Source organism: Anser anser (assembly GCF_964211835.1).
Source record: "Anser anser genome assembly, chromosome: 3".
Taxonomy (NCBI): Eukaryota; Metazoa; Chordata; class Aves; order Anseriformes; family Anatidae; genus Anser; species Anser anser.
The window spans coordinates 11,459,894-11,531,982 of NC_139722.1; the positions used below are offsets into that span (position 1 = coordinate 11,459,894).

Genomic DNA, 72,089 nt, shown 5'->3' on the forward strand with positions numbered 1-72,089 from the left:
ACGATGTCGGGGGGGAGGCTAGATGCCTGGGAAAGGCATCTTTTCAAATTATCGTAAATGTAAATGAAGAAATTAAATAAATCCATATATTTGTCATCTCCTTTACCAGATCAGATAGCACCACAGTAGACAAAGCCACACCAATTACAGCTTAGACACGCGATCAAGCTGCTGCTACTTAACTAGTATCAGGCATCAACTGAGCTGTGGTATAATCTGCAACCACAGCTCCACCCCCAGTAACTCATACCTTCACCACATCCATGGCATAGGGAAGCAGACAGCAGAACAGGTCCACCCTGATCACAAAATGGTGGCTTTTCCCTGTAGCTTTTGTCTTTTGCAGCCCTGCATGAGCTCCCCATTTCTCATCTGCTTCTTTCTGGCCTCTGCTCCCTCCATTCCCTCCGCTGAGACAAAAAGAAGATTAAGTCAGTACAGCTTGCTGATATTTCTTTTACTATGTCAAGCCATCTTAAAATGCAGTGCAGGTGCTCTCCAGGTTTTTGGTCTTTAGAGACCATCCTCCTGATAGCAGGACAGGGGATTAAGGAGTAGCCTGCATTAGCTGTATCTTTTAGCTCAGTCTCCTGCATACTCTAATATTCTGTCCTTTCCAGATCTGCCCCATGCTAAGTCAAGCAAGGAATGCTATGAACATCTGTAGGCCAAGCTCTCATGCCCCAGACAAGCACAGACTTTGGCACATTGAGACAGTAGAAAGAGGTCTTAAATATACTAGCAAACTACCTAAGAAAAATACCTATTTTTCTGCTTAAGCCAATATGAGACTTCAAATTTTATCAGTGCAAACCAAAGGGGGAAAAAAAGAGACATTGAGTTTGAAGCTAAAGTATTAATTGATCAAACATTTACTGAAATAAAAAACAAATGCATTTTATTCAAAACTTTTGTTGCTGAAAACAAGACCGTATTAGTAAATCCCACAAAGAAAAACTACAAATACAATTTGAACTGGGGTTGTATCAACAGCAAACACAGTTGTTCAGAAAAAAAAAAATATATCTTCCACAATCATTTATGACAATATTCATTCTTTGGCCAACAATTTTAATCCAGAAAGGAGACGCTTTCCCTTCTCAAAAACATGATTTCTTTTTTAAAACTGAGATCATAAGTGAGAAGGGATAAAGAAAGTATTTTAGTCACAGAATTTTAAAAATGGTGAAAAGAAGGAAGGCCCTTTTTTCTCACACTCTTTTCTGTTTTCTGACCTATGACTTTGTTTCTATTGAGGAAAAAATAAAATTAAATTAAAAAAAAATCATAGCATGCATACCTCTTCTCATCTGTATCATTGTGAAGACATGAAGATGACCTCAGCTACTAGAAGAAAGTAAGAAAATTTCCTGTAAACCAGGTTATTCAGTTCTTCACTTAACTGGATTTCTTGCAGCTTACCTCTAAAGCATGAGGCTATAGTAAGCAACAGTTCCCTTTGCCCCATACAGGAGCACCCTCTTTTTCAATGACACCCTTGGCAGAGGAAATGTCAATGGGAAGTGAGCAGAGTTGGCTATGTGAAATAAAAAAATCGAAGTTTATTCCTAGCCCTCAAATTTTGCAGTAGAAAATCAAGTTTTATTGTCCATACCCAGAAAAGCAGCAAAGCAAAGCTGTTGTGATGAGCAGGAAAAAAATAAAATAAAATAAGGGGGCTTCCACCTGCCCAGGTGGGCCACATGGCTTTCCCCATCATAATAATAAATTTTAATTTGTTTTGTTTTCCTTTCAGGCATTGATCCTTTATTTATTTATTTATTTGTTTATTTAGTGTGTGTGTGTGCGTGTGTGTGTGTGTGTGTGCGTGTGTGTGTGTGTGTGAAGAGTGAAAGGTGTTAAATTTCACATTGTGCCTTTGATCCCTGGTCTTACCAAAAATTATCTTGTTATTTTTTGCTTTACATAAAGTGTGGTCCCTTGGTAATGAATGATAATGTGAGAATCCCAGTTTGATTTAAAATAAAGTAACTTTTTAGATATTCTGATGGCACAGAAAGTTTTGACTAGATAACCTGCATGCATTGTGGTGGCTCAGAAACTAGGAGGCAAAGCAAAAGTACTCCCAGTGTATTAATTTATTTACTTACATCTTGTTTTTCTACAACTCATAGTTTCTGTGGGACTTTCTTATACTGTCCTGATCTGTCAGTTTGTTAGTTTTTTGTTTCAGATTTTTATCATCATGGCAGTGAACCAAATAACCTTATATTATTAATTTTTGTTGCTGTTTTTGTTGTTAGTATAAAGCATTACACAGTATTTCACTCGCAAAGAATACCTATGAAGAGACAAATCATGCTTCCTCACATTTATTGCTAACCATTCAGAGATAATTCTGCAAAATATTTCCGAAATATTTTTTTTTTGAGATGAAAGAAATTATGTACTTGGTTGAAAGTTCAGTTAATTGGAGGTGTAGTGAGAACAGAAATTCTAGTTGTACCAGAATATTTTTACAAGGTGCTTCATCCAATGGTGTCCTAGCTTGTATCAGCAACAGCATCAGCCAGCAGGACCAGGAAGGTCCTGCTGTACTCTGCTCTGGTGAGGCCGCACCTCGAGTACTGTGTTCAGTTTTGGGCCCCTCACTGCAAGAAGGACACCGAAGCCCTGGAGTGTGCCCAGAGATGGGCAACAAAGCTGGTGAAGGGCCTTGGACACAAGTCCTATGGGGAGCAGCTGAGGGAACTGGGGTTGTTTGGTCTGTAGAAGAGGAGGCTAAGGGGAGATCTTATTTCTCCTTATTGCCTGGGAGCTGGGGGTTGGCCTCTTCTAGCAAATAACTAGTGATAGGACAACAGAGAATGTCCTCAAGTTGCACCAGGGGAGATTCAGGTTGGGAATTAGGAGAAATTTATTCTCAGAGAGAGTGGTTATGCATTGGAATGGGTTGACCGGGGTGGTAGCAGAGTCACTGTCCCTGGGGGTATTTAAGGAAAGGTTGGACATGATGCTTTGGGACATGGCTTAGTGGGTGGTATTGGTGGTAGGGGAATGGTTGGACCAGATGATCTTGAAGGTCTTTTCCAACCTTAATGATTCTATGATTCATTTCCACCATGAATGCAGCTCAATCTCTGGAAGCTGCAGCAAATTATGCACCTGCTTCCAGTTACTTGCAATGGAATTAACCTTAATGCTATCTCTTATTGTCTCATGAGAACAAGGGAGGAAAAAAAAAAAAAAAAAAGAGGAGAGAGAGAGAAAAGAAAAGGAGGCAAATGTTCAGAGGGGTGAGAAGGTCTGTTAAACTGCCTTTACAGTTGCAGTTTGTGTGCCTGAGACTTTATTTTATGAGTTCTTAGCAAAGCGCGGTAAAGCAGAGAGTAAGATAACTCACAATGTAGTGGTGCCTCAGGGACAAACTTATCAAGCTTCCACAATCAATTTGTTATTATTCTTGCCTTCATGGATATTTATTTTAAACTCTTAAGACCTCTTTTGTCCTTCTTTCTTTCTGAACAAGGAATGCTTCCACTTTAAGCCCTGAACTTGTCTTAAAGTGCCATAATAACTGAACTGCAGTGTACATTTTCACAGTATTACAGATCACTGTTGTTTATGTTTAATTATGTACTTTAAACTGCTGTGAACTGCCTGAAGCAACTTGCAACAACCAGTCTAGAAAAGTCATTATTAAATATCTTTCCTCATTATATTTGATACAAAGGCCATGAATAATGACTTATCCTAGATTTCAGTAACCAATCGCCATAATATTTACTGGCAATGAGTTCGTGAAACTTGTTGCTATAGTAACTCAATCTTGGGCTTCATCCAGGTCCCAGAGGAGGTATCCATTATCTCAAAAGCCACTGCTGGAACAAGCATATGCATTTGCAGTCTTGGAAGAGAGGGGCCAGAGATTGCACAGGCTGTTTCTAAACTACTGTCTCACCCACTCGGGTCACATGAGACTAGTAGTAAGCAGTGCAAAAAAGGCTGCATTGCCCCATAATTAGCATGTGTTGGAAAACTTTTCTTTCCTCTGCACCCTCTAAGAAGATACAGATTTCTCACTGCTCCTGCCAGAGAACAGACCAACCAAGAAAACAAGAACCTGCCTTCAAAACTCAAACAGAGGAGAGATATTCCAAACACAACATACTTTTGACTCTTTTCTTCACTCACTCTCAAAACTACTGTGTGATATTATTTTATTGATTCTTTAATAATAAATTAGACAAAAATGCAACTATTATTTTCCTCAGAAGATTTTACTTTTAAGCTTCCCTTAAAAGTAGAACTTAAGCAATTCTTTCTTCCCCTATATGCCAAACTTGGGCAAAGATTTCCAGGTGCACTTGTAGATCTGTCAATGGTCTTCTGCAGACATGTGAGCAGCCACTTGCTCCATTTCTAGACAAAGCCAGGTCCTGCAGGAGTGGCTGGTTGGAAGCACAACCCCGGGGATGCTGGAACTGAGTTCTCTATCCCTGAACCTTTCCTCCAGCAGGCCTGCGTGGACTCAGTGATCATCTGAACTGTTTCTGTGCAGGCATCCTGAGGTGGGTAATAAGGAAGATGCTATTTCAGTTTTTCCATGTAAAAAATAAATTACTTGTTATTTTAGCAAAATGCCATTTTCCCCAAGGGACATGTTGATTTTATGAAGTGGGACTTTCCAACAGAAAGATTGATTGACCGGCTGACTGACTGATTCCCAGATTTACAGGGCTAAATGAGAAAAAAAGGGCATTGCATTTCAGCTGTGGACTGCCAAACAGACTGTGTTTCTAAGGGACCTAATTCCCAAATTTCACCCACATAAATGTGGTTTCATTCCACTTTTTACTTCTTCTTTTCACCCTGCTGGTGATTGCATGAAGATACACCATTCAAATTGGGAATTCATGAGAGGTAAGCACTGTTGTCTATACTACAAAATTGGACAATAAAAGACCATTTTCCTTCTTATTTTTTGTTCTTGTAGGACATTCACCCTCTCCAACCTCGTATGAAAGTACTTCAGGTTATCTCGATTTTTGAATACTGTTGTCCTACATTTGTAACATGATGTGGTATAAGTATTAGTGTGATCCCAAGTTTCTAACCTGATATAATTTGGAAGATTTGAACTGTGTTTGAAAAGTTCTTCTCCTGGACAAGTGTTTGCTCTGGTTCCCTAGCTATAGCCTAAACTTGGCTTCAAAGTGAGAGAACTGACCTGAGTAGTGCAAATTGGAGATTGCCAATTTACCCTGAAGACACTAAGAACAATTTGCAGTTAGTTTAGAGTGACAAGTTTAACATTCACTTATCAAGTACAGCAATTTATTTTTACAATGTTGCAAAATGGCTTGGACCCAACTAATTTCACTCCGAGGAACAAACACTGCCACAGCCAGAAGGCACAAAATGTGCAACAATAATCCTTAAGGCAACACACTGTAATTTGCCTTCTTCTGTTTAATGCCATGTCAAACAGAAGGATTTCTACACATTTCAGATGGTGACTGCGTTGCCTTCCCTTGGTTTGAGTTTAAAAAAAAAATTGATTTACTTCAGAGAGCAGTGATAGATGAAGGATATGACATGCACTGAGCATGCCTAGTTCCTTGCTCATGCCAAAAAAATCCCAGAAGGATAAATCTCGTTTCCTGCCTTACTTCACAGAATTTAACTTTTTAAACAAGTCATGTTCTGTGGTTTGGATTCTGTGTTTATATCAGGGTTTGTTTCCAGGCTCATGGACAATAATAGTACATTGGTCTGAAAAATTTGAACATTTTCATGTGGAGAGAAATCCTGGTGTTCTAACCTCAATTTCAGTCTTATTATTTGCATTAATTCTTATAAAACAGCCCTTACAGATAAGTTGCAATAAAAGCTGATATTTTCCAGGTATAAGCTGGAAAATATGTGAACTTGAGCTTTCATTTAAGTCAAACTTATTTCCATGATTTCAAGCTGTACCTATACATTCATACTGTAAACTTTATTTATTTTAGCAAATATGGAGCTGGAAATTAAGACTTAATTTTAAAAATATGTTCTGTGTTTAAACTGACTTGTACATTTAGACACACACACACACACACAAAGCCTTTGTGATCTAGTGATTATAGCTGGATTCCAGTCCAATTGGAAGCAGAACATGAATTATATTGAACCTGTTAACCCCCTAGTATTTAAAAGATTGTAAGAATATATATACACACATACACATATATATATATATATATCTGGAATTTCATTAATAGCAGCAGCCTTAAAAAATGCAAATAAATAAAATAAAAATAAAAGACACTTCCACATGATTTAATTATATCCTTCAAGAACATTCAGTTTTATCCAAACATCTAACATGTACAAATTTGTGCAGGTATGTGAATATAATATATACATATATGTATAAACATACACACAAAGACAGAGAAACCAATCATAGAATCATGGAATGGCTTGGGTTGGAAGGGATCTTAAAGATCTTCTAACTCTAACCCCCCTGCCATAGCCAGGGATGCTACCCACATATCAGGTTGACCAAGGCCCCATCCAGCCTGGCCTAGACCACCTCCAGGGATGGGGCATCCACAATTTCTCTGGGCAACCTGTGCGAGTGCCTCACTACCCCAGTGAAGAATTTCCTCCTAATGTCTAGTCTAAATCTATCCTCTTTTAATTTAAGACCATTCCCCCTTGTCCTATCATTATCTACCCAAGTAAAGAGTCCTTCTCCATCTTTTTTATAAGACCCCTTTAAGTATTGAAAAGTTCTGTAGTGACATCCAAATATAAGCAGTCCTCTCTAGGAAAACCACGATCTTTGCTTCATCTGGTCCCTTTGTTGATTACTGTACTTTGCTGCCTTGTTTCTCTCTTTGCCTGTAGGTCTTCATAACTCCACATAAAAATGCACTTTTTTTCTATACGTGCGACAGGTCACTTTAAACTACTGTAATACAGAGAGGGCTCTTTTTTTTTCATTAAGTTCCCTAAGAACATCAATTGCTTGTTCATGAAGATTACCATAAGCTACCAACCCCATCTGAAATATTTCATCAGGTCTCTCTTCCACCTTCTGTGGGAGGCCTGCCTCTATCAGTGTCTTGTAGCGTTCTGTGTGAGTTACACTGGAAGTGTCCATTGGTTCTTCCTCTTCTTTTAATTGCACCGCTTTACCATTCACCTGATTATCCATTTTATTTTGCTGCTTGAGCCTGTGGCTGCCTGCCCTGCTGCAAGGTCTCTTCCCCTGGAGCCCTCGCTTCCTTACGCAGAGCACCCTACTCCGTGCTAGGAGGCCCCACTATTGCCCCTGAAGCCCCCCAGGGACCAAGCTAGGATCAAACTTTAGGCTTAACATTGAAATTTTACTAATGCTCCAAATCTTCTCTACTATAAGTATCTAAAACTTCATTCATATATGCAAGAGCCATTCTGCTCATTAGACTAATGATATTCTGGAAAAAAAATGAGGTATTCACTACAGGAAAACAAAAAGTGAAATAAAAGTAAATGAAAAGTAGCATACTACATAACCTCTTCTAAGCTCAATGGAAACCTCATAAATTAGCTAGCTTCTGGTGGGATTGAGTTTGTCTGTCCCAGCTTTTTATTTAATCCTTTGCTACATCTACACTGTCTTGTTGCACACTTACATTCTGCATTTAATGTATTTAAAAAAATAATGATTTCTAACTACTTAACCCATACATCAGTAAGCATAACATACACAGTAGCTATTCTTAGATAGATAGATAGCTGTGAAAATATATATGTGTATGTGTGTATTGGAATATAAATACGTATGTATGTATATATATGCAGATGCAAAATCAGCAAAAAAGTTTTTGTTTTATGCTCTGCCATAAGAAAAAAATATTAACAGTAGATAAAGAGAAGAGTTCCCTTTGGTGCTTGGCTAAAACATAAACAGAACAGCTGGTGTTTGTCCGAAGTGGCAGTTCTATGTGCTGCTGTTTGTTTCTACTGAATGATCTTCTTATCACTAACTATCCTATAAGCAACATTGCAAGTTTCGTCATGACAGTTTTTTATTTATTTTATTTTATTTTTATTTTATTTTATTTATTTTATTATTTTTCTCTTTGCTGTATGTGAATAATCTTGAAAATTTTAGGAAACAGTACTAAAATAAAAGTACATGCCAACTTAATTTAATATGACTCCTTTATTTTTCCATTTTCCATTTTTCCATTTTCGCAATACCTAGGGGACTTGTCCCCAGAGCCTCAGCCTTGTTTCTTGACACTCTAAATATATAGTAAATGTCAATCCCCACTTTTAATGTGAATACTCCTCATGTTCATAAACTTCAACTTTTCTGCTTTCCATGCAAGGATGCATGACCTTTATGAAGGAATTCAAAAAGGAGTTCAAAGAGGAATTCCTTCAAAGAGGGATTCCTTCAAAGCAACACAGACATCATTCATTCTTTGGCCCAAGGAGGAGTAACAAAAACAGCTGCTTACATAGTATTGCTGAGGAGGAGGGGTGGAAGAAAAGTGAAAGAGGAAAACTAACACGCTGTACTCTTTTTCCATGTGGTGCCATGTGGTCCTTGTTACACAAGACCAAGATATGTGCACCTTGGAAATAGTCCATATATGAATCAGGATGCTAATCAGCTGCTGCTCTAGTACATAAGGTCATAAAAACAGACATACCATCTCCAACACTGTCTGTAAGGGACACCTAAAGAATAGCAAAAACAGGGAAGTCTAAATGATACTTCCCCAAATACTGTCTCAGCTTTCAACTATTTTAGGGGATTTCCTAAGTTTGACATGATTTATCTAGTCAGTAATCCTCAGTGTTTTTTTTTTCCCATGCTCTTGTACAGTGCCCATTTCAAGCCACATAAGTTTTTGCATCTACAACATCATTTGGGAAGATGCTTCATAGGTCTACTGACCACTGCATAAGGAACAAGCTTACTTTGAAGCTTACTGCTTCTTTCTTCTTGGGATGTCCATGACACATCCTAGCAAGAGGTGCTGCACAGCACAATGCAAACCACTAATGAATTTCCAGCCATTAATTGTGGCTTTGTTCTTCTTACATAGACTAGAATATTTCTGGCATCCCATGTTCCTAAGGCTAAGAAAGAAAGGGTATATTTGGGTTTGAGGTACTGCATTGTCATGAGGCTAAGACAAGCTCAGGTTGCTGAATATCTGCAGTTTTGGATGCTTGCTGTCACATTGTAGCTCACTTTTCCAGCTGGATCTACATGTGCTTCCCCATTTAGATGGTTTGTTTGCTGTTTGAGGTGTGGACAGCTTTGTATGCACTTAGCACCCTGCACACAGAGACTGAAATTTGCCTGAGTAACCATGGCACTCCTGTAAATAAATAAAATAGATAACAGTCATTATTAGCATACAGTCACCTCTAAAACAAAACAGTCTCTATAAATGGATAGATTCCCTGTAATTGCTCTCCTGGGGCCTTAGCCTCTCCTTCATGATTGATCCAGGAACCTTGGCTATACACTCAAAACATGTTCTCAACCTGGTACCTCCTGCTGTGTTTCTATCTTGTTGCTTTAGCTTCTTTTATACCACCTACATATTTTACTACTGTTTTTATAATTTCTTTGCACCATAATTGAAACCTTAGCTACCCTCCTCTTTGTTCCATTGCCAGCAATCTTTGATAAGTGAGTACTTTTCTAGTTTTTTTTTTTCTTTTAAAGTAGTACTTTTAAATAATTAATGGAGTTCTTGAAATACTTTATCAATTAATTATTCTTGCTACATTGGTGCTTCCTAGATGTTTTTCCTTTGGCTCATCTCCTAGAGAACATGAGTTGCGTTGCAGTGTTTACCTGAAGAACAGGTATCTCCTGAAGGGCTGCCTGGTTTTATGTGAATTCCTTTGTTCGCATGCCCTGCTGATATACTGAGGAAGGTTTCTGAAGTATGTTTCTCAGATAAACTCAGGGATTATGCCCCAGGAATGCACTATAGGGCAGATAAAACTATCATGAGAAAAGGAACATTTCAGGTACTTGTGAAATTTATTTTTTTAACTGGACCAAGATTATCTTTACAGCTGCATCTGCAGGAATTTATCAGCCTCCTTACAACCTTCCTCCCTATGTACTTAGCTTCCCCATGCAAAGCCACGTCACTTATCACTGAGGTGTACTCTCCTTCAGCTGCAGGATTATGAGCCTCTCCTTGAAAGCTATAAGGAATTTCTTCTATTTCACCAAAACTGTGAAACTTGTCCAAACATAGGCAGCTGCAGTTCTTGTGCCAGTAAGAATGACAATGAAGGAAAAGGTATTTTATATATATATATATATAATATATATACTGCAATTCTCTATCTACTTAACGTACTTTCTGGTGAGATTCAATCTAGATATACAATTTACATTGCATTTTTAACCACTGTGTAACCTCCACACTAGTAAATTAACTAGGATTAGGGGATATTTCCAGCCACTCAGAATTCAGCAGCTACACTGTTAAATTCTCTCTGATCATCGTTATTTTATTTTATTTTTTAAATTTTTCTTGTTTCCCCACACGGTCAATCAACACATTCCTGAACAACTTCTGGCACAACTCAGGACTTAGTATGGACTCTTCCCGATGGTGTTTTAGTGGGCAAAGTAGTTTAATAGCATGAATGGAACCAGGTTTGGGCATTTGACTCTGAGGCCAAAGAGCAGTCCTTGGCATTCTTAATTTATTATTATAGTTGAAGTTCTCAGGAAACAGTGCTTCTGAAATAACTTAAATTCCCTGCCTTGCCAGAGGAGACAGTTGTTTGATAAGTTCTTTGGAAAGCTTCTAAAGGAAGATATTTTTTGCCTACCTTAAGTATTTGAGTTCAGTTGCCATCTTCACTTACTGCTTCTGGGGTAGAATTCTGTCAATATGTGAGAACAGTACTGGTGTACTACTTCTGCAATGGCTTCCATCCAGAGAATCACAATCATTAGTACTGACAAATAATTATACTCATTAGAAGGAAGGAAACTGAAGCATAAAATAATCTGAAACTCCCTGAAAGGCACAGTTCCTGCCAGGGGCACAACTCACTCTTGCATAGGATGACTCAGTCTGTCTTCTCCCACTCAGGCACTGTGGTGAAGAAATCAGAAAAATTCAGATTTAGATTGCATAGAAAACAGAAAATATTTCTTTTGGATGGTCACTCTTTCTCCTTTAACTTCTACTTATGATGAAATGTGACAGGGCATGGATTAACAACTTGTTGAATCCAGTCATGCAATCAGAGAAAATGGAATTGAAAAGGGATTTTGAGAGGTCATATGGTACATTTCATTGCCCCAAGGCAGAATCAGCTCTGCTAAGGACATTGTGGACAGCTGTTAGAAAAACAGCTGTTTTTAAGACTTGTAATGATGGTAATTCTACACTCTCCTTAAGCAATGTGTTCCAGTCCTTCACTATCTCGACCATAGGATCGTTTTTCCTAACTCTTAACTTTAACTTTTGCAGCAATATAAGACCATTATTTCTTGTCCTATCCATTGACACACAGAAGAGATTTCTTCTTTGTAACAGTCTGTATTAGATTTGAATACAGTTAATATACTTCCTAACCTAATTTTCTCTTTTCTGGATTATGCAAATCCAGTGTTGTCATTTTTTTTTTTTTTTCTGAAATGGTCGTACTTTCTAGCTTTATGATGTGCTGATTCCTTTTGAATGTTCTGTTATACATGGGACTACAGAGACTGCTGGATGAGCTGTCTAAGCCTAGTAATCACATACTGCAAAGCAGAAGGAAGAGGACAGGACCACATCATTGGGGAAGAAACAGAAAGGTCCTTTCATAGCAGTATAAATTTAAATTAATTTAACCAGTCACGAGACTTAAATGAGGAAAAAAAGTGCTATCAGGAGCAACAGGAAATCTCAGGTTTTAATTTAAAAGAATAATAGATTGGGTTTTCACATACTTCCTTCCACATTACAATATACTAGTTAGTGTGAATATGTAGATCTGTCTTCTGTCAGGAAAAATCTTATTCCATTCTGGAGCTTTTCTTTGAACTTTACTGTCCATTCTCAATGCTACTTCAAACACTGATAAAAATGGATTCTTCTAGGTAATCCCCACAATCCTGAAGAGCTCAACACTGGAAGACCACACAGACTGACACATTATATGCGCCTTCAGCCTACTTCATTCTAAATTCGATATGTTTCAAGATGCCTACCTAAAACCTTGGTTAAAATTCTTTGCCTTTTTGTTTTTGAGATAAGATTTTAACAAGACTATAGATATATTATATATATAGTCTATATAATATATAATAGTCTCTCTATATATAGTCTATATATATAACATATATATATATTTTTTTTTTCTGGGAAAGTAGTTTATTCATAAAATTCAGAATTACTCTAGAGTGGGTTTCTTTTAGGTATCTCCAAATGCACAGTAAAACATACCTATGTTTATGTCCTCTAATGTTATTTTGTATATATCTAGAAAATTATAGGTAGAAATTGTGAGGTTTCACATTTTTAAAATGAGTATGTAAAATGGCTTGGAGCCAGAATCTTTGACTAAAAGCAAAAAATAAAGTGGACAAGGTCAACATTATCCAAATGTTTAAACTGTTAGTTTATTCCCTGATACACTTTTCACTCATGCTGAATGGAATGGAATGGAATGGAATGGAATGGAATGGAATGGAATAGAATAGAATAGAATAGAATAGAATAGAATAGAATAGAATAGAATAGAATAGAATAGAATAGAATAGAATAGAATAGAATAGAATAGAATAGTTCCAGTTGGAAGGGACCTATGAAGATCACTGAGTCCAACAGCTCTACCTGTTTGGCACATACCAAGGACCAGACTGTGTATGTGTGTCGGGGGGGTGTTGTAAGCAGCCACACTTTTATTAGTGTGGATGGGGTCAGACTGTGTTATCTGGCTCCCAGGCCGACAAATGCACCTAGATACTGTTTACCTTACTTCTGTATATATTTACCTAGTCATGGGTACCAAGCTGAGAGGATCAAGTAGCTTCCCAAAGTCTTCACTTTAAAAAACTTTCCTACAGAATAAGCTTTATAAATATGAAATATGAGGTTTAAACACAAATATTTCCATTAACTACATTTTGGGTCAGCATTAAATAAAATCATGGCAACGTTTCTCAGCTTCTTATTTTTCAGAGGAAAGTCGCTGCTAATACAGATTCTTAAGCCTTCTGTTAACTTTCTATTAAAACCAAATTTAAATTTAGGTTCGTATGCAATCCACTGTCAAGTATCTAAGGTCAATAAGGTTACTGTGGGACAGCTCTTTCAGTTGATGTTGTCTGTCTATAAAGTTATTCATTCACTTCAGCTTTGCAAAGCACTGCTTCTGTAGGCTTTTATATCTATCCTTTTCTGCATCTTTTCTGTATTTCAATTACTTCTTATCACAAGATTAGTAATAATTTTTATAGCCCATCTTATAGGGAGGCAGAACTTTCAGGCAAACATGGCTTCTGGAGTCATAAAGCATAATATGCAGAAATCCTACAGCTTAACTAATCAGTCAATCAATATTTAGGACTTCTGGTGAATCTCAGTATTTTGGGGCTATATTTCCTTCGTGCTTTCAACTTATTCCTTTTTAATGTACCACAACTTCTAGTAAATATAGGTAAAATAGAAGAGTTTATTAAAGAAGAAATTTGTTGGAACAACAGTTTGTTTATATCATTTGCAGTTCTGGCCTAAATACAATTCAGTATTAACAGTTTATAATTACTGTGTTAACATTTTCTGTTTCTAAAGTAAACTAAACGTTTAGGAAAGCTGCATTGCATCACATATTTATTGTCTATAATGAATCTGAGATTTTTATCTGACTGTGATACACTGGGTTTCTAATTTCTCCATTCCTGTAAGTATAGCATTTCTGTGAAGTTCCATTGATTATCCCTCACGTATCTTTTAAAAAAATAATGTCTGAGAGTATTGTATTAATTTATTTATTTTTTATTTAATGTTGCACAAACAGATGAGTATGCTCAGATTACTGTAGTGTTCACAAAATGAAGTCATTGGATATACCAGGATTAATTTATTTTTTTTTAAGTTCACTCCACACAGCAGAGATGGTTAAAAAAAAAAAAAAAAAAAGTTTATTTTGCTTTCTATTTGAAAACATTTTCATCCATGGCAGTTAGCCTGATCCCTACTGGGAAAACAGAGACCTAATTTTGTCCTGCTTAATACAAACAGAATTCCCAGTGACTTCACTGGGAGTTTTGCCTGAACAACGAAAACCGAAGAAGGCCCTATAAACTCTCAAGAATATCCCTCTGCTTTCCTGTGGACTAACCTAATCTCTGTAGTTTACCAAGTACTTACATTGTAACAGTGTATTGAAATGCTTTGCAAATTATCACATCCATATGAAGTACTTTCGGGTTTGTCATAGAAATTGCTAGTCTATAGGAACCAAACGTATCTTAAAACTGCAGCATGCCCTAGGTGGTTCCATACCCTTCTGTACAGAGTTGGCAGCTCTGAACAATGGTTCTATATGAATGAAAATAACATCTCCTTTCCCATGTCTTTACTACTAACAGCTTCAGTTGGTTACAATAAATGGATATCTTGGGTTCAGAGAATAGTAAACATAGCATAGAAAAACAAACCATTTCCAAGAATGTATTTTCTCTGTGGTTAGAATACGTTATCCTATTCCACATTATTGAGCTAGTTAGGGCTTAGAGACAAAAAAAAAAAAAAAAAATAAGGAGGAGAAATCTGAATGGGAAAGCCAACTTTGGCAGAAGCACTACTGCTGGTTTTAAGGAATGAAAAACAGAAGTTTTACCAAAACAAAACAAAACAAAAAAAAAAGGAGAGAGAGAGAAGAAAGTTCAGAAAACTTGTTTTTCAAATATATATCAGACGAAGGGTAGATTACGGTGAAGTTTAAAAACTGAAGTTAAAAGAAAGGGAAAAAAATTGGTCGCTTTCTTTTTCTTCTTTTTTTTTTTTTTTTTTTAAAGATGGAGTGCAACTGGAAACAGCATGCAGCCAAAGGTCAGGGTCAAGAGTAATAGAATCCTGGCACTATGTGCTAGTTTATCTTCTACACGATGAACTCCTGCCAAACCATATACACAATGTCGTACAGCAGGGAAAAGTGTCTGATGCATCTCCAGAGTATTTATGAGGGCTTCTGTTTTGAAGATAGTTTCTTAGGTAACAGAATAATAACATAATGGGACTATTTCTCATTTATCTTTTTTTTTTTTTTAATTTATTTTTTGGCTTATTCTGCAAATTAAACTGTGATAACTGATTCCCCCTATCTGGACTCCCTCTTCCAATATTAAGAAGAACTTCTACTTTACTTTATTTTTAGGATTTGTATTAAGAGAAAGATTTCTGTGGTGGTCTTACAAGTACTCATTCAAATTAGACTAAGTATTGCTCAGCACCTTAGGAAGTAAATAGTTGAGTTGGAACGATAAGTATTTGCAGCATTTAAAGGAGATGAAAGAAAGTCTTGGCTAAGTTGTTGTTTCTTAGACTGTGTGCCTTCCTGTCTCATATAGTACCGTGTCTTATGCTTTGTTTCTTTTAAGCATGGTAGTATATTTATACTCTGCTTGCAAAGCCTTTCCCTTCCAGTGTATAGGCAAAGCACAATCTAGTAGTTTGTTTTTCTACATTTCCCCTTATTTTACAAATGTATAAATATTCCAAAATTAGTTTCAGAAAACAGTTTATCTAATGCATATCACCAAAAGTCTTGCAGGTGTACAGCATGAAATGCAAGAAAACAATACGTCAGATTCTGATCCAGCACTGAGAGTAAAATACCTTCATTAATGGAACATGGATTAAACTCACAGCAGCTGCTCTGTAATATTTATATTTCAACCTCTCATGAACTTTTATTAGGGGACAAGTGAGATCACTTTAACTGCAGCAGAACAAAATCCACATAGTCACTTACCTCAGAGTAGCCTATGCCTAATTTTCTAGCTCTGATCTGGCTTCCCTCCAAGTAAGTTACTTATTCATGTGGTCATGAACATTACTTGACAGCACACAAGATGATAGCACACAAGATGAGATGCTACCTGTTTCAAAGTTTTGACTTCAACAGAAGGATTCAATATGTTTAATTTTTTATAACCATTTAAAGACAGACATAAATAGAGGTCTGGGTCACTTCATTAAAATGAATTGTTTCAGTGAAATTAACTGTCTGATAAAAGAACAACTTTATATGGGACATGCATTTCCCTAGAGAGCTGTATAAGAACTATGAGAACTGAAAAAGTTTCGACCAGCTCCCTTTGGTCCAAAACTAGAGCTGAAATCCCAGACATAAGTTTTATGCTATTGAAAGGTGAGAAAGTAGTTGAACTTCAAGAAGCCAATAAGGACCATAGGGTTCAATGCTATGCATTAATTAGTTAGGGAGATTGTAGAGATTCATAGCACAAAGCAGGAGAGTTGAATGAAAAACCAGGACCATGCTGTTCTTGCAAAGGGGTCAATTTGGGAGAGTAAGTTTGGCTCCTCTCCCTTACTGAAATGGTTTCCAGAATTGTGCTGTGATTTGTAAAAGTTGAGACCACAGGCAGCAGCATCTAAGCAGAGAAGTGACTGTGAAGCAGTATAATGTAGTGCTATATTAAGAGTACTACTCAAGACCCTAAGAGTTGTCCCAAGCTTCTCTTTCTTGAGATGGTGGCTTTCCAATTGAAGCTAACAACCCCAGAGAGACTATGATTCCCAGCACCATTCAAGGTATTAACAAACTCAATCCACTTCTTTGAGTTCTTAAAGTAACAATCAATGGTTGTAAATTATACAGGAGGTCAGATCCTTGCTAGCCCACCTGCAGCTTCATAATTCCTAGGACTAATTTTTTAGAGCTATGGGCTGTTTATAATTTAGAAAGTAGTATTGAATTCTGAGCAGTGTTGTTGGTATCTGATAGATACCAAGGTCTGAACACATGGCATGGAAAAGAGTAACCAAAGGGTATTAAACAGATCCAATACCAGGTAGTGGTGCTGCCTGCAACAACATAAATAACAAGCTCCTTGTTTATCCCTCTTCAAGTTAAACTCCAGATACTGCAGAATTAAATGACATTCACCTAATTGCATCTAAAGCCCTTTTGAAACAAGATATTTTCAGACCCATATCCTGCACACTAATACACTGTTTCCCTATTTTAGAATTTGCTAGCCTTTTGAAATGTTCTGCTAAATCTTTCTTCCTCTTAAATGTAAATCATCTCCTTTCAGGAGAAAGGTAATCAACTCTTTCCTTCCACCATATGACTTTGGAAGGCTGTGCTAGAAAACAATGATTCCTGTTTTAAAATATTCTTGTCCATCTTCTAGCCTTGTAAACAGAAAAGCTGAAGCTGAGCTGTATATCTCTTACATGTCCAAAACCCATCACTTGAAATGTTCAGACAGAATTTGGGAGTTGCACTGAGTTCTGCTCAGAGTCTGAAACCCATCATTTTTGAGATGATATTAAAATACAGAAAATTCAGTTTTCTTTACTTGAAGCTGAAGTCAAATTGTATTAATAATGGAATATAGACTGAAATTAAAATGAAGGATTGATGGCTTTGCATACAAATCAAAATATAGTATTTCTTTAGCCAGGGAACACTACTGCTGAATGCAACTGGGGGTTAATCTTGCTAGATGCTGTAAAAGCTTCTATCCAAAATATGCACGGAGTAATGCTGGCTCTAATTATTACACTGTACGGAGAGATAGTCAACTTTATTCCTAGCAATTCACTAACTTTTCTTTTGTGTAAACTTGGCACAGAAAGGCTTTTGCTATTGAACTAAATAAAACCCTCAGCACATGGCCATGGCCCAAGGGGACACTTTATCATTTGTATATAGAAAGACATTTGATTATGTCTTAATTATACAATATGCTGCTATTTATTTTCAATCAGTCTGCAAACTCCATAATTGTGGATTATTTACTGATGAACTACTTACAATCCATTATTCTATTATGTTAATGTATTCAAATCCAAAAACATACAAATGTTTAATAACCTAGTTTAAATCAGTTGGGCTTTTTATTGGTCTTCAAGAAGAAAGATATGTAGAAACTGACAATTTGGTAAATCAGAGTTACACAACAGTGAAAACAAACTTTATTTGGTTTCATTTTTTAAGTTTCTAAAAATTGTGTTTAATTTATCATATCATTATTATTTGCTACTGTACTTCTGGTTGTCATCTTCCCCGGATGGTATTTAATCAATTGCAGAAATCAAACAAATAACATAGTGGACAACATTTCCTACAGTTCTAAATAGTGGGAATTTCCAAATGATAAAAATGCTTCATAATTGTCCCTTTTGAGTCCTAATTTTAAAATTATAAATCTCTGTTTTTCCTTTCTTTCATTTCTCTTCCCAGCTTCTCCCGGGACCTAGGGGGAATTTTTTGAATTGAAGCCAAAATCAGACATTTTCTTGAGTTCTAACAGGACTTGAACTACATGTTTTCTTCATCTCCTGTGGAGGCGCCTCAGTCAAGGGGTTATAGACCCTTCTGAAGTGGCATTTTCCTGCTATGCAAAGATTTTAGTCAGTCTCTGGGTCACAGAGAAAAGGCTAGAGCAACTCAGTAGTCTGAGGTTACAGAGCCACATGAGGAGGCTAAGGACCCTGCTTCTGTTGATACAAAAGATTATGGATGTGCTTCAAAATACTTCAGTGGAAAGCTGAATTAGAGTAATTTATATGCTAGATAATTCTATAACTTTCAGTTTTGCTGGGTATATGGAGGAGAGGGAAGTAAGAAATAGATGACCCACTTCTGAATTGCTTTGCCAGAATGGACTGATTTGCTTAACTGTGAAACATCATGGAAGGCACCAGATGCCAATGTTTAAGTTAAAGATGTGAAGAAAAATGGGCATCAAATATGCCTCCAGAAGCACATTGTGACTTCACAGTCACAGACGTAATTTCTTACTTATGCAGCCACTTTTCAGATTGCCAGTTTAGATCTCTGGTGAATATATTAAGGATTTGCAGGTGTATTTGAAGTTGCCAGCCTATTTCCATTTTGTTATTATTCATCAGTTTTGCCTGATTTTGCAAGTTTCTCTGTCTACAGACTCCCTCGCTCTAAAGAGGTCACATTCTCCTCTAAATACCTATTGGCCAGTTGCATACTATTGACTTGATGGCAGTTCAAATCGGCTATGAAACAAAACAAGGACTCCAGCTTCTCCAGTGTACAAGGAGAACAAAACAAAACAAACAAACAAACAAACAACAAAACCAACCCCCCCCACCTCACCCCCCAAAAAACAAGCAAACAAACAAACAAAAAAAAAAAAAAACCCACGACATTGGGTTCATCTGTTTCTGAAGGAGAGGGTTTTTTTGTTTGTTTGTTTTTCTGAAGGAGTTCATAACTTTTAGGATATTTTCCCACTAAATCTCTAAAAATGTCATCTTACTGAGTAAAATGTCATCTTACTGAGTAAAATGTCATCTTATTGAGTAATTTGAGTGAAACATTTCTGGTAAAAAATAGGACACACAACTCAACAATTGTTTCTCCAGCTAACTTCTTTTATGACTTCTCAGAGCATAATTTTATAATGTGGACTGTAGGATCAGACACAAGATTTATATAGTAAATTAACTGTGTAAGTATGACAAAGTAAATCACTACTTTAATATAGTAATGAAACATTATATTAATGTTTCAATATAAATGGTTTCTACAGAGGTTAGTAATTGAATACTAGATATTAGAAGCATATTACATACTTTAGTAGCATTTGTTATGGGTGGTTACAAGCACATTAGTAGGTGTTATTGATCTATTCATTCTATAATAACCACTACGAAATGATTTACAATTTACTAAAAGGGTTACTACTCATGTATAGACTCTTCAGACATTATTTATAGCTGTTACATAATGTTAAGGGTGATGACTATAACATGTTTACTAAACCAATACTGTAGTCACTTCTGCCATTAGGTTTACTGAGATCAGTTCATTAGTTCATCTGTAAAAAACTTTAAGGTCTTTGTAATCATCTGAATTTATAATGTCCATATGAAGATAAAAATAACAACAATGTTACTCATATTCAAACATGCTGAAATCAAGTAGAATAGAATTTCAGTGTTCATTGTTAAACTACTTAAGCTAAAAACTAAGTCAGACAGGAACTCATATTGCTAGCTCAGTTTCAAATGAAAATAAAAAAAAAAGCACACACAAAAAAATAATAATAAAAATAAATAAAAATAAAATAATAATAAAAAATAAAAATAATAAATAAAAGCAGCTAATTTTGCATTTTCTGCACTAGCTTTGTTCCCAAAAGGATGTACACAGTGGATCTAACTGGTCACGATGACTGTGAGCATCAAGCTAACAGCCCATAAATGTCCAGCGTACTTCAAGAGTACCGAGATACATCTCTCTAATTCAGCTTGCAGTATTTTCATAGTGAACAGAAGTTCTGAAAGCAAAAATACTCTGATAGCCTGGAGTCTAGAAAATATGAGAAAACACAGTAGAAAAGCTACCCACTTTGGTGTGTAACTTCATGCGTTTGTGTGCTTAATACATATGTACTTACATATGTATTTACAATGTGCTTACTACATATGTAGATTATATATCTATATATAGATGGACATGCACACTATTTATCAGTCACATAACCTCTAATATTTTCTGTTTATAAATGAAAAAATAATAAAATCATTCATTTTAAAAATAAAAAAATATATTTTTTACCCTTTAAATTTGATGGTCCTATTAATGAAAACTAAAGCTGTCAACTGTATTAAACAAGGTTTTGTTTGCTTACTGAAAAGTAATCAGGACTCTTACTTGGTTTTTAATATTTTCATGATCCTAACATTAGCTGAATACAATTTAATTTGCTTTTCTTGGAGTTCCAATTCCATCTTATTTTGTAAAACTCATAGCATTGATATTAGAAGTATGTTTTGAGCCACAGGGATTAAAAAGAAAACTCAGAAGGGTATCCTGAAATGCTTTGCATAGTTTTGCCATCAGAAAATGTTGATACAAAAAATCTGGACTTTTCACAACAAGAATAGGATTAGAGATTTGAAAAGATTATTTCTTTTTTTTTTTTTTTTCCCCCCAGTTGTCCAGCAACAAAATGAAACATCAAAATAACTTACAATTTAACATTTTGGATATTATCTTAGGATGCAGAAGGTCTACTGCCATGAGATGTATTTTGATGAAGACCTCTTATTCATTGTGACAGTAAACACCAGGTCTTGGTTTTACACCGGTGCAGAGCAGAAAATCTTCAAATCTCAGTCTGTTGTTTTTTTTTTGTTTTGTTTTTTTCAGAAATCAGAAAATTCTTTTCTTCCCAACAATGATTTTCAGTGTATGTTAAAAATTATAACGCTAGAAGTCACAGAAAGATCTGTCATACTTTGACAATATGACACTTTAGGGACTGATTTAATGAATTTTGGTAGGAAAAAAAAAATGTAGTAAAAATACCCCAAAAAGCTGGGCAGAAGTTTGCCCAACTTAAACATATGATTTCAAATTGCACATATGCCTAGTATACCTTTAAGAACCTTTGGTTTCTGGTCCTATACAACTAGGTGCCTGGGTTTAGCTCAGTGGGATTTCTCATTCTGCATCTGCAGGTGACAAGACTTATATTCTTAAAAATCACCAGTCCAGTATGAACTTCTTTCCATAAATATATTGGGCAGAGCATGTAGCATTCAAGCTCTGTTCATGGCTTTGGTATGGACATGGCTTAGGGCAAGGGTTAATCATTATGACACGGAGACAGACCCTTGACACTGTCTGATCTCAAGTCGGACTACTAAAAGTCAAAATTTAATCTCACTGAAGATTTGCAATGAGGTGTCTGACTTCACGTAATTATCCTCCAGAATAGTTTTCATCCTTTAGAAATAGGGAAATTTTACTTTTAGGAAGTTCCTGTGCACTCTCCATTTTCAGTAGACAAATATCTTAACAGAGGTGATACAATTTTAAATGACAACAATTAGATGAGATGAATCCCATTATTTATAGCAGTTTTTCTTCTGATTTTTTTTTTTAATTAGGTATGGTTCTAGAGGTCTTTAGAAGACAACTTATAGGTGATTTTTGATTCCTGTGCTAATTAAATACAAAATTAATATACTTGTATATTTTTGTAAGAATATTTTTGTGAGAATATTTTTGCCTTTAAAAAAATTAATAAAAAATTCTTGGTATAATAATTGCATATTTTCACCAGTTCTGTAGTTCTTAAAGATTTTATCATTATAGTTTTTTTATTCTGTAATAAGGCACTGTTTATGCTTTATCTTTCTTTTTTTCTTGCCTTTTAGTCTCTTCTCCCAAAACACTTAATTTCTATTTTATTCACCTACTTTGTTTTTCAAAAGTTAATGTTTTGGGGCTAAATTTTTCACTTAAATACCTTCTTTATGCCTCACCACTGAGTTGCCTGCATGTAACAGAGCTCAATGTGGCCCACTGCATTTTTGGGTTAAATCTTGGCCATTAATCTTTCTTTATTGCAGTATGTTAAACAAACTGTTAAAAATAATGGTAGCTGGCAATGAAAAAGTGTGGTGCCCTTTAAGAGGCATTGTTTGAACTGATATTTAAAGATTTCTAATTCTCTGGGGTCAGGAAAGAAATGTTTTCATGTTTTTACAAGTCGTTTTGCAGCAACTCTTATATTGTCCAGAAATGATGTTTAAAGTTTCAATAGCTTCTGGTTCTCTGTGCCACATCACCTTGCAATTGCCCCCAAATTGTTTCTGAATCACGTTTCCTCTGGCAAGGAGTGGTAACCCTCATTTTATATTACATCGTACAATGTACAGTGCTCTCACCCCACTCATAACAATGTTAATGTCAGAATGAAAAATGATAAAGCATAAATTAAATAGCAACCATATGTTTTCTGTAATATATCTTTTTTGTTTTCTGACCCAGGTAAACAATTTCCTTATATCTCCTGTTCAGATCTGCATTTCATCCCCCAGTTTTGCCTCTCAAACACCAGAAAGCAGGCATCTTGCCTGTGTCCAGATAGCTGAACTTGAACTTCAGTTAATACAAAGTGATAATGTTCATTGCCACTAAACAAGGCCTTCATTTTAAACAGCAAGCTTGTTAAATAACATATCTTCCATCAGACCACAGTCATTTTAGAGCTTTACAAACAAACTTAAGCTTCCAGCCCATGTTATGACAAAGAACAGTGAATCTTTCCATGGGATTATTCTAGTAAATCTTTTGTAAATTATCTGAACAAATAAATATTACAAAATTCTACTGGTTGGGCTCCCCAGCCTCCTCCTCCCCCAGCCTCCATCGGCAAGCGGAAGTTGCTCTGTGTATATCACATTCTCTAAATAGGAGGCTATCCAAAAGCTGCAGAAATCATTACAATAAAATACAAGCCACTAGCTTCCTGTGGCTTCCTGTGGTGCAGAAGGGAAACTATCTGCGGACCAAGGTCCTCTCCATGTGTGGATCTTTGGTGTAGCAGAGCACAACCCAGCTAGTGGGACATAGTCATGAAAAATTATTCTGGGTACATTTTTCTTCTTTTCTCCTGAAGGATGGCTTCTCAACAGCATTCACCATCTGATGCACATGGGCCATTAAAATGAAGTGCTGTTAACAGCAAGGGGCTGCCTGCTAAGCCCTCAGAACAGCAAAGAGAGGCGACCTATGAGAAAAGAATGAAAGTGATGCTATGCAGCTTCAGCAGCTGCAGTGGACACTGTGCAGGACTCTGAGCACTCTCAGGGTGCTGTGCATGTCTTGAGTTCTATGTATTTTCACCTCCATGCTGGAGGGACAAATGGGTCCTCTATTGCATCTTTGGCAGGTTCTCTGCCCTGATCTCACCTGGCTTCCAAAACCCACCCCCTTACCCTCCCCACCCCGGCCTGTGTGGTCCTTCTTGCCTACTTCATGTTGAGTGAGACAATTTCCCAGGCAAAATAAAAATGTTACAAAATCTTGATCCTAGTGTAACATCATTTTTGCTCCCTCTGTGCTGTGTATCATTTTCAGCAACTCATCTCACTATTCTGGCATGCATTAAAAAGAGAGTGACCAGCAGGTCAAGGGAGGTGATCCTCCCCCTCTACTCTGCCCTGGTCAGGCCTCACCTGGAGTACTGTGTCCAGTTTTGGGCTCCCCGGTACAAAAAAGACAGGGATGTCTTGGAAAGAGTCCAGCAGAAGGCCACAAAGATGATACAGGGCCTGGAGCATCTTCCCTGTGAGGAAAGGCTGAGAGTCCTGAGTCTGTTGTGCCTTGAAAAAGGAAGATTGAGAGGGGATCTTATTAATGTTTACAAATATCTTAAGTGTGGGAGACAGAGGGATTTGGCCAACTTCTTTTCAGTGGTCTGTGGGGATAGAACAAGGGGCAGTGGCCACAAAATGGATCACAGGAAGTTCTGCACCAACATGCGAAAGAACTTCCTCACGGTGAGGGTGACGGAGCACTGGAACAGGCTGCTCACAGAGGTTGTGGAATCTCCTTCTCTGGAGATATTCAAGGCCCGTCTGGACGCCAACCTGCTCTAAGGAACCTGTTTTGGCAGGGGGATTGGACCCAATGATCTCTTGAGGTCCCTTCCAACCCCTTCAATTCTGTGATTCTGTGATTCTTTCTTTTGCTGGTTGGCTAGGCCAGGTTCTCTTGACTACTTCCTTATACAAGATTTTTTGCTAGAGCACAGTGCTGGATACTTATACACAACCAGGCCTATTGCTACAAATGTCATTGCACCACTGAAACGCATGCTGTAGTGATTTACTGAGAGGCAGGACTTTCTTCCCGGGTGGCACACTGTGCTAATTCACCTGCACTGGCTGTGGTACACTACACTGGTCCAGCTACATTGGCTGTGGTGCACAGACTTGCCCAGTTAGATAAAAAAAAAAAAAAAAAAAAAAAGTTTCATAGAATAGAATCATACGATATGAAGAAGAGAAGCCTTTTTTTTCTATGAAGAAAGGCTAAAAGAGCTGGGAATGTTCAGCCTGGAGAAGAGAAAGCTCCGTGGTGACCTCACTGCAGCTTTCCAGTACTTAAAGGGGGCTTATAAAAAAGATGGAGAGCAACTTTTTGCTGGGGTAGATAATGATAGGACAAGGAGGAATGGTTTAAAACTAAAAGAGAAGAGATTTAGATTAGAGTTTAGGATGAAATTCTTCACTCAGGTGGTGTTGAGGCATTGGAGGAGGATGCCCAGAGAAGCTGTGGATGCCCCATTCCTGGAGGTGTTCAAGACCAGGTTGGATGAGGCCCTGTGCAACCTGATCTAGTGGGTGGCATCCCTGCCCATGGCAGGGGGGTTGGAACTGGATGATCTTTAAGGTTCCTTCCAACCCAAGGTGTTCTATGGTTCTAGATCTTGGATTGGAAGGGACGCACAAGAATAGAGTCCAGTTCCTGAGGTGGGATTCATAAGCAGTGAAATATCTGGTCCCCTTGAGCTGAACAGTAAAGATCATGGGGCAAATGAGGTGAAGATTTTAAGAAAGAAAGAAAGAAAGAAAGAAAGAAAGAAAGAAAGAAAGAAAGAAAGAAGGAAGGAAAGAGGAAAAGAAGGAAAGAAAGAAAGAAAAAGAAATGTTTCATTTCTTTTCCTCCCATTTCTGGGGATCCTTCAGCCAGCTCTGTGACCAGAGCGCACACAATCTTATTGCTGTCTCTGGGACTCCCTTTGGCTTACCTTTCCCTTCTGGACACTTTTTGTTGTTGTAGCTTTTCTTCCTTCTTGAAATCTTCTCACAAACAAATCTGTGTCAGTGTAACTGAATCCCAACCCTGAGTTTAGAAAATCATACCCCCTTTGTGTGATAAAGCTAATTCTAACTACTGTCTTGCATGTGGCTTCCTCTAGGTGAGGCACCAATAGCGTCAGCTGTCCCTTTCAGAAAGGGGCTCTGATTGATTTATAAACTCAACGTGAACAAAAAGCAGCTGTTAGACATGCCAGTGAGATTTAAACCAATTTATCATACTGAGAAGTGATGCTCCAATCCCTTGCTTCACCTCACCACAAGTCATCCCAGTGGGGGATGCCTTTACCTTGTTTTCCACTTTGTATGTCGTCTTTGTCTTGCTAGAAGACAAAGCTGTGAGGATTAGCTAGCACTGCCAGGATGAGATTACTCCATGCCTAAATTAAACACGTAAGCATTTGAAAGACCAAGGCCATCATTCCTAAAGCTTTAATAAACTTTACAGTAGAAACAAGTTTCCCTTAACCCCATTTATTTAAACAATCCATATTGTTTTATATAGGGGAAACTATCCAACGCAAATACAGCTAAATATTTTAATGGTTTACACATTCATTTTAGAAAGTTTTCTTTTAATTTGTTAACTTTTGTTCCTTTGAACTGGCTCAACCTACTCATTTAATCCCTTGAGCTTTCAAGGGACAGCTTGCAGAAAGTTATATACACAAATATAACAAACATTTCAAATAAAGCACAATGCATAAAGCAGAGAAAGGGAAAAATTTGACAACAGCTGCTAGATTTAACACTAATAGTTTTGAAAGATTTTGGCTTAAAGGTTAAGAGTATCTTATGACAATAAGCAGACTTTGTATATAATGTCAACAGCCCTGTTGCAACATGTCCAGTTTTAATTTATTCTTGTTCACTTGCATAAGACAAATAATATAATTATGTATGTCTGGTTCATGACATTCAAGTTGGAAAAAAATCAAATAAATCATGATTTATTTATTTATTTATTTTTAAGAATAGCAACTTCTAAAGCCTTTGGTCTTTGTCCTTTATTCACATTAGAAATATTTTTGTCTGAAAGTGATACCCTGAAAGTTTGCAAGTATTTATTTATTTTGATCAGATTTCACCTTTTTGAGCGTTTTTTGCTTCCGAATAAACTAGTGGTGACTAGTATCATCCTTAGTTTTTCTTTTACTTTTTGCTTTTTTTCTTTTTCTTTTTCTTTTTCTTTTTCTTTTTCTTTTTCTTTTTCTTTTTCTTTTCTTTCTTTTTCTTTTTCTTTTTCTTTTTCTTTTTCTTTTTCTTTTTCTTTTTCTTTTTCTTTTTCTTTTTCTTTTTCTTTTTCTTTTTCTTTTTCTTTTTCTTTTTCCTTTTTCTTTTTTCTTTTCCTTTTTCTCCTTTCCCTTTCCTTTTCCCTTTCCCCTTCCCCTTCCCTTTATCTTTCCCCTTCCCTATGCCTTTTCTCTTCAAAGAGTATTTCAAACGATATCAATTACCTGATTAGCAAAAAAAATTAAGACTCTAAGGCCTGAACTCATCAAACCATGAGGCTCAATTTGGACCTGTTAGGCATGCTGACAATTCAGAAATATTTTAATTTATTACTTATATAATTCCTTTAATGGAAAAGATAACAAAAGGTTGTTTAGACTATAAAATAATAACATTATAGTATATATTGCATTTCTGTGTATTTCTTAAGATTAGTCATCAGTCAGTAAAACTGCTTATTCACATACAAGTATCAAGAAGTAAAAAAAGTTTGTTCACATACATGTATTAAGAAGTAAAAAATACTTTTCTTAGAATCCTATTCTTAGCTGATATAGAGCAGCTATATTAATCTCCTTAGTGGAGCTCTTTATATTTAAGGTGAAATTCTTTTGACATGATTTTAGGTGCCTAAAGTGTTCAACTAGTATAAACTAATTATGTAGGCTTCGGTTATATTATGGGGAATCAGGCACCTCTACAGAATGACATACACATCTATCTTTGATACTTACGTTCAGATGGGATCCTAAAAAGTGTAAGAGACAATATCTTTCCTCTGACTCTGAAAGGAATCCAGGTTTACTTTAGATATTTAGCTTCTAGGTAGCTTTAGGTAGGTGAATTGAAATCCACTCCAGATGGAGATCTGGACCTGTAATACAAATAAGTGTATCTACTTTGAATAAAAATTGCAATACATTTTAATGGTTTCAAATAATGTTTTTCAGTCCCTTAAGGAGGATGTAATAGGGTAAATTAGTGTTTAGCTTTTTTATATGCAGAGGGAATACTCTGTCTTCAGCGAAAAATTTCCTGAGTTAGATGACATTAAATGAAATCAAAATCTCAGTTGGGAAAAGATCAGATAGTACAAGATGGATGGCAAAAATACAGTCTCATATAGAATACATAGGCTTAGCATGAAATGTGCACGGAGAGCTTGGAAAGTACACCAGTGACATGTATCTGTGTAATGGTTCCAAAGCATTTTCTTTTGGATGATATTAAGACTTTATAAAACAAACATATGCTCATGTTAATACTGTTTTGAAGTAAAAGTATTAATGCAAAAATGTCCAAATAAATGTGCCAGATTTCCTCAGGGTTTAACTCCCACAGCAGCAAAAGAAGTAGTCCAGAGTGTTTGAAACACTTTCCATAGAAGCATTTTTACCATGCCAAAAATCAAAGCAGGAGCACTGTGAGGTTGTGGCAACGCAGAAGCCTCTGCTGCATATGTATTTCAAGTGTGCTTTTGTGTCCCAGAGGGGGAAGAGTTCAAGTATCCTTCTCTTTGGATACTTGATGAATACTCTTTGGATACTCAGATGCAAGAGAACCAATGTGGTTTTGCTGTATGGAAAGGTATTCTCAGTGTCAGAGGGGCAGAGACCATGAAAAGCCACAGACCCATGAGAAGGAAGCAGAGACTAAACCTCTAAATCTGTGTTCACTTCTGGGCTCACCAGTATAAGAGGGACATGGATGTACTGGAAAGAATTCAACGTAGGGCCATAAAGATGATGAATGGATTGGAGTACCTCTTCCCTGAGGAGAGGCTGGGAGAGCTGGGACTCTTCGGCCTGGACAAGAGAAGACTCAGGAGGAGATTTTATCAATGTCTATAAATACCTGAAGGAAGGGTGCGAAGATGACAGAGCCAAATACTTTTCAGTGGTGCCCTGTTCCAGGACAAGAGGCAATGGGCACAAATTGGAACACAAAAGATTGTCTCTGAACATCAGGTAGCACTTCTGTGCTGTGCGGGTGATGGAGCACTGGCACACATTACCCAGAGAGGCTGTGGAATCTCCTCCTTGGAGATCCTCAAAGGCCATCTAGGCATGGTCCTGGGCACCCTGTTCTGGGGGATGCTAGCTGAGAAGGGGCTGGACCAGGTGAGCTCCCGAGGTCCCTTCCCACCTCTGCCATTCTGTGATTCTGTGAACAGTGGAAAGACCTTTGTGGGCATGTCACTGTGTTGAATCAAAAGGTATCACCTTAAGTACAACGGGCAAAGCAGGGCCCTCATCACATTTACCAACATACACACGAACTGTGGGTGAAAGTGTAATCCTCCAAACCCAGGGACCTGCACTGTTTCCGGTAAATGACCCCACCTTACTGCTCAAAAATATGAAGACCTATAACCAGCCACAGTGTGATGTCATTGTAACTTGTTTTGTTTTTCCACATATTAAAATGATTATGCAAATGTCATTTTGTGGAGAAACATGTTTTTAATCAAGACTTTCTGGTTTGCTACCAGTTCGATCATCAAAACTTTCCCACCAGGTCCAAACCTATCCACCAGGAAAAGTGCTGTTAACCTGCACTAGCCAACCCAAGCAGGCAGAAAACCAGTGCTTTGGGAATAATTCTTTAATGCCTGGAAAGTCTTTAGCCAGAGTTTTGTAGGCAGAGGATTGAATCAAGCATTTATTAACCAGATGATCTTGTTACTCCTATAAAGAACCTTGGATAAAGTCGTACATTTAAAACTCTTTATCTGCTATATATGCCAGACATGGATTTACTAGAGGGGAGAGGGAAGAAATGGAGGAGGAAATGCAGAGGGAAATCTAGCCGCTCCTATTACTACTAGTTAGTTCAGCACATAAAATTGCAGTCTCTCCTACAACCCTCAGTTCTTGAGTCTCCTTTCATACTTGTCTTAGTTCACTGCTCAAATAACTCCATTACTACCCCCCCCAAAAAAAAAAAAAAGGCATGCAGATATATATCAGGTGGAGTTCCTGACTTGCATATGTGTGTGAATATATATGCACACACATGTATATTTGCATATTTGCATTTATACATAAACACATTCCTATAAATACCAACACAATGTATTTTCCTAAGAAAAATTATTTTTCTTAGCTTTTTTTTGATAAAATGATAAATGTCTTTTTATTTTTTCTTTCTTACTTTCTTTATAGGAATCAGACAATTGCTGAATCACTTTAAATCCTTAGTCAAGAGCATATCACAGGGTTATAAAATGGTACTGTTGATGGAGCAGCCTAGCGCTGATAGGAGAGCTAATGATTGCAGATCTGCTTTTAGATTGGATTTTGTGCTCTGCAGTCCTTTTACCTGGTCATAAAATACAAGTGGGGTTTACAAAAAAAAGAATAGCAGCCCACTTAGGAAGTCTCTTAACAGTTTTTTTGAGCTTAAATGTACATTCCTTTAAGTACCTGTTAATTACTTTACTGTGATGATGCGCACCTGTACAATGTCAGACTGCCCACAGAGCCCATTGTTAACCTTCCTGTCAGTCGTTTACTGCCCGTGATTCACAGTCTAGGGGTCTAGGATTATTGTCTACCGGGAATTACATTTTAGTGGCACAACAGTGCACTGGAGATGTCTTAATGGCAGTTCAAGTGAGATTGTTATAATGCCCACATTGTTGTTCTAGCCAGCAATTGCTTTTTAAGTTATAGCATCAGCGAGCTCCAGGTCATCTGCACTTAAATCACATGCACATATCTGAAATGTTGATGTGGTAACTGGTAGCAATGTATACAATACTTTTAACCTCCAATTCGGTGGGTGCTTGAGATCAGATTATATGAAGTGTGCATGTATACTTCAACATTTAGGGCTAGAGCAAGCTTTACTGATTTTAAATGTCATCGTAAATTTTGCCTCGAAGAGTTTACCTCAGCTCATGTGCAGCTTTCCCATTGATAGGATGGAGGATAAGGGGGTGTAAAAGGATTGCATTAAACCCCATGTACACCTCCCTACACATCCTTCCTCAGACGTTTGCTAGACAGACCCCAGAGGTGGAGGATAAGGTCACCCCTCCTTACACTTTGCCATCTTTTAAACAACTACCCCCTCATGCACACACACAAATACAGATAGATATAGGTATAGTCATATACACTCACTGCATCAGAGGAATGTAAGAAGACTGTAGAAATCCCATTTTCTTACATGTTCGGCTTGTTCCTTCCTCCACCATGATACCATATAAGCCACTGAGAACATCAGCTGAGGTCTCCTGGGAACAGTTAAAGCACAACATACTTGTCTTCAAAATCACTGCCAACATGCCTATGAAACATAAATGCAGCCTTTAGCAACATTATTTCTTCTCATGCTCACAACCACCAGGACCTTTTTTTTTTTTTAATTTCATTTGTTTTTTGGTGAAGGTGTACAGACACCTTCACACTCACTTAGATGTAGAAATAAGCTAAGGAATATCTAATAGGTTTAGAGTCTATGAAATTTCCTGGCAGCACTTGAAACTTGAGCTGATTGGAAATATTGGATATTTTCCATAAAAAAAAAAAGAAAAAAGGAAAAAAAGAAAAAAAGAAAAAAAAAAAGAAAAAAAAGAAAAAAAAGAAAAAAAGAAAAAAAAAGAAAAAAAAAGAAAAAAAGAAAAAAAGAAAATCAAGCCTCCCCAAACACAACGGTAGTAAGAACAAACCCCCACCCCTGCCATGACTTTTCCATTGAAAAGTGAAACATGAAAAAACTTTGCCTAATTATTCTGCTTTCCTTTTCAACAACAACAACAAAAAAATTCTGTGGGTCCTTTTCTATGAAAAAAAAAAAGTGTCAGTAAGTCCCTCTCTCCAGTTTTCAGTCAAGAGCAATTTTGAAGAATTTTCTTTTTCTTTTTTTTTTTTTTAACCAATCCCGTTTGTAATTTCATGAGATTTATTGGAGAAACAGTTTGAATACTTTGAGGCATGTGATCTTACCTAGTATTATGTAAGTAGGACTCTTCCTCATTATATGTATTTATATACAAATAGTGTTGCTGCAAACATTACACCTTTCAGCTAGCATAACATCACTGAAACATCACTGAAACTGCGTACTGAAACTGCTTTCCCTTTTATCAAAAACACAGAACTGGAATTTTTAACAGATGGTATTTTCACTGGCTTGAAATTTTTATGGACAATGAGCTAAACACATTGACTTGGGTGGGGGGAGAGGTGGTGCAGGGAAACAACGAGGGAGAGAAAAAGGCAGGAAAGAGAGGAGATTATCATAAATTCCCAATGTGGACTTTTTTCCCCACAGAAAAAATAAGAATTTTACTCTAGAATTCAATGGGATCAGAGTAAGAGCAATGCTGAGCACTTTGGAAAAAAAATCACACTCCACAATGTTATTAATATGAGTCATAATTAGAGATGGAACATTTGATCCAAACTCCAATTAACTTCAGGGAAATTTGGATCCAAACTTTATGGCTTGAATTTATTTGCATGCTGGGCCAAGACAGAACTCCTGACCCAGTGTTGTCCAATCCCTCCCCCACTAACAGTCCTTTGGGGAATTAGAGATGCATATCTGGTTCAAGATCTGACATTTGTGGTTTGGAGCATGTTTGACAGTGTATCTTACACGTAAAGAGCACTTTCCACCTCATATGTTCTTTAAAAAATGCATCTGTACAGGAGGCACACAAGCTAGATGATTCTTAAGAAGAATCCTACAAAGTCAAATGATATAATTTCTTCATCATATTTGCAAATAGGATGAAAATGCTCATAGATTACTTATGTTCTCAAAACTTTCTATATTTTATTCATAAAATTCTGCCTGGAGCACTAGGTGTTTTTTGCAGTTCGTGCAGTTATCCTGAGGGTTTGACACTCTCCTCCATGCTCATGTGGAACCACACTAAATTCAGTTTGATTATATATTAAGCAAGTCACTACCCAGCCTAAGGATGTTTGGGTAAACTAGGCTTTAGTGTCACAGATGGATTTGGGAAATGTACCTGATATTCCAAGACCTGTATAAGACCATGTGTTCTCTTACTTTTGTAGCATCTGACAGTGAGATTCCCAAGGAGGTTTAGAAGGAGGCTCAGGTGGTCATATACATAAAGCTCTATTCTAAAATCAGTAAAATGAATATTGCAAGAACTCTGGAATGCATCAGAAAACATATTTTCCCACAAGACAAATTAGCTGAAATAAACAGAATTTGTGACATTTAACATAATTGAATGCTACCCAATTTTATGTAGTTCTAGGTCAGATAGACTGTGACCTGATACATTTTTTCTCCCACCCTATCTAGCAATCTTTTTCAAAATTACTGCAAAATATTGGCTTTAGGAAGCCAATCATTAATTATTTATGAGCAGTATTTTACTAAAAGAGTTTAAGCTGCTTGCTAGAGTTATAAACTCCATGAAAGGATGTGTAGAAGCTTTTTTTCCCACCTTTTCAGACAGGGAATGATTCTTTAATTCCTGAGTATATATAAACATTTAGGAGGCAGCAGCATCTTTGGGATAAAGCATTTTCATTAACAATCTGGACGATGGGGTAGAATGCATCCTCAGTAAATTCGCAGATGACACGAACATAGCGGGAGCAACGGACTCACCAGAGGGCCATGCTGCCATCCAGAGGGACCTTGATAGGCTGGAGAGTTAGGCTGACAACAAACTCATGGCGTTCAACAAGGAGAAGTGCAAAGTCCTGCATCTGAGAATGAACAACCCCAGGTACCAGGACATGTCAGCTGGAAAAGCCACCTATCTGGAAAGCAGCTTGGCGGAAAAGGACCTGAGGGTTCTGGTGGACACCAAGCTGAAAATGATCCAGCAATGTACCTTTGCTGCTAAGAAGGCTAGAGGTATTCTTGGGGCTACATTAAGCAAAGTAATGTCAGCAGGTCAAGGGAGGTGATCCTTCCCCTCTACTCAGCACTGGTGAGGCTACACGTGGAGTAGTGTGTCTGGTTATGGGCTTCCCAGTACAAGAGAGACATGAACATACTGGAGAGAGTCCAATGTAGGGCCATAGAGTAACTGGAGGACTAGAACGTCTGTTGCACGCAGACAGGCTGAGAGAACTGAGGCTGTTTAGCCTGGAGAAGAGGAGACTCAGGAGGGGATCTTACCTATAAATACCTGAAGGGAGAGTGCAAAGAGGATGGAGCCAGGTTCTTTTCAGTGGTGCCCTGTGACAGGACAAGAGGCAATGTACACAAACTGCAGCACAAGAGGCTCTGTCTGACCACCACCAGGAAGCAATTCTGTACTGTGCAAGCTGATGGAGCACTGGCACACGTTGCCCAGAGAGGTTGTGAAGCCTTCTGGGAGATCTTCAAACGCTGTCTGGAGACAGTCCTGGGTGACCTGCTCTTAGTGGTGCTAGTTGAGCATGAGGATTAGACCAGACGGTCTCCTACCACAGCCATTTTGTGATTCTCTGATTTGCCTCAAAAAGCATTGCTTGTCTTAGTTCGGCTGTGTAACCGAAGGCCATTCATGTCTCACTCTGCATGCCTTAGTTTCCCCTGCAGTATCTTGGCATGTGCCTTTTTTATGGAAATCCTAGTGCTCTATGGTTAAGATATTCTACATGGAAGTTATGCTGTTATGTTTGTGAGAGCAGCCCCAGTCTAAGTAGGACAGAATGTGGAAGAGATGGTAGAACCTTGTTCTTCATAGCCAGCAGAGGAAATACTTGATTTTGTATCTGCAGCAGGAGTACAGGGTAGAACAATGGTAATATTCCAAAGGACTGATCTGTCAATAATGATGTTACTAAATCAATAGAAAGAGGACCAGAAGTGTTCAGAGAAGTGGCACATTCTCTTTGTCCATAACGTAATGAATCACATATTGCACTGCTATGTTGCACAAGAGCAAACCTGGGATTCTTCTGGCTGGGCTTCAGACCAGTGAGGTAACACAGGCAGAGCAGCATAGGCACAGGGTTGTGCCGAACAATCCTGTGTAATCCGGACTGGAAATCCCTCAGCACAGGGGCAATTAGTGCAGGTCTGCCTGCACTGACAGATGTGGGCAGCCCTCAGCTGCCTGGGACCAGACTTCCACCAGTAAAAATTAAGGACCTAAAATTTCATTTTCATATCCTGTTTTTCCAGGGATTGGCACAAGTTTTTGAGTTGTGTCCGGCTTTTCTTACTTTCACAACTCACCTAGCTCCAAGGACCACAGGCAGCACAGCAGCCTCTTATCACTATATTAAATGTCTAGTCTATTCTATGATGCAAGAAAACAGTCAGAGCATGTTTAGTTAAGGGCTGTCCCAGCATCTCCACTGTTCTCAGACTGTACTTGCCTTACTGCATAAAAAGACAAACTCACCGGTGCTAAAAAGGTTTAATTGGGTTTAATTTGGGTATCTAGGCAGATTGATAGTAAATAATTGCTCTAATTACAACACATTGATTTACTGCCTTCTGGGAAACAGTATAGCATTGCAGTAATAACAAAGTTGCTCATGATTGTGTGTATATTTATAGGTGTATGTATATTTATAGGTGTGTGTATATATATATATGAATGTATATATATATATGTAAGTGAAATATTCCAGATTGACAACATTGTAGTAGGGGAAAAAAAAAATTGGCCCCATATACAGTATAGGATTTTTCCTTTTCTTTGTTCACAAATACATTTTACCATGGGTGATAGTATTTTTGCATCATGAATATTTTATACCAGACTTTAGCCAAAACCATGATATATTCCAGAAATTAACTTAGGGAAATCTGGTTCTCATTATTCTCTGATGTTCATTGATTTATTTGCTTTCTCAAACAAAGAATTTTAGTCCCCAAACTTGGTATCTACTTAGCTTATTCTTAACTCTTCCATGGGGGGAGGGAGGAAGAATAATTTATTTCTTGGGAAAGTGTTGAATCACTCTTTTTTCATGTTATTGGAATAACTTCCTCTATTATTTGCATCAGCATAAATCAAAATATTTTCCATCTATATACGTAGAATTTGGGCTATCTTGTCTACTCTTATATTTGCATTTGAAAGACTTAACAAAAGGAGAAATGTATTCATATGACATATAATTTTATATATTCCTTAGACATCTATGCCCCAGACTGAAATTCACTCTCTTCCCTCCTCCCATGTCAATCCCCACCCAACATTTGAGTAACTCTGAAAGCATCTGGACTCATCAGGCTCACCACATTTGGACCTGGATGTTATCTAGGCACCTGCAGTTCTGCATTGTCTGCATGCCCAGATCTACCCAGGTCTTAATGGGATCCAGAAACTCAGCTGCATGATGCCAAAGTTCCCTAAAGGGTTTAAACCCATAAACATGCCTGAAGCCCAGTTCATGTGTTCTAGCAGGACAAGGCTTCTCACAAGCTATAATCATTTTTGTTATCTTTCAAAACAGTTTTTGTTTTGTTCTGTTTATTTGATAAGAATGTGGTGTTCACTGGCTTTTACAAAATAGTCAGATTGTTAGTGGATTTACCGAGGAGATTCTTTAACCTGGGTCATGTTCCTTCAGCCCCAGCTCCTTACATCCTATGGATTTGTCTATTGATCACATAATGGTGCGTTATAGTACTTACTACACTGTTTGGAGCTGTAGTGTTGTACCATAAATACAGCAATGTTCCTGGGTTGAATTGGAGACGACTGATTTCCGTGGATTATTTATATGTTTAACATATATGGTAAAAATATACAAAGGAAAAAAAAGGAAAAACAAAGTTTTGGAAGTTAGGTGTTTCCTTGTAAACTCCGTTCCAGTCCCATAGGCATTGTTATAAATGTGATACAACTCAATCTAAATTTAGTAGTATTTATAAAACACAAGTAAACAGCACTGGCTCTATGGGAAATCTGCGCTCTACCAACACGCACGGACAACCGTCGAACTTTCTAAATATATAGAACATTGCTTTTACATATTCATAAGAAACCCGAGTACGCCTATACATATGTATGATTATCCCCGCTTCCTATTATAATTATCTCGTCCAGACCGCAGGGGCGGTGTCGACCGGCTCCCTCTTCTTCTGCGCATGCTGTGCCCTCCACAAGGTTCGCGAAAGTAACAAAATGTGATTGACACTAACTTATGCGAGGCCGTCTTTTTCCGCGTTTCGTCATTATATATGTGTTACATCCCATATTGAGGACAGCCTCCCTTCTTATACTATTCGCCCCACAGCAGTCCTTTTCCCCTAACTCTTCATTGGTCAAACAGCTTTGCCCGGCAACCAGCAAAGCCCCAGCAACTTCCGTGCCTTAACAGCGGGAGAACAAGCAACCCGAGACGGCAAGGTCTCCTGAATCACCCTTCTTTGTTCCCTCTAAACTCTTTACATTCCTGATGGCCTCATCGTTAAGAGTCTGATGTTATCACCAACCATGGGGCTTGTCGACCCCCATGGCCACACTCCCACATCTCCCCCTTCTTTATTAACATCAGCTATCTTCTTGACACGAATTATTACTCCATGTATCATAGGCATCCTGTTTGTTGTGCAATTGCTCAGGTTCGACAGGAGATAAGAAAACTACTGAATAACACAAATGTGAAGAAAATTATTTTTCCTCCTTTAGTCCAAGAAGAGACTTCGTCTCCAAATTTCTACCAACTTGTCTTTCTCTGCTTAGGAACAGCTTCATCATATTCAACTTCTAGTATTCTTAAAAAAAAAAAAAAAACAAGCCAAACCAAACCAACCAACCAACCAACCAAAAAACAATACCTATGTGACCATGGGAGGGAGGTGGGAAGAAGCATCTTCCCAACAATGTGATTTAGGAGTTTAAACTGTGAGAAGCAGAGGACTTTTAGACAGTGTCATGAATCAAGAAACAGCTCACTGATTATTACAACTGAAGCAGGAGATAGAGTTGTCATGCAGTGACTTGTTCAACCCTTCTGGTATGGTTCACTGCAATTACTACTACAATGCAGTAAAAGGCTGCCTTTTGAAATGCTGAGCATGCACAGCTTCTAACTTCCGTAAAACCAAACAAGAAAGGAGGCCATAAAGTGGTAGGATCTGGTTTTCTTTAAGTTCTGCAGTCTTGAGCCATTTAAATTCAATATAAAATCTTAAACTAAAAAAAAACAAAAAGCCCACAAAAAACTTTGAATCAGAATTTTGCAGGACTGTGTCTAACCCAGAGGGTTGGTATTAAGACTCAGAACTTCTTACCTCATGGTCACAATTTTAAATCAAATTAAGAACTACACTGACAGAAACTATCATTCTGTATGCATTCAGTAGCTTGTGTGAAACTAGAGAGCTATGCCAAGCAATGATGCCCATTAATTCAGGTAGTTAACAGCACTTAGCCATGTCAGTGGTGTTTTTCAGCTTACAAACATGACTGCACATTTCATCACTGGACCATTAATGTCTTCCTTTTACACCTTGTCCTGGATAAACAGATCCTTGCTAGAAGAAAGCCCTAAAGTAGGTCCAATTGTGGTCACACATGAACTCCTTTGTCTACAGGTGACTGACAAAGAGCAGCTGAACTGAACTTTGGTCCACCTGTCCCCACATTTGCAGGCAGACCTCTCACACTGCACCTCTCTACTCTTCTGGTCCTTCTTTTTAGTAAATTGCATTATGAGTATCATTAATGCTAAAGAGAAGATTATGTATTTTTAAAGTCATTCTCTCCCAGAGAAAATGTTTCATAAAATTCACCTGAGAATACAGCAAGATGATTCTTTAGACTATTATCTAATTTTAAAATATAATAACTGTTACATGTTTAGAATGTTTGTTTAATATTTAGAATTTGCAGTTTGTAAACGACACAAAATGAGGAGGAAAGGCTGATAACCCAAAGGCTGAAAGAACTGGGGTGGAGAAGAAGAACACAAGTTCTGTCTGAACATCAGGCAGTACTTCTATGCTGAGCAGGTGACCGAGCCCTGCCACAGGTTGCCCAGAGGCTGTGGAGTCTCCTCCTTGGAGACCTTCAAAAGCCACCTGGACGTGGTCCTGGGCACCCTGCTCTGGGTGTCTCTGCTGGAGCAGGGGATGGACCAGATGTGCCCCAGAGGTGCCTTCCAACCTCAGACATTCTGTGATTCCCTGATTTCATTCATTCTTCTAATTCATTCTGCTTATATTGGTTTAATATCCATAGGAGTTTTTAAAAGACTTCTAGTGTTAGTATCTGGTCAAAGCATATCTCTGTCCACACTTCTGCTGAAAGTTTTTCACAAATGAGTCATCTAGAAGAGACTTTTGAGATAGTAGACCCAGTGTTTAGCTGTGCCACTGTCTCCTATGTTATGCTACCCCAATGCAGCAGGACTGAACCACAGCTATGGAATCAGTAAGTGAAGGCAGATACATGGGCTTGTCTATAAGAGCAAAACATGGTGACATGCATGCATTTGATGTTGTACTTTATAGATTAGTAAGTGTGCCACTATCTGTAGGTTATCTTTCATGTGAAACATTTGAATTATATTTAGTTTTGCTGAAAATATCCTGAGTGTGCAGCTTCTTTTCTTTTGTTAATTGATGAAAAAGATCATATTTGCAACTTTAGTCAACAAACCCTTGCATGAACCTGAAAAAATGAGTTCTCTAAAACCAGCAGAAACACAGATCCTAAAATAATAATAATAATAATAATAATAATAATAATAATAATAATTGTATTGCTGAGCTTCAGACTGAAAGCTACTGGAAACTTGCTATATTTGAAATTTAATTATCCAAAATAATAGAAGGAAAGTGTTAAAAAATTTCCTCCAAATGAGGCTGAAAATTCACTCTATCATGTGCTGCTGAGTGAACAAATTAATAGCAAACTCATTGTTTCCCGTAACATGTTAGCTACCTGCTTATTGTTGAAATGGCTTGTGTCACTAATATCTTTTTAAATTCCTGAAAATAAAATTTTACCAGTAACACAAAGAGCCCACAGTATTAGTGTTATACTTGTAGGCTGGCTGCCAAACTTTTAAAAGGCCATTGGACACATAACACAATGAACATGAGGGATTATTAAAAATAAACTCACATCTTGGTACTTAAACATTTTCTCTCTCTTTTCCTTAAGAAGTAATTACTACAGCATATATTTGGGGAAAAATACATAAGCATGGGCAGCAGAACTAGATGATATTTTTATGTGAAAGAATCCATTAAAAATGCTCTTTGGCTGTCTGTTTGTGCCCTTGAGTCTCATGAGTACAGTTGGCAAGAAGAGAAAATCACTTATGGACTCAAAAAATGATATAGTACATTTCCTACCCTTTAAAATCCTTTAATGTGTCCCCAGCATCCCATGTAATTTAGGGAGGAACATCAGAAAGCTTGGATGCTTTTCTAAACCTTATTCAAAGAATTCCAAATATGTTGGGTTGTAAAATTGGATGGAAATTCTGTGAGGAAAGCCTTTCTTTTAGATTTTCATACCTTTTGCATGGAATTAATCTGTATAGATCACTGCAGAAATGAAAGAACATGGAACAATTGCAGAGTCTAATCATATCTTCCCAATTGCAGCAATTTGATGATCTACATTTCAGTTGATTCTGAGGCAGTAGGAGATATTCCTTTTGGAGACAACGGTAAGGCCTGTTGAACAGGCTAAACTAATTTATTTAATTTTGCTGGGATGTACTTTAGGGATTAATAAGGAACAGCAGTTGATGCCTTGCCACATGCTCTTTGGACTGTGATTTCTTTGCTCTTCTTAGCTGTTTCACAGCCTTTCTCAAGCCCAGAAAACAATCATAAATCAAGCTAAATATTTATATAGCTTTTTGGCATTTTTCATGCATGAGTGAAAAAGACTATGGGTAAGCTGATCATAAAAATTCCAAGGAAAAATATTTTGTGGAAATTTGCCGATTTGTCAAAATACAAATGTTTTACAGAGGCTGTTTGATTCTGCTAATGTTTTAGTGGATGTAAAGAGGGTCTATCTTGCTTGCAAATACACTGTGCTGAGAGAATGAACAGATAGTCCAGAATACATCCCACAAACATAGCCATGAAATCCATCAATGGAAATGTTCCAGATTTTTTACTAGTGAAATATACAGCAGAATTTTGTCTCAGGTTTCTACTTTGAGAGTATTAAAATCTAAAACACATCTGGGAGACTGTTTTAGGCTGGAGTAAATAACTTCATTAACAAGGATAATTATTGAATAAATGTATAGGGCAAGATCACTACCACTTAGCCTAAGTGCCCAGAGTAGGCAACGAGGCTCCAGAAGCTAGTAAAGGAGACTTGTTAATTGTCTCCAAAGATAAGTTTGCAGGCTAAACATGAACAATGGTCAAAGTAGAACAAGGATGCTGAATCTAACCAGTAAGAAAGACTGGATACATTGTGTGTCTGAACTCCTCCTTTTCAATGAAGTATTTGTTTATGGCACAAATCTATTCATCCTGGATCCAAAATACAATAGGGATTCTAATATGCTTAATGTAGTAAAGATAATTTAATTTTAGAGAAAACTTTGAAGCAGAATCTTCTGCTTCCTAATGCCCCAACTATGAGGTTACAGGACAATCTTAGAAGAAAAAAAACTTCCCTCTTTCAGTAGGAGCTATGACAATGTACAGCTAGTGGGCTGGAGGAAACATGGTGTATTTCTTCCATGGCCATGAATGTTTGTGTTCTGCATTCTAAGATACAAAGACCAAGATTATTTTAATAAATTAAGGTGGATTGGGGGGGTTGGCTGTGGGCAATAAAATTTGATCACTTAAGCCCTTAAACTGATAGCATGGATGCTAACAAAGTTTTGGCTTGGGCCCAGTTAGCACTTTCCAAAACAATTCCGAAACATAGTTCAGAATTTATGACATGGCTACCTTGTTCTGCGGAGACCATGGGATTGCACACAGACAGATAAATCCAGTTGGCCTCAAGGCCAGAGAGTTGGTCTATTGTTTATGGGTGTCATTATAGACAGGCCAAGGAGCAGAGGAAGTAGTCAAGGTTTGTTTTACTCCTGGTTAACTCTGAAGATGGTTATTCAGGCTTTTTCCTGTCTAACTCTTGTCAGCTAGCTACAGTCTCACAGGCAGGACATTTTCATAGGATATAGGAAAAGTCTGTAACACTACTCTTTCCAACTCTTCACTGTGAGTCTACTAGACCAAGATACCTAGCTAAATGTTATACTGACCAAGAGTAATATTGGAAATCATACCAAAAAAAAATGGTTTTGTCTATGTTTAATTGAAAGCTGAGTGGGTCATGTATGGCACTTGGGCTCTCTTCAGTCCATGGTATCTGCAATGAGTCTGAACAATCAAGATACACAGTGAAAAAAAAAGAAAATAAAATAGAGTAATACCGTATTGTGAGCTACATGGGAGTTTTGTTTAGCATCATAACAGCCAACAAATAGGACCAGAACAGTCTCACAATATCTTCTACTTGTAAAATATAAAATGGGATATGTATGCACTTACACATAAAATCACAGAATGACTGTGGTTGGAGGCCATCTGGTCCAATCCCCTTGCTCAACGAGCACCACCAAGAGCAGGTTGCCCAGGACCATGGGCCTTTGAGGATCTCCCTGGAGGTAGACTCCACAACCTCTCTGGGCAACGTGTGCCAGTGCTCCATCAGCTTCCAGAGTTCAGAATTGCTTCCTGATGGTCAGATGGAACTGCTTGTGCTGCAGTTTGTGTACATTGTCTCTTGTCCTGTCACAGGCACCTCTGAAAAGAACCTGGCTCCATCCTCTTTGCACTCTCCCTTCAGATATTGATATTTATTGACAAGATGTACCCTGAGCCTCCCCTTCTTCACGCTGAAGAGTCCCAGCTCTCACAGCCTTTCCTCGTAGGAGAGATTCCGGTCCCTTCATCTGGGGGAAGGGAAACATCATCTTCATGTTTCTTTGTTGGTCTATTTCCAGTATATCCACGTATCTCTTGTACTGGACTATCTCTTGTACTTAAGTTATTGGAGTGACTTGACTAACCAATTTACAAATTAACAGTAGGTGCTTCCTGATGTGTTTTTTCCTAAGTCTACTGCCTTCATTTCGTATAAAATGGGTAGATGAAAGGAGGTGTCTGAAGTCCTAAAGGAGTTCTTCACAAGACTTTAGGCACTTAGAATTCCTTCATGCTTTCACCTTTATCCACTTTCCTTTACTTAGAACAAGTTTAGATGACTTAAACACTTTTGGAATGACTCATTCAGATATGAAAAGGAAGTATCTGACTTAGACTGCCTGAGTTGTATCCATAACTCTTAGCTTTCCAAAGATATCAGCTTAAAATTCAGTAGATCTATTGTTCAGGGGATAAGGATGCTTACAATATCCAAAAGTCAGCAGAGTCCAATATGTCTGAAATTGGCCATAAGTCTATGAAGAAATTAATCAAGACTGCAAAACATAACTCAAAGTAGCTAGCTTAGTTAAATTACATTATGTTTTGAGCTTGTCTTGTAGGTAGCAACAGAGATTGGGGTTGTGACAGTGTGAATATTTACATTTTTAGAATGTTAAATGCTCCTCAGATATTTTGTCTTTCATTCTTGGGCCTTCAAACAGACTCATCTCTTTCAATGTTATGTATATTGCTGATATTTTGGCCTTTTATTCCAGAGATGTAATAATATTTATATAGTCATACATACATGTGTACATATGTGTATATTTGTGTAGAGGCACACGCATATATGCATATATATACACATATAATTTTGCAAATAGCTGTTTTCTTCAAGTTTGTTGATAACTTGAGTTAATGAATGGTTAGCATTTTGGCAAATCCAGACAGAGTTTGAATCCAGTGCTCATAAAACTAAGCAAAATCTTGGAATTTCATCTGAAAATGGATATTTTGTGGCATGTCTCATATTATTGTTACATATGATCCATAAGGTCTGCTGAAAAAATTATACATATATAAAAAACAAAACAAAACAAAACAAAACAAAAAACACTGGAAAGCAGAATTATTAATGAAAATCAGATTCTATTTAAAGCTGGTGGTTTGGCATTATTGAAAAACTATGTGATTTCTGACTACAACAATCTTCACTTACCCATTTCATGACAGTTTCTTTTAATTATATTTACTCAGAAGCAATTCCCATTTTTATTTTCTGACAATTTCTTCTCTCTCTCTCTCTCTCTCTTTTTTGCTTTTTTCAAGTGGTGATGTAAGACATTGGAATGGGTAGTGGACAGAGTACAATTTCTCTAAGTAGCCTGTGAGCACTTTTGCACTTTTTTATGCTGTGGCATTCATTAAAGGCTTGTTTGAGCAATACCATGTATAAGTAACTTGCTCTCATATGCTCTCTATATTTAGTAAAGAAGCTTGTTTGGAACCCCACTGTGCCCATGTGGTTTCTATATATAATTTTGTTGTATAACAAGAGGAAAAGACAAAGCAACCCATAATATGCCCCGTATTGTACATGACACAAATGAAGATCGTCTCTTCTGCCAATAGTTTACTGTCCAACATCTCTGACTTGATCATTACTTTATTGGATGGACCTCCACCCTCATTTAGAGCTCTAAAATAGCCAATGGACTGCTTCAAATATACTGGTCTCTGCATATGTAATTTATTATAGGGCCACAGCCCAAAAGACATACATAAGAAAGAACACGAAGAAGAGAGGAAGGAATACACACATCTCAGTTGTCATATTCAAAGATAGCTCAAAGGCATGCAATTTCCATTAAAACTCAATTGAATGTCACTAACAGAAGGCCATTCTGCCAGGTCACATACCAAAAGAACACTGTACCTGGAAAAGTTGTTGGTAATGTTCTTCCTATCCTATATGGAACATTTGTGCATTCTGACTAACACAATTTGCAAATAAATAAATTAATAGAAAGGTTAATTTCAACTATTTGATGGCTTCCTATGGATGAGTGGATTATAAATGAGCTTGTAGCTGCATTTTCAAATTATTTACAAATGCAGTTATATCTTATCTTGGATAATGTCAATAATCCTAAGTATTTTAAGCTGTTCTGTACCTCCACTGTGAAGCATAAAATGAACTAAGTAATATGAAAGTGCAAGGTCCTGCATCTGGATCAGGGCAATTCCAAGCACAAATACAGGTTGGGCAGAGAATGGACTGAAAGCAGCCCTGATGAGAAGAACTTGGGGGTGTTGGTGGATGAGAAGCTCAACATGAACCAGCAATGTGTACTTGCAGCCCAGAAAGCCAACCATATCCTGAGCTTCATGAAAAGAAGGGTGGCCAGCAGGTCAAGGGAGATAATTCTCCCTCTCAGCTCTGCTCTCATGAGACCTCATGTGGAGTACTGTGTTCAGCTCTGGGGCCCCCAGCACAAGGACACGGACTTATTAGAACGAGTCCAGAGGAGGGCCATGAAGATCAAGGGGCTGGAGCACCTCTCCTATGAAGACAGGCTGAGGGAGTTGGGGTTGTTCAGCATGGAGAAGAAAAGACTCTGGGGAGACCTTACAGCAGCCTTCTAATACCTAAAGTGGGCATACAGGAAAACTGGGGAGGGACTCTTTGTCAGAGGAGGTAATGATAGGACAAGGAGTAATGGCTTTAGATTAAAAGAGGGTAGGTTTAGATTAGATCTAAGGAAGAAATTATTTACTCTGAGGATGGTGAGGCAGAGGAACAGGTTGCCCAGAGAAGCTGTGGATGCACCGTCCCTGGAAGTGTTTAAGGCCAGGTCGAATGGGGCTTTGAGCAACCTGTTCTGGTGGAAGGTGTCCCTGCACTTGTCAGGGGGGTTGGAATTAGATGATCTCTAAGGTCCCTTTCAAACCAAGACATTCTATGATTATGAGACTATGATTCTATGATTAATCTGCCTGAACCATAATCAGATCTTATGGGTATTATGGGTATTTTTATTTTTTATTTTTATTTTTTTTCTGGGTTCTTCTCGAGCTGATAGAAGCTGTTACTATAGTAAGGATAGCCAACTCAATGTGAGGTTTTATCTTTCATGCATCTAATACAATCCTTGAAATTAAAAATAAATAAATAAATAAATAAATAGTAAGGTGGAGGGGACAAGATGGAAAGAAGGGTAAAATGCGATACTTCTATGCAAGGGAAGTGTTGTTTTCTCCAGCTTGCAGTAACTTCAAATCAAGACTGGATACTTAAGTCAAAAACCAAAATGCAAGGCTTTTAATGTACAAAATGTAGTTGCTTTTGCTCGAGAACCATGTGCAGTTTCAGGTACCACAGTAAAAGAAAGATATCAAACTGTTAGAGAGCGTCCAAAGGAGGGCTACAGAGATGGTGAAGGGTCTGGAGGGCAAGGCATGTGAGGAGCAGCTGAAGTCACTTGGAATGTTAAGCTGAGAGAAGAGAAGGCTATAGGGAGGCCTCATGGCAGCCTGCAGCCTCCTCACGAGGGATGCGGAGGAGCAGGTGCTGAGCTCTGCTCTCTGGGGACAGCAACAGGACCCGAGGGAACAGCATGGAGCTGGGACAGGGGAGGGTCAGGCTGGGTGTTTGGAAATGGTTCTTCACCGAGAGGGTGTAGTGGGTTTACATAGAAAGGTTTGGGTAGCAGGGGGCTGAAGGGGTGGCTTCTGTGTGAAGAATCCGGAAGCTGTCCCATGTTAGATAAGGGCCAGTTTCAGCCTGCTTCAAAGGGACCCACCACTGCCCAGAGCTGAGCCATTAAGAGATGTTGTTTGCACCTCTGTGAGAGTAGATTTAAGGGGAGGAAAATGCTGCACAACAGCAGCTGGAAGAGCAAGGAGTGAGAAACAGCCCTGCAGCCCCCAAGCTCAGTGCAGCAGGAGGTGCTCCAGGCACGGAGCAGCAGTTCCCCTGCGGCCTGTGGAGAGGCCCCTGGTGGAGCAGGCTGTCCCCCTGCAGCCCATGGGTCCCACATGGAGCAGATCTCCACGCTGCAGCCCGTGGAGGAGCCCCCGGTGGAGCAGGTGGATGTGGCCTGGAGGAGGCTGCAGCCCATGGAGAGCCCCCGCAGGAGCAGGCCCTGGGCCGGAGCTGCAGCCCGTGGAGAGGAGCCCACTCAGGAGCAGGGGTCTGGGGGGAGCTGCCGCCCGTGGGGGACCCGTGCTGGAGCAGTTTGCTCCTGGGGGATGGACCCTGTGGTACGGAGCCGTGTGGGAGCAGTTCTTGAAGAGCTGCTGCCTGTGGGCAGCCCCCGCAGGCTCAGTTCGGGAAGGACGGCATCCCGTGGGAGGGACCCCACGTGGAGCAGGGGCAGAGAGTGACCGTGAAGGAGCAGCAGAGACAAAGCATCAAGGAATGACTGCTATCCCCATTTCCCGTTCGCCTGTGCCACTCGGGGCGAGGAGGTGGAAAAGGGTGGATGGGGGGGAAGGTGGTTTTTAGTTTGTTTTTCTGTTTCTCACAGCTCTAGCTTGTTAGTAATAGGCAATAAATTTTATTAATTTCCTTACTCTGAGTCTGTTTTGCCTGTGAGAATAATTGTTGAGTGATCTCCCCATCCTTATCTCAGCCCTTGAGCCCTTTCCATCTTATTTTTGCCCCTCTGTCCCTTTGAAGAGGGACAGAGGGGACCTCCCTTTGAAGAGGGACAGTGAGAGAGTGATTGTGGTGGAGCTCAGCTGCCCAGCTGGGTTAAACCACCATAGACAGTGGTTGGGCACTGTAACAGGCTTCCCAGGGCAGTGGTCACAGCACTGAGTCTGCCCGAGTTCAAGAAGCGTTTGGACAACTCTCTCAGACATAGGGTCTCTCAGACATAGGGTCTGATTTTTTGTGTGGTCCTCTGGAGACCCAGGAGTTGGACTTGATGATCCTTGTGGGTCTCTTCCAACTTGAATATTCTATGACTTTATGATTCTGTATTTTATGGAAGTTCAGGCTAGATAATAAGAGAGTCCTTTCTGTCCCTAAACCCTTTGAATCAGCAAGTCTGCTATATTGCTGATAGAAAGAATTAATCCTCCTTTATTCAAGGATGATTTTCTGTTGGTAGTGCACATTGGTACAGCTGGTAATTCCTTTCTAAATCCCAAGATTTGGTCCTAATTACCTCCTTTTCTGTAATATAGCTGAAGGAAAAAGTAAGTAACCAATACCCAAAATAGCTAGTTCATTAGAAATATTATTCTCAGGAAAAAAAATAAATAAATATAGGATTAGGTTCATAAAATTAAAATATAAACGTTGATATTAAAATTCTCTTTTAAAGAAGATTTTAGTATTGCAACAGGTTTTCCCTTCTTCTGACTGTCCTGCTTGTTTTCATGCAATAATAAGATCCACTGATTGGGGAAAGTGGAAAATAAAACCTAACTCAAGCCCTAATCATTGCACCATCTTTCCCAGCTTTGTTGGATTACATTTTAAAGTGCTGGCATATAGAAATACTACAAGTGACTTGCCTGTGATAACACAGCAAGTAACAGAAAAATCATATAAAGTCTCTGGTCTAACAAGAATTACATTTAGAGATTTTTTTCCTTAGGGGTTGGGGTGCAGCTCATGGCATATTTCTGTTCGTCAGGTAGTTTGCTCAGCAGTCAGAGTGATACATCCTTAGAAGTACGAACTACATTTGCTCTGCTATGCAAACATGGATATGCATTAAAAAAATAAAATAAAATAAAATAAAATTTTAAAAAAAATACACATCATTTAGTGGTTGGAAGTTATTTCCAGTTTGCAACCACTGGAAGGGTTGCCTGGAGAAAACTTTTCCCTCTGTTATTACAGAATAATAGTTTGTGGATGTTGAAAAGCAAACACAACTTGTGGTTTTCTTTCAAGTTACACTGCAGGGCTATCTCCCGCTTAGTATTTTTGCGTCATGTTGTTTGGGAAAGGTCATGTTTTTACTTTCAAGACACCATTCATATTTAGTTCCCTCTTCTAATCTGCAAATAGTTACCCAAGAGTTGCAGGCAGGAAGCCAATTAATTGGTTACAAAAGCTGCTCCCAGTGGCATTTTGTTAATCATCGAGATTTTTATTGTGTTAAATAAATTCAGGTAACTTCCATCATTTGAATTTCTTGCCTTAAATGAAAATTGAAAAAACAGCAATGGTACATGCAGGGATATGGCAGTCACTGGGGTCTCCAATTTGAGGCCAAAAGTTCTGATTTATGTGGTAATGAGTGAAACAGTCACCTAGAACTTGTTGTCACTATGGTGGGCTTTCTAAAGTAGCTCAGATTATCTTCAGTTACAGCAGTCTGGAGTATATACTTTAGCTAGGGCCAAACGTGATGCAAATTTTACAAGCAGCATGTTGCTTTTAGTATTTACTGGAAATATTACACACCAATGAAAACAAGATTCTCTTTGATGTAAAGGTTGTGGAGTTAATTATGATTAAATCATCAGGTACTATGTGTGGCAAGGAGACTATTGAGTTTTTACACTAGTGTGATGCCATGAGTTAGTCCATTAGACTATATTTTTGTTAGTCTAGCTCCCACACAAAAGTCATGGAAATGGGTCTGTCAGTCCCCACTTCTAGTTGTTTTTGCTGATGTACAATGTTTTCTTACACTCCCTTTATCCTTTACTATACTGTTCTTTCTCTGCTGCTCCTAAAAATGAGATGATTTTTTCCACTGAGGAGCTGAGGACTGTTGCTGACAATGTGAGATCACTGTATAAAGAATGGGAATTATATTCTCATGTATCCAAACCTCTTATGAAATAAAGAAAACAAAATCTTGTTTATTCTAATCAATGTTACCAGTTGCTCGCAATCCTTCCTTCCTTCCTTCCTTCCTTCCTTCCTTCCTGTCAGTACAAACAATCAGGTAGCACAGAAGAGCTCCATGAGGGATTAAATCAGACCTTGAACCCTGTAAACATAACAAAGGCTGACCATGCTACAGGTTCGTTCCACATAAATAATCACGGCAGTCCTAAACTGGTCCTTGAGAGCTTAGTACTGAAACAAGCAGAGGGTTGCTTGGTTCAGTGAGCTATTAGAGACTCCAGACTGATTTCCAGAATAATGGGGCAATGAGTCTGTCCGCTTTGCCCTGAAAGACACAAGCAAACTCTGCCACAAACCTGTATCCCACTCAGTTTAACAATTTTGATTGTAACTAAATTTGGTCAAAACTGCAAATCACACCCACCCATAAAACAGTTTATTTTTTCTGTGTAGAAAAATTCTGATCATTATTCCACATACTTTCACTTCGAGCTGCATTTGAGGAGTGTCAAAATTTGCGTGGTTCTATTAGACAAATCAACATCTAACAAAAAGCATAAGAATAAAACTTATAGCAGACTGACTGATGGATCTCAAGATGGATCTTAACTTTAAGCTCGTTTCACCCAGAACAGGAATATCTAAGTGAGCTAAAATATCATACATGCAAGCATCAATTTTGGTATCTATTTTAGCAAAGAAAAGAGAAGAAAAACCACAAGTAAAACTGATGTTTTATTTTGATGTTTTCTAAAATAAAATATTTGGTATTTTAATTTAAAATCACACCATTTTAAAATAATGTCATTAAACTCTCAAGAACAACAAGACATATTTTTAAACAGTTTGGTTCTTATAAAAAAAAATATTTTTTTGGTGGTGGGGAGACTTTTTTTTTTTTTAACAGACACCAACAAATCAGCATGTTATCCCTATCTCTAGGGCAAAGAATTCATTCCACAAATGACAACTTCATGGAATCTCTGTGTGACACCTTGGTTAGCTGTGCAAGCCAGCTATTTGAGAGACCTCCCAGGTACAAAATATCATGAGAGTGGTCAGTGTAAAACTCCTACTCCATTACTGGAAAGAGCTCTTTACCTTCTCAGCTGCAGATGACTGAACTCTGCACCCTTCCAGAAGTAAAGCGTAACTGCATACCAGTCTATATCAGCAAGAGCATGGCTAATAGATCAAAGGAAATAATTATTTCCTTTGTTTCTACATTCATGAGGCTACAGCTGGAACACAGTGTCCAGTTTGGGTCCTCCAAACAAAAAAAAAGGCATTGGCAAATTGGAGCAAGCTCAGTGGAGAACTTACAGGATTGTAAGGGGTCTGCAGCACGTGACATGAAGAAAAGCTGAGGGAGTTGGGTTTGCTTAATCTGGAGAAGGGAAGACTTAAGAGGAATCTAAGTGCTCTCTCCAAACATTGGGCAGATGTGGAGAAGATAGATGCTTTTGACAGGTTGACACTGAAAGAAAAACTGGCAACATACGCAAAATTGCAAAAAATTAGATTTTGGCTTAACAGAAAAAAAGAATCACAGCTATGACAATTACATGTGCAATAGATTTCATAAAGATGCCATGGAATCTCCATCCTTGGAGTTACCCAGAACCTGAGATGACAAGACCCTAATCTTAAAGGCAACCTGAGTTAATTTGTAATCTAGCCTTGCTTGCTTGGGTTCAGTTTCCCAAAGTTCTTTCCAACCTACATTATTTAACATTCTTATAGTTCAAGAGATGTCTTTTATTTTCAGAGAGGTATGCTTTAAAGTATTATGCTTTTCTGTTTCATGTTTCAACTTCAAAGTGATGGTTTGTATACAGCTTATTGATCACTCCTCTATGAAGTTGATTGAACATATAATGTTGTGGAATATTCTGGAGGGTGTTCCCAATAAAATTTATTTTCTTTTAAAGTGTTCTCTGAGACGTGGAAGAATGGAAAAGACATGACAAGAGACCTGGATCGTTACTAATAAGACACTGTTCAAGATAGCCGGTATTCATCACCCAACAGGCCTTCAAGGGTGAGGATTCAGAAAGAATACAAAATTATTCCAGGATTTTATGTATGTCTGAGTTTCAAGAGGATCTAGATGGGAGTTGGAAACTAGCCTTTTTTTTTTTTTTTCTGGAATGAATGTCTCGACCAGTCTTTAGATGAAATAAATAAAAACTGACTGATAACTTATGGAAGATCTGAAAAGACAAAGACCCTCCAAGTCCTTAAACAAGAAGAGTGAATGCATGACAAAATATCAGAGGTCAAAAAACAGCCTTTGAATAGAAATTCTCAGGGAATTTTAGGATGTTTATAGATTAGACTTCCTCAAAACAGAGGTGCTATCTCACGAGTACCTGGAATTGTCTGAGTATAAACAAACAGTCAATTTGAAAATAGTTAAGTTAAAATGTACAATGACAGTGGGAAGGTGGAATGTCTTGGCTTGGGATGGAAAAAAGGACTACATACACTAATAAAAAAATGCCGGTTGATACAATCACTTGAGTGATTCTACCAATTCCAGCTGGAACAGTTTGGGCCTGGGATGACTAGCCCTCTCCTCAGGAACCCCTGAGCCTAGGAATGTAACAGAAGGGTTGCGAATAAGGTGGGAGGAGTAAGGTTTTCATAGAAGAGATGGATATAAAAATTATTCTTGAATTAAGTGATCATGAGCTGATTAATCTGATTTTAGAATAAAATAGAAACAAATAATGTTTGGGATTTTTAAGAGACAAAATAAGGAACTGGGGGATCAAGTCAAGAAAGTTTATTACATTGATAAGATTAAGGAATTTAACAAAATAAAAAGCTCTATCTGAAACTGTATCACAAGTAAGAGTGGAGACAAATAAGGAGAACTTATAGGGAAGGGGAGAATTGTTATCAATACAGAATGGTAAGGTCTCATTTAAAGGATATATTTCTGATCATTCATATAAAAATCATTTAAAAGGAAACAACAGGTAGGGGTTACCAGGTGATTAATGAAGTAACTACTTTATTATTTAACATAATTTATTATATATATTATCTCATGAGGTTCAATAAGGCCAAGTGCAAGGTCCTGCATCTGGACCAGGGCAATTCCAAGTACAAATACAGGTTGGGCAGAGAATAGATTGAGAGCAGCCCTGATGAGAAGAACTTGGGGGTGTTGGTGGACAAGAACATCAACAAGAGCCAGCAATGTGTGCTTGCATCCCAGAAAGCCAACCTGAGCTTCATGAAAAGAAGGGTGGCCAGCAGGTCAAGGGAGGTAATTCTCCCTCTCAGCTCTGCTCTCATGAGACCTCATGTGGAGTACTGTGTTCAGCTCACAAGAAGGATACGGACTTATTAGAGTGAGTCTAGAGGAGGGCCATGAAATGATCAAGGGGCTGGAGCACCTCTCCTATGAAGACAGGCTGAGGGAGTTGGGGTTGTTCAGCATGGAGAAGAAAAGGCTCCGGGGAGATCTTACAGGGACCTTCCAATACCTAAAGGAAAGCTGCGGCGGGACTCTTTGTCAGAGGAGGTAATGATAGGACAAGGAGTAATGGCTTTAGATTAAAAGAGGGTAGGTTTAGATTAGATCTAAGGAAGAAATTATTTACTCTGAGGATGGTGAGGCAGAGGAACAGGTTGCCCAGAGAAGTTGTGGATGCACCGTCCCTGGAAGTGTTTAAGGCCAGGTCGAATGGGGCTTTGAGCAACCTGTTCTGGTGGGAGGTGTCCCTGCACTTGTCAGGGGGGTTGGAATTAGATGATCTTTAAGGTCTCTTTAACCCAAATCATTCTATGACTCCATGATTCTATGATATTTAAAATTGACCTTCCTAATGAAGGGTGTTAGAAAATGCAGATATCTGTTCAATACTATAATGTCTCAAACTGCGTCCTTGCCAAAGCATTCACTTAAAATAAAAGCAGGGGTGAAGCCAATGACTGACTTTAGAGTTGACGCAGGAGACGTGTTTGTATCCTAACACCAAGACATTATGGACTAGGTTTGAAAGTGTAGGCATATGCAGTTGCGTGCATACATTTGAGCACGCCTAATATAGCCACAAATATTTAACATATGCAGGCAAATCACTTTTTTGAAAACATACTTTATTATTTATCTACAAAAATGCTCTGTTACTCCCAGGGACCAAGAGTTAACTTCAGCTGTTTTCCCAACAGCTAGTTGAGAAGTCAGAGCAACATGTGAGACTCAGAACTTCTAAAAGGATGTTTTGGAAAGTTGTGTTCTCTTTCTAAGCCCTCGTAGTAATAATAATTATTTGAATTGATAGTTTTATTTTTTCTTGTCTGCCTCAATTACCTACTTTTTCTATGTGCTTGTTATAAATTAATCCCTCATTGTGGAAGAACTCTAGCTTTCTGTCCCTGAAGTTACACATTGTTTAAATGTATTTAGCATGTACAAAGAAATTCATACAGTATGTGGTATAATCCTTCTTGTCTTGCCCCTGTTCTTCAGGTACTTCTTACCATATGCAAAGAGACTATGCCAGCAAGACATACTCAGCTAAAAGCATATAGCAGCTATTCATTGGCTAACACATACAATAGGAGGAGGTCTATGCTGCTCAAATTGGCCACTTACATACATCATCAAATTATATTTCAGTGTATACATTTTAAAATCAGAATGCAATTATCTATGTTCATTGAAAACATGGAAACTAAAAACTTTTGCATTAGTTTTCAATCAGTTTTATTTGCTAGGAATCACCTTTCAGTGCCATCTCTATGCCACAAAGAACTGTCTTTGAGAGAAATGCCTTTCAAGCAGCCCATATTTGCATGAACATGAAAAGCTTTGTAGTTAACTGATCTCTGTTGTTATTTTTCCCAGTAAAGAGTCGCAAAGCATCCAGGAACCTGATTGGTTGGCATGGATTTTGTTTGCTATAATAAAATACAACAAGGGCTGTCAAGACTTATTGCTTCAAATGAAGAGCTGTGTACAGCATGGTTCCCCATAGCAGTCTGCATATGGAACCCTTTAAACATTCTTAAGAGACCCATTGGGGCTTCTAATTATTGTGAAACATCTTCTGGCAGAACCATTCCTACCCTTCCAAGAATGCGTTGTAAAAATAATTAGATGATGAGATTTAGATCGAAACCGCTAACTAGTGATTTAAGAGTTTTGCTCATACTATATAGAAAGCTAAGGAAATGAAATGCTGAAAATCTCTTAACATGAAAGGAAGACAGTCCTTTGTGGTTCACATTTTGGGGGGGAAGACAGAGAACGAACTTTTCTTTCTCCCCCTTCTTTCCCCCTCCCCAACTTTAATACTTTGTTTCCTGTGGTTACATGAGGGGGTGGAGATGTTTCTTCATTTTCTAAACATTAAACCACTTGAGAATCTCTCTCCATTTCTGGGGAGCCCTGCTATTAGAGAACAACTTGAGGAGCTTGCTTTAATCAAGCTTAAAAGCTACAAAGAACAGAATCACATTTTATGGCTTTAGAGGCTAAACCAACATGCAGTCAATTAGGTGACATCACTTCTACAAAAAAAGCAGAACATCTTTGTTTAATCAAAACAAACAAACAAGATTAGAAGTTTAAGTGCTGTGATTTAGGAAAGATTCACATTTTGAATTAAATCCTGGAGGAGTATGGACGTGGCAGCAATAAAATTTAATCACATGAAATCTGGATGGTCAGCTTAACAGTTGGGTTAGTTTAAATGTGAAGATGAGGGTTTCTGTTTGTTTGTTTGTTTGTTTGTTTTGCCAAGGAAAATGAATTCATAGTATATGCAGGTGTTGTGGATTTATTTGGTCCTTTTCCTTGTTTGTTATTTTCTTAATTAAGTCTTCAAATTGAGCTTTTCAACACCTAGATCCATAAAATGATTTTAAACAGAGCTGAGGGACCTATTTACATACTGTATTTTCTATTAGCTATTTGCCACGATGCAGGAGGGGACACATCCTGCTAAGTGTTATAGAAAATGCAGTGCCTTCCCTAAAGAGATTATAGCACTGACAAGTCAAAGAATAGCATCACCAGGCTACCATCATTCCTGCCATTTAAGTTCATAATTTACATGCAATCACTGAACCATTTTTCTGTGGGTATTCATATCCAGGCTGCATCTCAAACGTATTATTTCATCATAATGTTTCTAAAATACATTTTCCTTCAGCCCTCATGCCTGCTACTCAAGGAAGCTATCATTACATTTTGTGTTGAGTACCGTTGTGTCCTTCCATGGCCTTGACAAATGCAGTCCTGCCAGATGGCCTGTTTTTGTAGGCCATCACCCTGACCACACAGCTCATCCCATGGCATCACTCCTCCTCCTGTCTCATATCAGCAGGACAACCACAGACCTTCACCAGCAAGGCAGTTCCCGGCTGGTCTGCATGTATCTGACTCGTGTGGGCTTCTAAACACCTTTGTTCTTGCTCACATGCTACCACTTACTTTTTGAAAGAGATTCCCATAGGAGCCAAATTACTGTATTTTTTCCCCCCTTCTTTAAGACACTTTTCTAGGATGGTGGATACAGAAAACACCGTCACCTTGCTAGCATGTTAAGATAACTGCTTGTTATGCTTAGAGATACTATGTCACTCATTTTTTATATTCTTCAACTGTTAGACTGTGTTCATCCCAGTCCCTTAGCTGTAGATTCTCAGCTTTCTCCAGCAGGATTTTTTCTCTGTTCTCTTTTACAGCACCTGGCACAGAGGGCTCTGGCTCCTAGATATACAGCAATACAAATAACCATAAATGAAAATAAATGAGTTGAGAAATTGCCTGCAGTCACACAGCAGGGCAGTGGCTGATGTAAGATTAGAAATTTTGGGACAGCTGGCTGGAAAACATGAGCCTTAGTCATGCTTTTCTAATTGAAAAATCATATTCAGGATGAAAACTTCAGCTATAGTTGTAAAACTAAGGGACCTATCTTGTGAGGACTAGTTTCTATGAATTTTCTGATAACGGTAATATAGACAGGTTATACAGAGCTGATTTTAGGCATAAGGCAAATGCTACACAGCAGAAAATGCTGTTGTCTTCCTTTTTCCTTCTTTTTAATCTCAAAACTTTGCCAGTGTCATAACCCCTCACCTACCAGAAGTAGAAATTGATGAGTCATAACTCTGACCCATGAACAAACCAAGCTTGTTAGCTAGAGGAATCTCTTTTGACCTCCAGGTCACCTTCACACATCAATGGTTAACTGCTGGCAATAGCTGGGCCTTTGGGGATTGCAGGATAATCACTTTTGCTTTTAATACTGGGATTTTTTATATTTTTTTTTTATTTTTTATTTAAACTCTGCTAGCGTGAGATTAAGCAGAAGTACATCTGACAATGATAATGAGAAGTAGAGGACTCAACAACATACCTTATACCCAGCAAACTGTACTATTCACTGAGCTGACTGACTTTACTGTGCAAAGTCTGAAGTTTAGTCCAGAAGTTACTGTTTGCAGTTTTGCCAGCAGCACTATTTATAGTTTCAAGCAATTTGAAATGCATCAGAGTTGGACAACACTGCGTGCATGTGTGCAGGTGGAGAACACATTTAAATACATCTACAGCCTGTACAGCCTCCATTCCACAGATTTTGTCAGAGTCAGTCCCTCTGAATAAATTTAGCTAACATGCTTAAAGCCTCCACATCCCCAGGAATCAAGAGAAACTTAACTCCTTCATGGACTAGGGATAGTGCTTGGAAATAGCTTCCTGGCTGCTGGAGTGGCCTCGTCTTCTTAGCTGATAAGAGACGCTAAACAGCTTTCATATGAGAACAGAGAAAGAGAGATTTCAATTTGAAACATAATAAATTTCTAAATGAGTGGAAGCATTAGATTTTATGACAACTTCCAGCTAAGGTCTGGAGTATGCTTCTGTACAATGATCAACTTCATCAGCTTCATCAGATTGTCTATTAGACACATCTTAATCTAAAAAGAAAGAAAAGTTCACTTGCAGGTACTCACCAGTTAAAGTGACAGCAAGAAGGCATTCATCTCATCTAACCCAAGTTGTCTACAGCTGCAACTGTCAGATAAGGTGATTGCTTGCTCCAGACTTTAACAACAAGGGAAGAAAAATAAGGACTTTTAAGGCATGATTCATGTGATCCATCTCAGATGGGTAATTTAAGATGAGACAAATCACAGCGAGGAAGAAGCTATGTTGTTTAATCACTGAAAAGTAAGTGCAGGCAAGTAGCTCATATAAAGGCATCAAGGTTTTGTTAGAATAACCTTTTCCTCTGGACACGAGACAGGTTATTGTTAGGGAACAGATTCACTGCATAGATTAGTTTGTCCAGATGAGATTTTCAGATGAGGCTGCTCAGCTTTTAAAGTACATATATTTATCTACCTTTTACTAGGAAAGTCTTTCTACTGTTTTGATTTTTTTTTTTTTTGCATTACCCGTATTTCATGGGCCTGCAAATTTTCAGAATTTAGTACTTGTAACGTTTCAATTCTTGAATCATCCTTCTAGCAATTTAAAAATTTCTAAGCTGTAAGAGCTGTAAGTTTTCAGTGAATGAAATATCTCTCTTAAAATTTAGATAATAAAATTAAGTATATCTACAACTTATACACTGTCCATGTCTGTAAGTATTGCAAAGCTTAGTAAATATTTTAAAAACCCTAAATTGAATTCCTAAATTTATAAATTATTTTGTACAGATCTGTTTGATAAAACAGATGAAGACCAATTGCTCACATTCATCATCAAAGAGATAACACGATGTGATGAAACTGAAACCCTGTTGAGAAAACTTAGGTTAAATGTTAGAAAAAATATAGATAAACTCTAAGGGCAGTCAGGAAGTGGTAGACACTGCCAAGAGGGGGCATGGAACCACCATCACTTCAGTATTGAGGGCTGGGCCACCCATCTCTTTGGGAATGACTCAGGAGTAAAGCCATAAATCCTGCTGTGATTCAGGGAGATGGACTCTGTGACCCACCAGCAGTATCTTCCAGGCTTAATGAGGCCATTACTCATGAAGCTAATAAAAAGTCAAAGGATAAACCCCCTGGAAATAAATAAATAAATAAAATGAAATAAAATAAAAAACAAGCACTTAGAATGCTTGTTTTGTAGCTTTTCTTTACCTGATTTACTTTAGATTCCAGACAAAAGAAGGAAAAAAAATCAAAAGGATTTCATCTACTCTTTGTTTGAAATTATGCTTTAAAAGCATCGTATCTGAGAGACAGCTTAACCGAGATTAAGATTCAAGTTTTACACCAGTTCTTTTCCCTATAGAGTGATAAATAAAATCTAGATAACAACAACTAGTTCTGATCTATTCATTTATTATTATTATTATTATTATTATTATTATTATTATTATTATTATTATTTCACACTTGTCAAATATTGGGAATATTATTTGCCTTATTTCACTTATCTAAAAGCATAGTTTTACACTCTCCTGCTTGCATCAAAACTGTTCTGTGGCACAGTTCTTCAGTGAATTGTGAAAAAAAAATTAGATTCTTAAAGTGTTATGTATCACTCAGTTCACCAGCTCAGCAGTCAGGTTGGTGGTATAAAACACTCCCTGCTCTTTATAGACTACATAAGATGTGTTCTGTAGTCTGTAGTCTCTCAAAGGAGAGATCTTTAATCCTTTTAAGACTCCAAAATCCTGTTCAGTATTTACCTGTGGGTGTCAGGGCTCAGAAGTGTTAATATACTAAGTGCAATTTTATTAGGCAAGCAAAATACTCCTTCTGCTTGTGAATTCTACTGCAATGAGATAAAAATTAATCCAGTCAGAAACTGAACTCTACTGTTCTGTGTTGTCTGAATTTCACATACAAAAGATTCATACTTTAGCGATCAATTATGTCAAAGTAATTCCAATTCTTGGGAATCTCCCTCTGACAAAAGAGGGAGATATTAGTTAGAATTTTTTTTTTGAAAAAAAAAAAGTCTTTGATGACCGTGTTACATAATTCTAAATATATAGTTATAGGGAATATACGGCTTTATGCTTTCAGCCCCATTACATAGAGGTAAGATGTACCAGTATCAGTGTAACATTCCTGTGCATTCTCAGAGCCCCTAAGAACAGTTTATTTCCTGGAAATTTTTACAGAGCTGACGTGGATAGTGCAGATCTAATGTATTGGTACTCAAAATTTTAAGCTGGTCTGTGACATTGTTCTAATAACTCAGTTCCAAAATATTCAAGCAGTCATTATTTCAATACACTTTTAATGTCTGACTAAAGAATAGAATAAATACAAGCTGCAGCTGTTGCATTTAAGCCATTCTAAAACTTGATTTCCAGTAAAAAAAAAAAAAGTTATATGATTTTATAAACCTTTTTAACCTCAGCAGCAATATTTCAAACTAACAGTTTATTCAATTAAAAAGGAACATTTAAAAACAGACAATATTTTTAAGTATCTTAGCAACAGGTGATTGAATCCTTGCCCGGAACTATGAGACAAGTTTTGCCAAATGGGCTGCATTCTAACGATATCTTTCATATATAGCAAATGGAATAAATCTAATATTGTTTTGGACAAGTTACATAAATTACATCATAATACAAAATTCTTTATATGTTTTCAACAACAATAGATGATGGACCCATGAAAGAAGTGAGAAAAAAGTACATGATTTTGACCTCTCCAGCTGTGGTAGTTAAAAGCAGGTAGCGAGTTCAGATACTTGGCCCCCAAATCTCTGCTTGAATACTTCTCTCCCCTTTCACACATAAAGACAGCACACAAGCTCCAGTTCTGTCCCTAGGGTCATTTCATTGATTAAGAGAGAGTCTTTAAGGAAAGATCCATGAAATCTGTTGATAAGGTGGATGGAGGTGTGATTGAATGTGGAGGAGGATGTGACACAACTTCTGCAAAAACAGCACAGATCACATGTAGTCCTTGGATTTTGAGATGTGATGTAGATTCAAAGCGTAGAGTCTCTGTAGACTCTGTATACTCAGTGACTGAAATATTAGCCTAAAACTTTGAGTGTCCGGTATGGCCATCATTGTCACAAACTCTTAGCCTAAATAAACCAAAGAAAACAAACAAACAAAATGTTGCCACCAGAGCTTGTGCCTTAGTTGAAGCTTGCTACTGCACAGGTATCTGACATATCCCTTGCAAGATACCAGTCCAATACCGGTGAACAGAAACTAATTGTCTATGACTGGGATGGTGAGAGTGAGGCTGAGAAATGCCTAGGCATTATAGACTCAACTCTTTCAGAATTATCACAGTTACAATAGAAACACCTCCCCTTAGTGTAAGAAAAAGAAGTCTTTTCCACAGTGGGCCAAGAGTACAAATGCATCTATAGAGACAAAGCATTTTTTTTTTCTCTCAGCAAAACATTGTTCCCGTCTTGATCACAAGACTTATTTCTATTCACAAAGAGACCCCTGCATGCTTTTCTCCTTGGCCACATAGAATAAGAAATTCTTAGGGAAAGGTTAACAATGTGAGCTGTGACTAGAAAGTCCTAACTGAGGGAAAGGTAAACTATGAGACATGAAAAATTGATATGCCGCTCTACAACCATGCCCAACCAGTTGTTTTCTAGAAGCAGCACTACTTCTCACCATGAACACCCTTCTCCCACTGAAATACTCTCCCACTGAAATCTTCCTCACAGAAGAAATAGGAATATATAAAAATTGTTAGCACTTCTAGGGTACTTTGTTCAAGCTAAAATAATGACAATGTGCAACTGTCTTTCCTGCCTCATTTTCTCTTCCATACAATACGTCTCATCTATTGACTATTGTCAGAGTCCTGAACACATCTAATACTCCTCCAGGAAAGGAGCAGATATAATTATGACTGTGTCTGTGTTCTTTGTTGTGAAACAGAATGTGCTCTCCATCCACAGATCACAAAAATGGAACTTCAACCTCCATCTTCCAAGATTGCTCAGTGCTCTACTATCTGCCACTTGCAGGATTCAGTTACTAAAGGTTGTATATAAAGACCATTGAAATCAACTGAAAAAAAGAGATCAGCAAAAGATCTTCAATATTTTAATGTTTATTGTTATTATGAACAGCATATTTTAATAAACAGAATATTAGACTGGAAGCAAAACCAGAGTTCTATTTATAGCTTTTCCTCTCATTTGCAAAGGGATGTTGGCAAAAACGCTCCTTTTCTTTTCACCTGTTTCTCTGCTGTAAATTATATTTCTTTTCTATGTATTGATTTTTCTGATCTCTATAAAATATAAATATTATTTCACAACCATTTGATAAGTAATTTGCTGTATAAAATTCCAGTAAAAAATAATTTGTGAAATTTTTTCAAGTATATGGCTATTTTTTAATTTTTTATTTTTAATTGGACAGAGCTCAGTTTTAAACTGGAAAGGAAAGTAGGAAAATTAAGGAAATGTATGCATTTATATGGGGTCATAATTTCTCAGGAGGTTATAACATGAATGCATGTGTAATGTTACATATTTGTTATGCTGCTTAAAAATATATGTTTTAGTTAAAGCAAGTGAATATTTGGAACAATAAGGTAATTCTATACATTTTAAAATTAAAACAATATATATATCTTGTTACTGCCAGATTCCTTTCATACTTTAATCCAGCTTTTAGTCATATGATATCTCTAATGGGATATTTTCAGACTTTTAATGTAGAAAACAAGTTATAAACAATATTCATACCAGCTGTATCATTGGGAATGAACCAAGTATTTCAGTGCAATAAAAATAAATAAATAAATAAAATAGATATATCTGAATTAACATGGAGACAATGTCTTACCTTCCCTTCTTTCCATTTCTTCATCACAATTTAAAAAACATTATTTCAGAGGTGAATAAAGAGATTTTCATACACAGCTAGTCTATTTGTGAAGAATGAAGTGTTTCCCACTTCACATAAGTGAAGAACATTGTGTCATGCTGAGTGATGAACTGTTCTCCTTTGCCACTGACAGTGCAACGTGCTATGCCTTTGAATGTACTGCAAGACGTGTTAATGTGTCCAGTCACACTTCCTTGGAACACCTCATTGGATTCATAAATACAAGCTCCTGCACATGCACAAAAGAGAAAAGCTGAAGAGGAGCTGTATCAGCCAAAGAGACCAAAGTGGTTCTGAAGGTGATGTTAAGGGCAAACAGGTCTGGAATGGAGACCTGGAGAGAATAGATTTTTTTTTTTTTTCATTGAAGAAGCTGTTGCCTGAAGGACATCTACAGATGGTATGCATTCAGTAAAGCCACAGGGATTTCTGATGGATCAGTGATAAAGAACCTAAAACACACCAAAAAAGTTTTTGGACATCCTCTTTAAGGTCTGTGTTTGCTCAATCCAGAAAGTTAACAATGAGAAATTTTAATGGGGAAATACTAGGAACATTTTCTCTTATCTTATTGAGTGTTTACACTGTAAGAAGAAAATTGAGTTTATAGAAATTGCCAAGACATTCTGTGAAGAAAAGGTTGAACTTAATCTCAGATAGGTGTGGGAAGAGATGCACAGGTTAATTATCACTAATTTATTCAAGTTCATTTGAAACCTTGGAAGACTTCAAAGAAATGAAAAGTTCAGCCTGTGTTTATATTTAAAATGCTCAGAATTTTGATGAGTTAAGCCCTTTGATGTAACATTCTGCTTTATTTTTAACCGATTTACTAATTAACTAAAGGAGCATATAAGTCCAGCCATAAGCTGAAAGGAGGTCTCTTACAAGAGTTTTTCATTTGTGCTCCTATCCTGGATGAATTCCATAGATAATACACTGGTGATTGTCCAAAAGCTGCCCCTTAAACAGCTCATACATTTCTAGATGGCTGCATGTCAAGAAATTCTCGCCTAGAATAGAATTGTCAGAGGGCACTTTTTCAGGAAGAGAAGCATAGTCTTCCAACTTTCCTCTTCATTCCCTCTTGTACCAAGAGAAGACTAAGATTAGGGCAACTGAGTCTTTACTTTCCCATGAAGTAAACTTTTTTACTTTTTTGTTGTTGTTTTGATTTACTCAGTCCACAAAATGTAAAACATTCTATACTTTCAACTAAAATATGCCAGGTTGTCACTGAGCAAAACTGATCTTGTCCTGTCTTTCAGTTTTCTGGAATATGACAGGATTATGGTTAGAACCTGAGCTAGTCTTGTGACCAAAAACAAACAAACAACAACAACAAAAACGCCTGATGGTTTTCTTGTAGACACCCCTTCTCCTCCACTTTCTGTCTGTACCAGTATCTGTTTCCTTTAGTCAAATAGTTTGTTAAGAGTATTCACCAAGAAACACAAATTCTCTAAACAATCCGGCAGCACTTTGACAGGTAAAAGAGAGGATCAGTAGCTCTGGACAACTTATTCTTGGTTCCTCTTTTTTGAAAAAGAAAATTTGCTCCTGTATGCTTTCTCTTCCTCTGTTCCTATCACTTTTTGCAACTTACAATGTGAAAGAGATGGAACATGTACCTATTGCTGCTGCTTCTTTTTCACAGCACAACCTAATAACAGTGTTTCCTTTAAAACACAAGTAGACAAGCCTACTTTTGTTTTATCTTGTAGTTTTGTGCTGAATCATATTGATGGCCATCTAAATGTATTAAATCCTGTGCTTTGAAGACACTTCATATAAAATTAAGGCAATTTTCCTTAGCAACTTTAGTGAAAGCATTTTTCAATCTACAAGTGGTAAAACAATAAGAATATTTTAAGTATTAACCAGCAGTTGTTGATATAAAATTAATTGTCCTAAATACCATAGTGATGTCATTGGAACAATCTGGAAAACTCCATAGACCCACAGAAAGTGTTTTTGTTTTGTTTTGGTTTGGTTTGGTTTGGTTGTTTCATTGTTTTTCCTGTAATCTGACAACAAGATAATATTTTAGATATCAGAAGCCTGTATTCATATGCTTATGTTTTAAAAATAATTTATTCTTTTTTTAAATAAAGGAAAAATTAGAGATTCTTTCCCTTTCAGCTGTGGCAGTGGAATAATCTGTTGGAAGTTCCATTCCACAAAGTGACATTTGTTTTCCAAAATGAAATGTCTGAATGTTTTGCCAATCACACAGTTCAGTTGGCCAAATATTCTTGTTGCTTTGTACAGGAGTATGGACACGTGTTCAGTGCTGGGCACTTTTGAGAAATTCAGCTTAGAAAATATCACTGACCATTATGACAGACTTCACCATCCGGAATTTGCTAAAATAGCACTTCATTCCTGATGCTATTCATATGTCAAGGAGGCTCCACATCTTTAAATTGAGATGAATTTTTGGGAAATGTTCCCTTTTCAATTCCATTTTATACAAATGTTTAAAGCTATCTCTTCTTGTATTGTCAAATGCATAAAATTAGTGCCTTCTGCTCTGGGAAAGTGTATTTTTCAAAAAGGCATCACGATCACTTTCTTTCCACCATTATGATCTTCTGAGCATGCCAGGTAAATTAGACACATATAGAAGACACAACCTGTTTAGATCCTCTTCAGCACAGGTAGGGGAAAGAGAATTCTCTCCACTGTTCTTTGTTCAGTTCAGGAAAACCTGAGTGTCTGTATTTTTTACAATGAATTCAATGAATTTGTATTTACTTTATTCAAATTAGATGAATAAAAAAATATATATTTTGAAGTGCCTGAACTGAATGTAGGGAGCAAGAGGACTCAGTAAACATAACTTTTTATCTTCTTATTTTGTTCTATTTGTCTAAGACCAGGCATTATGGTAGATAAGGCATATCCATCCTGGGTCATTCTGAATGCTCACAACTTTAACTGATTCCAGCTGGTTTTCTATAGTGTTCAGCTTCTCTTATATTCAAATCACTTTTAACTACCATCTTTAAACTCTGAAATCATACAGAAGAGCAAAGATCTCTTAGAGGATGAGACAAAGACTAATTTTTTAAACAGAAAATTTTCTTATTTGTAGAGCACCTTTCAGTGGTTAGTACACCAGTGTATACTGTCCCAAAATGTCTCTTTATTTTGTTTATTTATTTATTTATTTACTCTTTTAAGCTGAAGCATGATTTTAATTGCAGTAGTCCAGAGGATGTTTATGGGAGTAGATTCCAGAGAGCTGTCTGCAGAGAAAACAGATTACAAGATGAAAACCTGTTACCTGTAGGACATGTCACTCTTAAAATTGACTGTGTTTGCAGAACAGAGCTCAACAGCCATCAGAACTCAACTTGCCATCTGTCACACAGCTGAAATGGTGGTGAGAAAGAGCTGCTGCTGGTAAATAATACTGGGAGTCCTTGGAGGGGCAATCTGAAGTGGCAGCAACAGAAGGAGAAATTGCAGGAGGACCCCAAAGATAGGCGTGAGAGGCAGTAACAGTATTTTGCATGCATCAGCTCATGAAAGGGATGAAGAAGAGAACAATAAAATTTACCCAATGTTAAGCTGGAAAACCCAACCCAATATGCAATGTCTGAAAGTGGAGGAATATACGATGATATTGCTGTAGCAGAAACTATATTAAAGATCCCTGAGTTAGCTCTGAGTGAACTGGAAGACTGAGACCCATACACAGGAAGGCTATAGATATATAAAGTGGTATGGTGTAGGCACTGTCTCAGTTGTGGAGGTTGTGTAACTGTTGGCATGTTGTTGCTCTTTGATTGTTTGGCTTGCCCTAGTGCCATACAGATGTGATCATTCAGCTTTCAGCTTCATGACTAGTTCATTCAGTGACTGTTCTAGTCCCACCGTTTCACAATCAATTACTCAATGTAAGCAGATTCTAATAATGTTTTTTACTTAGTGAGCATCTTACAGATGTAAGACATTATTAAGTTTTTATGTTCTGGATTCAGAGGAAAAAATATGTCCAAAGGTTATTATTACTTGTAGGTAAATAGTTGCTTTTCAATAATTGATCATACAAGAGCTTAAAATATATTTGTATTTTATGTCACCATTTTTTATTTTTGTTGTTGTATTATTTGTAACTTAAGTCTTGATCTTACATTTTGTTCACCTGTATGAATATTGCATCTGAATTCACGGGGGCTCTGAATACAATAGGCTGATGTATGTACTTACAAGTTTGAAGCCATATTGTTTTATCTTTCCAGTATCTTGTTCAATCATTAAGTACCTAGTAGTTTCCAGGTACCATCGTTAATGTATTATCATTAAATGTGATCCATAAATCAGAACCATGAATTCAAACACAGTGAGCATGTATTGCTGTGGGAGATAGAAGATGACACTGGAATCAGGATCTAGAGTTTTTGATGCAGAGTTTTGAAATTAACCATCACATCAGTGATGATATCAGAATTAAAGCTGAATAATTCCTAGTTGCAATACATACAGTCTAACCACTGTACAAGATGCCTTTGTGGCATACAATAGGAACATATTTTAATTTATTTATCTATTTTAAAATATAGACAGAAATAATGATGAGGAAATTATTAAATAACACATAATTCCTAAGATCAATTTGATATACAGACTGCTAGCACAGTATATATATGATACAGTCAAACTAATGATATTTTACTTTGAAAGTAACTTGTTTACACAGTTGCTGATTTTAAAATGTTAGAAGCCAGATAATTCCCCCTCCAATCTTGTTGCATAGTTTGAGATATATTTGCAAAAGACTTTAAAAATGAAGAATTGAATAAAATACCAGACCACAGCAATTTTTTAAAGTATTAAAAGTATTGTATGTCAGTGATACCTACTTTGTTTCTCTCACTTTGGACCTCACAGACTGATAAGAAAGGAAAAGCGTTATAACCCAGAAGTAAAACTGTTGCGTGATTATAACCCTGACAACCTCCTTCTAATGAGCTTCCCTGCAGACAGGGAGAAGAAACAGCTTTGATCTCTCAGAGTGAAGGATCTGAATGAACCACTGTTTTAAGGAAAGGAATCTGATTAGGCCTACTCTCCAAGTAATCAAAGTCACAAGCTACCATTTGAGGTATTTGTGAAATTCAGATAAGATTAGTTGCTCCCTGGATAAGCCACTGCAGTCAGTAGGAGCTAATTTTGTCTGGGGTATGAGCACAGGAAGTATTGCAACAGCAAATGAAGAATAGTCTTAGTGAATATTTCACAAGGTGAAGCACCTTCTATTAGAAAATGTAGATCTGTTTTAAAGGTTTGTGATCACTCTAATGATTAACAATTCTGTTTCAACAACGTCATCAATTCTCTTTCATCAACATTGTCATCATTAACACTATTTAAGAATGTGCTTTCAGCTGTATAAAATTTAAAGGAAAGACAATCCCACTTCTGAGCAGCTGAAGTTATATATCAAATATATAATAAAATAAAAAAAAAAAAAGTGCATATTTATTTCCTATGAACATTCCCCTGAAGTTTGTTAAACTACTTTAGTTACACTTGGGCCATATGTGACTTGAGAGCATCTCTTATATTTTGTATACATGGATATTAAACAGACATATTTCTATGGAATGAACAGTTAAGAAGCTGACTACTTATATCAGTTTCAACTACCTTATTGTTCCTTTTCCCTGCTGGAAATGGATTGAATGGCATTGCCACAATTTTCAGGTTAGGACATAATAATAAATATCTTGGTGCTTGGATCATTTATGGAAATGAGAATTTATAGAAACAGGAAATTTCTGAACAAGGAACACAAGGAAAGCTCTGACTGAGGCAAAGGCTTTTCTGAGCTGAACCAAAGTTCAAGTTTGGGCCAAAGCATCTTCTTGCTGCTCCAATGACTTTGGCCAGCAAACAATAAAAGCACGTTTGTTTGGTTGTTGTTGTTGTTTGGTGGTTTTGTTGTTGTTGTTGATTGATTTTTTGTTTGTTTGTTTTCCTCCTTGACAATTTTACTTGGGGTGCACTTTTAAAATGATTGCAGAAATTTATATATACAAACCATCTTATTTATTTATTTATGATTGACAATTTTAATTGGTATACCCTTGAGAAATGAGAGCAGCCATTTATATATACAAAGTAAATAAGATGAATTTCAACCAGGTAAAAGAAACCAAAACTGCTAGCTTTAGATGTTTCTAAATTTTTAGAATAAATAACCTTTTGTGAAGTAGCAATTGTTTTATTGTGTAAAATATAAGAAGATAAAATCTATTCAGCAAAACTCTTCCCACTGCTAAACATGATGCTCTCCTTGAACAGATTTTGACACTTGAGGGTCATACAAAAGACTCAGAAATGTACTTTTTAAGCAATTATAAAACACCTATGTTAATTTCTGAGAGATTTTGAGACAGATTTGTAGGGAAGGGGAGGCTGTGGAGATCAGTGACTCATTTCAAGCTGTCACTGTTATTTGTGGTCAGCCAGAAGCAACTGATAATAGTATAATCTGCTAAGAAAAAAGGAGGGCAAGAAAGTGATTATGTTTTGTTGTTCATTTGAAATGAATTACCCCTATCAAAATGCAGCCTTGAGAATTTAATTAAGCAGCTGCCTAAATACTGATATTTAAGGATGTTAGACATCCCATGTCAGCCTACTAAACAAATGGTGCAATAAAGATGCAAACAGCTTTGTGATTGAAGACTGAGGTTTTCCACCAATTAGTCCTCAAACCATCTGGCTGTGTTTTGGAGAATGTGGGATGGTAGCTACTCTAACTCTTATCTAATGATAAGACTCTCACTGTCAAACATGTGTACCATGAAAGCAAATATTACTTTCCTCTAGGCTAATAAAGTCTTCTTATTTTGCTAGTGAAAGACTATTTTTTGAAGATGTTAAACTCTGGGCCTAAATGATAATATTTTTCAGTGATCTAAAATTTCCAGATCTTTCATATCCAATAAAAAACAGTGTAATTACTTCAATAGGCAGGATATTTATCCAGTTATATTTAGAAGACAAGATAATTGGGAGTTACTCAATTATTACACAACCAGCTCCAGGTTTAAAGAGGGCCTAATTCTCAACAGTTACTGAAGAACTGTGCCTCTTTCCTTTCTTTTCTTCTTTTTTTTTTTTTTTTCCTCTCAAAGGATATAAAATTGATCTTGTATTAGTAGGTTAAGCTCATTCACTTCTAGAAGACATGACAGCCTGAAGTAAAAAAAGACTTTGAAGGTGAAAGGTTATCAACTGAAGAAAATTGTCTTGACATCAGTCTCCTGCAATCGTGGGCAGATGAAGTATGTGATTTTAAATGAGAATTTATTTGGTAACCTTTCTATGCTATACGAAGAAAATTAATATGAATGTTTTAAAAAATTTCCTGTTGTGCATTTTCCCCTTACATATGCAAAGAAAGAAAATTCTTTATTTTGAAAGAGAATGTTTTCATAAAAACCTTCAGCTTTTTCCTGAAAAAGAAAGGCCTACGCTGTTTTCTTCCTGATTCTAACGTGTATGTGCATGTGCGAGTACATGCATGTATGTGTATCTGTTTATATGTATGCGTACCCATATACATTTTCTTTGTATGCAGAGAAAATGCACATTTTCACATATGCAGAAAATTAACTGTTAAACCATTTGGCTAGAAGTCTTTTGAGTCCAGACACTCTAAACAGAATCCATCAGTGTTAGGTCAAATACTTTGACCTGCTCATTTTTAAACAGTAGTAGATCTCCGTTTTATTAGATGTGTTTTACAAAGGCACTCTTGCTGCTCTTATACAGCAAGTATTTTTTCCATGTCAGCTTTAAATCAGGTTTCAGAAGAATTTATTGCAGTTATGGATAAACATTCAAAAGAAAAGTAACGAAAATGAAACAAAACCAAAACAAACCGCCTTTCTCTCTCTTCAGTGTAGCTGTATTCAGCCAGGAATTCCTTGCGGTTTTCTAGACTTCCCACTGTAACACAGGCAAAATAGCTCATTTGTGGCTTAATTTCTTCCGGCAAGAAGAAAGATTAAAATAGATAGAAGTATTAGTGGAATACCACATCCATGAGTGAACTGTGAGTAGCAGGAATTGAACTGAGGCACTCAGCTAATTAAGCTTTTCCCTCTACACGTTAGAAGACCCTAAACTGAAGGCTAAGTGGGAGCAGGAGCTTTATACACCCCCCTGGAGTTATTTCAGGCCTCATAGTTACTCACAATGTGCCTTGGATTTGTCTTTCAGTGTGTTGTGAGGCCTCATGCCATACAGGAAAGTTAAGAAAAAGGACAACAGAACCCCTGAATCCATAACCAGGACTAGATGGATGCAGCCACTGAGCGCCCAACAGTTAAAGGAGAATGTTACCACTTGTAACTTGGTAAGTCTTTAATAAAACAGAAATGAAAGTGTCAGCTTGAGTATGGGCCTAGGTCAGATTTGTTTTCACAACCTGAGTAACTCCTGGCCTTTACTCTAGCCCTGAGATAAGCAGCACAGGCTGACCTTATCCCTCCTCCTGGAACCTTCTGCCCTCCAAAGCACAGAGGCTGCTTTCAAGCTACCCATGGGCAATGGCCCTTGACCTGCACCAGCTGCCAGGCTGTGATCAGGGCCTTTGGGCACATCCTGATGCCAAGGACCATACCAAGAATGTCACAGGACAGGTGGCCGAGTTTCCTCAGTTTATTTTGCTACTACACATGCAGGTCTTAGTTCCTCAGCCATCCCTTCATGGCATGCTGGTTATGCTCAGGGATGTTGCCTACCTCTGTTTCTACCTGGGTAAGATAATAATTACCACTGAAGAACTGTATGAGTGCAACTTAGAACAGTACTTGAGAGCTGTTAAAATAAAGAGGAGGAACAATAAACTTGAACTAAATCAGATGTGAAACTTAAGATTGTTTGCCTTTGTGAGCAAGGCTAAGCCAGTTTGAAGAGCCTTTCCTCAGCCCAGAGGAAAAGAAGTGGGGGTTAACAAAGAAAAATATGCCATGAGCCACGAGTGACATATACATGAGCCTACGATGATCCAAGGTGCTTGAAGCTGCTCTGAACCAAGAGGGTTCCTTCCCTAAGTATATTATAATACCTAATTAGGTATATCCTGACCTAAGTATATTCCTGCCCTAAGTATAATAGGCAGCTGAAGTTTGAAGCTCCATATCAAGTTTCTCTGGTTTTGGATAGAAGGTGTAAGTGCAAGTACAAAGCAGATTGTCTGTGGCTGGGGAGCAGCTCTGTAGAAACTCCAGGGGGGTTCAAGAAGGGGGAGCCACAGGAGTTAGCAGTGTGTCCTGTCAGCAGCCAGGGCCACCATCACTCTGGACTGTAGGAACAGGGGCACAGTCAGGAGCTCCGGGGTAGTTATCATCCCTGGAACAATTGTCTTGTGAGGAGAGGTGCTGGGAGTTGGGCCTCTTCAGAATGGCAAAGAGATTGCTTTCAGGAACACAACAGCTTAATACAGTGCTTGGTGGGAGATGAGAGAAAAAAGGCATCAGTTGAAACAAAAGAGTTGCATATACTATATATTCAGTT

At 37.6% G+C, this 72,089-nt stretch overlaps 2 long non-coding RNA genes across 8 annotated transcripts in view; one reads left to right on the plus strand and one right to left on the minus strand.

The window, feature by feature from the left end:
* Window positions 1-2,439: 2,439 nt before the first annotated feature.
* On the minus strand, window positions 2,440-50,557 carry LOC310897804. Of its 7 annotated transcripts, none has more exons than XR_014582595.1 (8): window positions 33,684-50,557; window positions 31,208-31,320; window positions 27,815-27,954; window positions 24,201-24,347; window positions 11,049-11,090; window positions 10,822-10,875; window positions 9,821-9,956; window positions 2,440-9,335 (listed from the first exon to the last, which is right to left on the minus strand). It is a non-coding gene; the product is annotated as an uncharacterized lncRNA (long non-coding RNA). The 7 variants fall into 7 exon arrangements; XR_014582596.1 differs by having other exon boundaries at window positions 10,822-10,950; XR_014582598.1 differs by lacking the exon at window positions 9,821-9,956 and having other exon boundaries at window positions 33,684-50,551.
* An 18,517-nt stretch (window positions 50,558-69,074) lies between these two features.
* LOC310896557 overlaps window positions 69,075-72,089 on the plus strand; it is a 5,966-nt gene continuing 2,951 nt past the window's right edge. The window contains exons 1-2 of the long non-coding RNA XR_014581603.1: window positions 69,075-69,850; window positions 70,791-70,926. This is a non-coding gene — a long non-coding RNA (uncharacterized lncRNA). The remainder of the gene's footprint in view (window positions 69,851-70,790; window positions 70,927-72,089) is intronic.